The following is a 72,089-nucleotide window of genomic DNA, read 5'->3' as shown; positions in this document are numbered from 1 at the left end:
ACAAATAATCTTACCCAGATTTCCAGAGCGCAGAGATCTACTAGCTACATAGGGGGTGACAAGTGACTTAAGATATACAGTGGCCATTCCAAAGAGGCACTGATGGACTAATAATCCGCCTTTAAAGGAGATCTGCTCATTCACCGCCAACCAGTGGAGGTCTCTTCTAGCTGCCAAGATGTGCTGACCTCTAGGAACGTTCTTAATGATACGCACAGCATTTTTCTGTATTGTCTGGCATTTAGCCAGGCAGGCGCTGTTGGCCCCAATTAGTAATGTATTGCTGTAGCTCAGTCTCCAGAGTAAGGTGGCTTGGACGATGGTGGCACAATTCCTTTCATTTACCAGTGGACTGATGTGTCTAAGCAGGCAGAGGTTATACTGGCAGTTCTTGCCCATTTGATTTACGTGGGCTTCTGCACTCAGTGAGGTTTCCATGGTGATGCCCAAAGTTTTAACTTTACCTAGTACAGGGATTCAACACCTTTTGATGTTGAAGCTTGTAAACTCAGCACACAGTTTAGCACATGACTGCCAGGAACCAAAAATTAGAAGTTCCGTTTTACTGCCCTTTAGGCACATCCAGTTCCGGTTCATCCAGGCCTGATGATATCGAAAACCCCAGTGATGTTGCTGGAGTTCTGGACATAGTTGCTGCTGAGCTCTAAGACCAGCTGAATGTCGTCAGCATAGTTCGTAAAGAATACGCCAGTGCCTTCCAACAGGGAGCAAAGAGGTTGCAGGTACAGGTTGAATAGCACTGGCGCCAGACTAGCACCCTGTGGTACCCCACAGCTGATAGTGAGAACGCATTGCCCCAGTAAACTTTGGACATTCGCTTGGAGACCAATGAGTGAATCCACATGACGGTCTCCTTTGAGCAGTTTCCTGCGTGATCGAGTGAGCGCAGAAGCTGATCATGGTCCAGTAAGTCAAATGCAGTGGACAGGTCAAGCAAGACCAACACCCGAGTATTACCTTCACCCATTATATTTACTACAGTACTATGGGCTTGCCTGAAGCCCGATTGCTGTGGGTGAAGGATATTCTTGTCCTCCACGTAGCATTGGAGTTTATGATTTTCAACATAAAATGACTGTTGGTTATTGGTCTGAGGTTACTTTGGTCTTTTGGGTCTAAGCCGGGTTTGTTTAGCAAAGCAGTAACCGTCACAACCTTGATTGCTTCGGTAATGAGGCCGTCTCTAAAAGAGGCATTGACCATACGAGTAAGGAAGGGGATGAACAGCTCTTGGTGTTCCAATATAATCCTAGGTGGGAGAATGTTTTCGGCCCACTTAGTGGGCTGCATATGTGTCAGAAGGGTTCTCATATCAGAGGTTGGAATCGATGAGAAGGCAAACTTGTCCATCTCTGAAAACAGGGGTAAGACGGTTAGAACAGCTGGTCTCGAGTCGAATTGGGGCAGTGCTTGCCCAATTTTCTCCCTAGCTTTCATGATTTTGGCTTCAAAGGCACGTTGCACTTCCATGCAATCCCCCACCGTGCGATGGACCGTAATAGCCAGGGCCTTGGGTTTTTCGAAAGATCTAAGGATATCAAAGAGTTTCCTGGTGGAATTAGAGGCCCTAGTGATTTGGTCATTATAGAAGTTTTACTTGGCCTCCAAGATCCTTAGTTTATAGCATGTATCTGCTGCCTTCCATAAGTTCTTATTTTCTATCGAAGGACATTTAAACCAGGTGTCCTCCAATTTCCTTTGTTCTGTTTTGAGGATTTTGAATAGTGGGTTGAACCATTTTTGGTGGGCGATATTGGCCCTGATAATTTTCGACCAAATAGGAGTCACTATGTCCACCAGTTCCTTAAAGGTAGCGGTAAAAGAGGAAACCAATGAGTCACATGAGTCATTTTCCGTAGTCTGGGCCATATGATTCTGTGTACTAATTACAATATCCTCAGGGCGTATCTTTTTTAAATTCCGACTTAGGACTTGTTGAGGGTTATTAGGTATCTGGGGTAATGGCCTGAAACTTGGATGTGAAAATCAATATGATAGTGGACAGAGCAGGCACGCCACCCAGTCAAGTATGTTATTTTTATCTGAGGCAGGTTCATTGTTAAGAACAACATAGTCCATGTTATTAAGAAACCTTTCTAGGGCTAGGGTCTCTTTGTCTGAGGGATTGCCAGTCCAGCAATTGAGGTCTCCAAGAAATAGGGTGGTGCAGTTTGGTCCATTACAACCACTCAGCAATCAGGATATTTGCTCACTGAATCCTGGCATAGCCGATGATGGCCGGGTAAATCAGGAGGCGATTAATGCAGCTGTGATTGATAGTTTTTTTTTTACATGCAGGATTTCGCACCCCTGGCACGCACAAGGGGCCCGAAAGAATTTGAACTTGTTCTTAAAGATAAATGCTACTCCTCTCTCATGCCCATGTACCCTATTTCAGCAGAAGATGGCATAACCCTCTGGAACAGCTATCTCAATCAAGGCTCCGCTAGAGTCCATGACCCATGTTTCCGTGAGGCACATGACATCGATGTCTCTATCCAGAACAAAATCATGTATATTACAAGCACGCTTATTTAGTGATCTTGTGTTAAGGAGGCTCATTTCGATTTCTTCCAAGTTCCCTGGCAATGGTATCTTTTTATTAACCAATTGCTGCTGTCTAGACCCTATGCGGGGCAGAATCTCCTTACTGAGATTGACCAAAATCAGCTGAGGAGAGTGAACATGGATAGCAGGGCGAGTGGGTGGAATTGACTGGTTAGTAATTAAATTAGCTGTATCCTGTGATATAGTTGGAACATTGGGAGGTTCAAACGGCAGCTCCCCAATTAGCCTAGAGGGGTCTGCGTCTGCACTGATTGGACCCTGCAACGCAGCATACGTGTGAGGTTCGGATTGCAAAGGACTAGAATAAGGGTCCGACGGGCAGACTGCTGATCCATGCCACTAGATGAGATTTGGTCATTGTCCAGTTTAGTCTGCACACATTTTTTGACAAACACCTTCCTAAGGGCCCGTTGGAGTTCCAACAATATTTTAATCTGCTCCAAGTAGCCCATGTCTTATTGTTTTAACTAGTTTTACATGCCCTCGAACAAAAAGGACGATGAAAACCCCTCCCCAGAATTTGTTCAAGCACAGATAACGTGGGAGAGTGGTGATCTAAGGCAAAATGCACACTGTAGAATGAGCTAGTGGGAAGGGCTCCCACGGGTAATGGATGTCAAGCTGACAGACAGAGCATACGAGGAGAAGTTTCTCCCTAGCAAGACTCAACACCTGCCTGGATGAGCTATCCCAACTAATGGGCGGGATCCAAGACTGAGGCTCACATACAAGGCAAGGGATGCCGAGATGTATTCTGTACACAAAGTTAGTGGAAGAACGCCTCGTGAGTTACCTGAGCCAGGGTGTCAGGCTCCAAGAAGCCGAGCTCGTCGATGACCGGTGAAGACCAGCTTGCTACTGAGATGCCTGCATTGAAGTGCCTGACGTTTCAGTAAATGCACCCAGGGGGAGCCTGGGAACTGTATTTTGAATGCAGTGCTTCAACGCTTCGGAAAGTAAGAACACAGAAACAAATATGTGAGAGTGCTTTATCTCTCTGCCCCTGAATGAATACAATAATCGCCCAACCTTGCAGTACACAACACAGCGGCTGTTCTAAGCCGACAGCTCGCAGAATGCAAACTCGTATCTTATGTTTCACACACGCATATGCAGGGAGATTGATCTCATAAGAATTATCTTCTTTCTTGTGTTTAAGAATGTTAATTCATGCTTATTGCAAATTATCTGATCATTTAGTCTATTCAGCTGTTATACTGTATTAAAAGTCCATAAATGGACGTACTACATGATCTTAAACAAATACATGCTCTTTGTCATGCCTTTCAGGTCCCCCTAATTGCAAAAATGTTGCCCTCATCTCAGTTTGGTGCAATATGATTATATCCTTTGATGAACATGGTAGACAATGACATTCTTTTATGAAGTATGGTCACAAGATTGAGTAAATTCAATGAGAGATTGAGACAGGAATGAGATCAAATGGAAATATACAAAAATGTCGCCCTCATTTGTGCACCCCACAATTACTGCGACTTTGGGGGCACCCAAGCAGAGAAGGGATTTCGGGGTTGTCCACAGCTCTCCTTGGGGGCAGTAATGGAAGTCAAGGGCTGCGGGGGTGTCCCCCGTTAGCATTATGGTAAGTGGGGCACAAGAAAGTAAAAATAAAATTAAAAAGCAGCCTGCAGAGTCAGTTCTCACCCACGCAAGTGGGAGGAACGGACGCCGCAGGGATAGCGGGGTGTCAGCGGTAGCACACAGAAGTGTGCTGACGTAAAGGTAAGTGGGGCAGGGTGGGGGTCCCGGTAGGGGTATGCGGGGTGGAGGACATGGGTAAAGTGATCTCTTCGATCACAGCATTGCACCATAATTCGCGTCAACATTTTAGTCAGTGCAGTTACAGGCGGCTCAGTGATCACATAGATTTGATTAAGCCAGTAGGTTTTTCAATGACTTTAACATAGCTTGAGTAAAAGTAAAATGTTTTCTCACACAAGATGGCTTTCTCCAAAACAATTGTCTCCAAACATCCCCTTTCCAGGCCCAACCCAGAAAAAGATTGTGTTGCACTTCTTTTCTTGACTTTTCATAGCAAAGTCCATCGCTCCTGCTATTTCTGCTTCAACTCACAGGTGAGACCCTTTATCCAAGCTTGAAGCCTCACTTCACTGGATCTGATTGAGAGCACTGTTTGAGGCATGTGGGCTCTGCACTCACCCAAATGGGTAGGTGTCCGGGGGCTTTCTCTAGGTTGGGATCTTTGTTGTCTTTAGTGGCCAAGTGACCTGTCTATTGCTTCTCACATACCATCTTTGTCTTCCTGCTCAATGCCCTGCAATTGTCTCCTGTATTAGGGGAGCTCAACAACTACTCACCAACTCTCATCCTCCTGCCTCATCTCACCTCCACGACTGTTCGTCAGATACTCCTACCTCCACCCTTTCGCTCACACACTTTTAGTGTAGGGCATATTCCCTCCTCTTGCATCTCCTGTGCTGTGTCATCTACATCAGACCCCTGACTGTGCAGTGACAAGTTCCACTTTCCCTTTTTCCTTTCCATCACTTCTGTGATGTTCTAACTTCCCTCTGACACCTCTCTCAGCTTCTTAATACTCTTGCTGCACAACTATAGCATATTTCAGCAGTCCCACTTGTTAATGTAATGTACCATGATTATATTATCTGCCAAAGCAAAGTAATGCTCCTGAATAATGTGGTAGCCACTAGACTATATGCACACTTCACTCTCATTGTGTTTCCACTGCTCCACCTCCCGGTTTCTGTTCCCCTTCTTGTTAACAATCTCCAACACCTCCAACTCCTACTTGACTCACGCATTTACCATCATCTTATCACTGCCCACTTCTTCATTATAGCCACTCTAGAGCTCTTCCTTGACTTCAATGTCCTTCTCCACCTTCCCCTGAGCCTTCATCTCCTTATCAGTTCCCAGCTCCTCCTTACCATTCATGTCCACCTTTTCCCTCTGCTTCTGTCCTTCTTGCCTACCTGATCACTTTCTTCCAGCCCCCAACCTCCTGTTTCATCATTTTCACCAGTTCTTTGCTCCAAACTGCCTTGCTCTTGCTACATCTCAAAACTCATCTCACCCGACTCAGTAACTTTGTATGTTTAACAGTTGCCTAGCACTATCCCCAAGGTCCTGCAGTCCTCAATCTTCCACAGTTGATCAGGCTTTTTAGGCTCAGATTGAGATTGGAGTTTCTGTGTCATTTGGAAATTTTATTGCCAATCCTTCAGCTCACTGCACCCTCTAGGAGAGGCAGCCCGAGACAATAACTTGGCGATCTGTCACACGTGTGGAGAAGGGCCATGTCATTATACTATGCTAGGCTGACCTCTGAAGCATGTCTCTGACTCTCAGGTTGCCTGACATGACTTCGCGTATATGTAAATATAAGATACATAATATTTACTGTACAACGCTAAGCAACTCAAAAATGTGAATTGGTTGTTGCTTAATTTTTCAGTTCTTGACAGCACAAACCTATTTTACTACTATATTGAACCTGTACTATTGTCATAACCAAGCCAATATGGATATACGTGCTTATCCTCCAGCGCTGAGCACCCATTTTGTAGTTTTGTTTTCTTCTGTTTTCAGGATGAATATTTTGTTTACATTAACAAAATGCAATAAAGATCAGGAGTGGAGAGCACCAATAGCTAATATTCATCCCTTTATATAGCGAGCCAGGTACCAAGCATCAATCTCTTCCTTGATTCTGACACTGATCTTAGCTCCATTTACCTGTGCAATCAAATAATACAAATGAGCATATTATGAATCCTCTCTAGCTAGTGGCGTATTTAGGCTTCCTGCTGCCCTAGGCCCAAATAAGTGCATCAGCCCCCACAACTTTACTCCACATCTTCCAGACTCTGCACCTTCACCAGGTTGCACCCCTTCAAAAAACTATCCACGTTGTCCAAACTACACCCCTGCATGCCCATTTTATCCCCCATTTTGGCTCCATAACATTGTAAGGACATGTTTAAGGTTGCAGGTATTTCACGTAATCGCTTAATAACTAAAGAATGCTGGGTTTGGTACGCAATTCCTTTATTTATTTATTGTTCATATATAAACAAAAAAAAACTAGCATTAAAGTTTTTGCAAATATCAAGCATATATGCAAGTGTGGTCATGAAAAACTTAAACCTTAGAGCTCAAAATTTCTCCTAGCGTTGTGGATCAGCCAGAGTCAGAAAGACAAAATTGGCTTCATATTTGAAAAAAATGACAACCAGTAAATTGAAAATAAACTGCAATAAAATGTTGCTCCTCTGGCAATCGGTTGGCCTTGTTGTAAATACGTTTATGTCTGTAGCTGGTAGGTATGATATCTGACCACATGAAAGCATTGAAAGAATGGTTTTACAGGGTGAATTACATTCATTGAAGTTTATCTAATAAAATGCAATGCAATACAGCATTTTTGATGCATGCTGGACACAACCTTCTGAGATGCTATTTATCATTTCACCACTTGATTGCTCCTACAACATTCAATGGGGGGTTAAAGCACCTGTACATGTGTACACTACCGCTCACCACAAGAAAGATGCTATAAAATAAATGTGCGTGTAGTGCGGTTTCAATCCAGTGCTCGTTATTGTAGCTTGTGAAGAGGTGCCGTTACTTTCAATTGGGACAATAAATGATTCCAAAATAAAGAAATATTTCAAGAAACCGTCAGCCAGTAAAACAAAGGCTTTCATATAAGGAGACAGGCTGTTCTTGTGTCAGCCAATTGTACAAATATTGATGACAAAACCTGTAACTGTGCAAGTAGTAGCAAGTGGCCATGTCACATTGGTGAACAATGCAGACAGAGACACGCTGTATCTGCAAGTGCATTGTCAACATTGAGGCCTGCAGTGCGAATGTTGGAACTGCTGACATCTTCTTTGGGTTTGCTGTTTCAGACAGAGAGGCTGGAGCTCTGCACCATGACATCTGTTACAGAACAGGGTGCATGGTAGAGGTTGCAATGGCATGCTTAGATATTTTTGGGAGGGTGCACATGAACTCTGATGTAAAATGGAAGATTTGATTATGATTGTTAGATGGCAGCCATGCTTAATACTGCATGATCTGAAAGTTGCGTGGTTCAGAGTTTACCAAACCATCATGCCAGGTATGGACACACCTCATTTAAGGTGGTTCAAGGGCAGCAAATAAGGACCTGTCAGTTGACAAAAAGACATTTCAAAACTCCTTCTGTTCTTTAACCTTGATGTGCAGTCTTTTTCTATGTGTTCCTGGGACTTCACTTGAGTTGTTACTGTAGTCTTTTACCCAAGAGTTTATTTTCCACATGGAATTGGTGTTATCATTGGCCCCTCACTTGGTAATTTTCAGAGGTAGCATATCGGTGCCAAAGGAGGGGCACCTATATTGTCAAACAAAGAAGAACCATAGAGCTGGTTGATGGCTTCACCCAGACTATATCAGTAACGGGACACTGCAACACGTCATGCAGATACCTTTTCAACAGATATATAAAACTAGCCGCTTGATATAGAAGTAATAGAACAATGACATCCAGACAAAGTAATCTACACCACTGCAACATTTAGTGCCCACATTATTTACTAGTTGCTCTAGAATAGGAATTGGCATGGTGGAAATATCTGATCACATTACTTTAATGATGTACACATTCACCTGCACAGATTTTCAATCTTACATCACTGAAGCACCCCAACTACAACACAGTGTTTTCTCTAAAAAGGAATGCAATATTGAATGTACAGTTTACGGAATAGGTATTTGAACATTCTATTGTAGGGGAAGGTCACATGTGTTCAGGAAAGCCCTTTTGAGGATCATGATCTGTAACATCAGCATCAAGAGTGTGTTGTATACCACAGATCTGTTTAGTGATTTCAAGTTTCTGGATCAGGAAAAGCACATACGTCCTCATTGTGTTCGGCTGGGGGGACTGGTAGTATTGTTCCATTCTGTAATAACAGACAAATCATCTGTTGGAGGTCCTCAGTATTATTGAGAGACTTATTGGTTTCATCACATTTCTGGTTATCAGTGAAATCTGTACTCTTTCTATTTACAGTCCATGTTTACCTGGTCACTGATCTTGTACTGATCTTCCTCATTGGTAATTGCAGAGAGGCAGATGCCTGACCTTGTAAAGAGTGGATGGGAACCCCCTCTTAGCATAAGGTGCGGAAGCTAACCGGCAGAAATCCAGAGCCAGTCCAACCCCTGAGGGTGTCTGTGGCAATTAAAAGGGCCCCATTTCTGCACCCTCCCCAAGTGCCAGTCCACACACGTGTAGTACCAATTTGCATCATTCCATTCCTCTCAAGAAAAGTGCTGGCCAGTTTATCCTTCTTTACTAGATATGACAGAGAAATTACACCCATGAAAGGAGAGCACTGTGCGACAGCTATCCTTCAGCAAACCCACAGAATCCAATATAAGACCCCTGCAACGATGAGAGAGCCAGCAGAAATAGAGCCAGAGATCCTATATGACTGCTTTCAGCCCATCACGATCTGTATACAAAGGCTGCAAAGATAGAGAGAAGGTGCTGGAGGGCCAATGGGGCTATTTCAGATGCCGCACACTGAACACCAGCCTGGACACCTATGGTAGCGAACAGCTGCGACCTCGCAAAACCATCATGGACTCAAAAACAAGCTACAACCACTCATAAGAACTGAAGTTACCTTAAGGGGAACTGCTGATGTTTCCCCAACACAAGCCCAGACATCTTGCCGTGCAGGCCACAATTGTTGCAGCACAGAGGCCCTTTGTGGAGAAAAGAGATGAGGCCTAACCCACGTTTTGAAATCTTCTGTTATCCTGATTCCTGCTGGGCGGGGAAGACAGGGCCAGAAAACTAACCAGAGAAGGTGAAGAGGGATACAATAGCTCCCCAGTAAACATGAAGGTGCCGGTTGTTTGTTTAAGGTCAGAGGAGGAGGTGGCATTCCAAGAGACCAGCCAAAGGAAAGGAGTTGGGGAAGAATGCAGAGGTGAATTGCAAAGCAGGTGAGGTATAGAGTAGTGAGTACAAGTAGTACTGCATTGTGACTGTGTGAAAAGCTAGCAAGTGAAATTAAATAGGGAATGTAGGAAGTGAATGTGAAGTGAATGTTAGAGCTAAAGAGCAGTATCTGAGAAAAAGGTGGAGTTGTGTTGTAGTAGTTGTGTGGAGGTAGGAGGGGGTAGAATGTAGATTGGAGTAGTAACATCTAAGTGTGGACGCAGAAGTAGAAGGAGTGAGAGAAATTGGAGGAGCGGAGGAAGAGAGACCCAGGGAGTGGGAGTAAAGTTTGGTGAAATTGGTAGATGATGGGTAAAGAGAGGGAAGAGTCAAACATGGAGAGGTGGAGAAGAGCAACATGGCATGTGAGGAAAACAACTGAGTTGGGCAAACTGTCTGAAGGTACATCCACATTCCCTTTTATAGTCACTAACCAACTGATAGAGTAGGCTGAGTTTAGGAAGTCCCAAACGGAGTCTAGATAGAAAGAGCAACTGTCATTAAACTATCACAATCACTTATTTATAAAAGAGACAGTAGGGGTCAATTTCTCTATCTACTAATCTGGGGAACACGGATGCCTGGGTTAGGGTGGAAAATGATAGATTAAGATGAGCAAGAGATGCATTTGATAATAATCATTGTACCGTCTCTAGCATTCTTTGAACCATCTGTGTGCAGGTCAATGCATATGTGCTATATGTTGGATTTGTATCAAATTAACCTGTGCTTTGTTAATAAGCATTAACTGTCTTTTTCATGTTTGAATTGTAATTAAATGTAATATCTATACATTTCGATGCACTTATTGGTTTCTCTTATTTTTGAATGGTTATTTTAACTAGTTCATGTTGCTGATATAAATGCACGCATTTTATAATTAAAATAAGCAAAATTACTACTTCACTTAGAGGGATTATTAAGAGTCTATTTGTGTTTTTATGTATTTTGAAGCGCCTACCAATTTCTAGTACGTTGAGCAAAGATGAACAACCCTGGTACACCACATATCGTAATAAAATAAGGTCCTTAATGAATATGTTTATAACAATAATTATTTGTAATCAACAAATAACATTAAGCTGTGTACTAAAGGACCGACACGTTGCGCTCCCAAAGCACTATATACAAGAGTAACATTGCAAGGTATATTATTTTTGTGCTAAACTGCTTCATAATCCAAACACCTAAATGCCTTCTAAGCCATGTGCTGGTGAAGTTGTAACATTGAATAATGGATGTTAAAGTAACATCGAAAAGCTGGAATTCAAGCGAAAACATGTCTTTGCCCTTTGTGAGTTAAACAAGATAGTATTGATTGAGGGTAATTTTGGGTCGCGCTGCAAACATGCAAACAATACAAGTCAGACATGCACTCTAAATGAGCATTGTGAAAGAATTACATGAGAATGTCAAAGCAGAACAATGCCTTACCTACTCATCAATTTATAGTCCAAAAATATGTTTGCACAGTTGTGAAATGCCAATCCACTTCACTCATGTCTGGATGGAGTGGATTGGCCCTTTTGATCAGGGGTCACTTGTTGAGATGACAGAAATGTCCCTTATAATGAAGGATGCTTCTTGTTTGGTCAATGCCAAAGAGGATGACAGAAGTGCCATTTGTCTTCACTCCTACACCTAACATTAAGATACTTGACTCCAGAGGACGTGGCAGAAGCACAATTTAGCTTCACACCTACATTTTTTTTTATTTTTTTTTATTTTGGGGTGCAACTATAACCTCCCTTGAACAACGTTTTGTTTAATTGAATTGTACAGGTTTTCATTAGGGATACTTAACGAGAATGTCCTTTTAACAGCATTTTCACATTGAATTTCAGAGGTTTTATTGGATCAACTTAACCATTGTCCCTTTAACAACGTTTTTCTACTGAATTACACAAGTTATTATTGGAACGCAACAATAATACCCTTTAGTAGCATTTTTTTTCACTGAATTTCAAAGGTTTTTATTTTTAGCAACTTAACCATAACAACATTTAATAACATGTTTTTTTTTCCATTGAATTTAATAGATTTTTTTGTATGCCAACTTTTTTGTTATCAATTTCACAGCTTCTCTCCACTACCAATATTTCTATCAATCCCCCCCGCCGGCTTCATAATATAGAACATGTCTGAAAACAGTCACACATGTTCGAGAAAATCCCTCAGGGGAGGTGACATAAATAGTACACAATTACACATTACAGTATTACATAATTTTAATGCAAGCTAGTATTTCACTGAAACAAAAGCAATTCAAGTTAAGCATTTTAAAATGTACAACATAATGTTAAAGATTATATCATATAGTGAAGTAAATTGTAAACTATTTTGAAACAAATCACTTCAACAACTGACAGGTATTGGAAGACAGCAGTCGTATTCTTAAAATAAACAGTAATTTTCAATATAATTTAAAAACATGTGTGTACATTTACCAAATAGATAACACTTCTTACAACAAACTGGTTTTAGGAAAGAGATGAGCACTACCCATAATATCTGGACAGTGCAACAGTTGATATTGGTTGCCACTTTGCATAGAGTGCCTCTTTATTTAGCATCAATTGACTACTCAGCCATTTATAGGGTCAAGAGATCAAATTTGTGGTATAAACTTGGGGCATTAGTCTTCCCTCTACTTGACCGTATTAAGGGTTTCTATACTGATACTTCTGTAGCAGTGAGGCTAGACAGAGAAGGCTTCCCTACTAGATACCTTGCTACCGCTGATGTCCTCAAACAGGAGTGTGCTATCTCGCCTCTCTTGTACAATATTTACCCTGCGGATATGGCGGGAGTATTCAATTCTTGCAATAACTTCCCCCCAGGCTGTCATCTGTACCTATTTGCTGGCTGGCCTACGGTGATGATATTGTTATTTTTAACAAATCTCCCATAGGCCCGCAGAGGTTGCTCAAGGCCCTGAATAATTATTTGCTTGGTTAACAACTTGCAGATATAAATGCTTCAAAATCAAAAACTATGATAGTGGATAATAAGAGAAGGGCCCAGAGATACAGCTGGACGATGGGATGTCAGATTTTGGATGTAATCTATTCATACGTTTATGTGGGTACATTGTTAACTGCTAGTCTATCTCCCAAGTTGGTTCAGACTCCTGTTGCCCCAAAGGCCTTGTCCAAGTTTGGGATGGCTAGAACCTTCAGCAATATAAAGGTGGGTCATAAATCGAAGGCCTCCTTACGATTTATAGAATGAGAGAGGTTCCTGGCCTTCTCTATGGCTTGGAAACCTACCTGGAACGCCAATTATGTTGGTTGGATGTTTTAAGGGAAAGTTGTAGCATCACAATCTTGGTCTTCCTCAATCTGTTCCGTTGGCCGCCCAACGTATGGAGTAATGTCTTGTTTCATTACTTACTCAAGTTAAGATTAAAAGATCTCTTTTGTATTTTAAAATTATATAAGATGGGGGAAGGAGCATTCTTTCTTCGCATCAAGTACAGATGCCTTTTACTCCTCATAGTGTCCCCTGCCCTTTAGACGACATGAGGAAGTCCTGTGAGGATTTATATCAGGTAATTGGTTGGGAATGGACTGATGATGATGATAATCTCACTACACTTTGTCCAGATGCTCTTTTATTGACAAAGCCACCTTCTGGAACAGGACCCATTCCGTTGATTACTTGAGTAGTAATTCAACATTCTCTGAATATGCAACACAAGCCCTTTCTTTCCTTTACCTGGCAGATTACTTAATTCATACTGTGACCAGGGCTTAAGGTGTTTTATTATGAAGTCGTGCTTTAATATTTTACCCACCTTTATGGTGCTTGGGGCAAGAAACCAGATTCCCGGGGACCACCACAGATGTCATCTTTGCAGACACCTACTGACCCAATGTAACTCAGTTTGTAACTGAGCCTTTGTAACTCAGTAACTCATATTGAGGATATTGGATTGGACCTGTTCTAGTCCACCCTTGTGGATGCTCATTCTAGAACCATGACAAATGTTGTTTATTTTGTTTGGAAACATTATATTAATGTAACTGCAAACATTATTGTGATTGCTTAGTTGATTAATGTTGTTAGAATTTTTCTGATGGTACTCATGATTGTTTTTATTTGTTTTGTAGTGTAAAGGTTTAAATTTGACCAAATACACTTAATAATAAAAAATACAAAATAACACTTATTTATAAGCATAATTGAAAGTAAATAGCATTTTCTATTTTCAAAGCACTTATTGAACATATCTGATGATATTATTTTCAATAATGAACTACATATTTATTTTGAAAAATATTTTTGCCAACTATATTTACATTACCATTGCATATTTTTTTCACAAACAAATACAGTGTATTATTTCAAAAATACATATGAATAAATGTTTTATAATATAATAATACAATTTAGAAATACAACTACACATAAAAATACATTATGTTAAATGTTAAATGTATACATTTGTATGTGAAAACATGCCTTTATCTTAAACTCTTTTCTATAATAGGTATGCCAAGCAGACTAGAATGGCTAGAACTGCACTTCCCAAAAGATGATTTCAGGGAAGAACAATCAACAAACACAATTAAGTACAGATATAAAGAACTATTTTATAAGAAACATTGAACATAATTGCAATACTTGTACATGTGATCATTGCCCCCAATAATCCCCTCAATCAGGCGTAGAGGCCATTAGTGATCAATGATTTGATGAAGTTTGTATTGATCCTACCCTAAAGTGCACTGCACACACCAGAAAAGGTTATGGTGGGTTTTAAAAGGCTTGCAAATAAAATGTCACCTTAAATGTGAAAGTAGAGAAATCCATTAGCGCCAGGTCCAACATGCTACAATATCACCTAGTAAACATCACTGGAAGCTCACCTCCAGTTTAGAGCCACATCAACAAGACATTTCTAGTTAAAAAGGAGAACAGCAGAAATGATGCACCCCCTCTATATTTCCCATGGTGACTGCAAACACTCCAAAATGTAACTGGATTAAATGATAAAAGAACAGAGAATGAAAGCTATATCAACACACATTTCTTTAAACTCTTTAATGGTGGCCCTTTACAGAGCCTTTTGGGTATTGTAAAACTGTATTCCCAATATCTACAAGTGCAGGGTCCAAGGTTAGTCCTTGTCACCGTAAATTGGTTATTGAAAAATATGATTTTCTCACAAAAACATATGGACCACATTCAGAACATTGCAAAAAAAATGCTTATGTCCAAGACTTGCAAGATGTACTCCATTTTGTCAAAAAAATATTCAGTGCAGCATGTAGTGTGTTGGTGTTTTCAAAATATGCCTTTCCAAAATGTCAGAGAAATATGCAAACAGCTTTATTCATGCTATGCCTGGCTTTTTCAATTTGTGGAGAAAATAGTGTTGCCCTTTTCCACATTAATCTTTGCGCAATTTGCGATAAAATAAATGTGGTTTGTGGAAAAATGAGTTTCCACTGTTCTAAATGTAACTTTCATTTTAAACTGTAGAGATATTTCAGTAACATACCCCACAATATTACCTCCTACAATTAAAAATATTTTTTTGTTGGGGTTTGTAAATTGCCATGTCCTAATACGGAGATAACACTTGATCCCACTTCATACATTAATTCCATAGCATAGCATAGCACCTCCACATTTTCAAAACCAATGTTTGTGTGAGATACATAGGTGCTTTGCATTCATCTCTAACAAATAAACCCAGGAATATCTTTAGCAGAGCAAAAAAAGGAAATTAAGCATGTGCCATCCCCTCCTATGAAGTCCAACTCCCACTCTCCAAACAGAATACCTGATTTTTAGCCTTCTGATGTCCGTGCACATCTGCGGTGTCCACAAGAACCACATTCCTCTTCCCCTGCAGAGTATGGAAAAAGTGCCCAGATGGCACGTGTGATCCATTCCCGAACAACTGCATGTGTCATTGGACATCAGTTAAGTGGCACAGGGCATCCCTTCTTCTCTTTTTACCCATATCTCTGTCATACACTCTGATTGGCTGCATTCAGTCACATCTACAAACTCTCCATCTGACCTTCTGACCTCAGCACAACAGTTCATGTGTATCTTTCAACTCTGAGAGTGCATGTGTGCTATGATTACGAGCCTGCTCTATTACAAGCTTCTTTTCAAAATGTAACAGGATCTACAGCCATCAACATTTTAGAAGACATCCTACAGGTATGTTTCTCAAAGTAAACAAGTATACTAACATAATATAGTAGATATATTTGAAACAAATAATATAGTACAGGTGTACATGTTTACTGTATGCACAATTAAACTCTTCCAAACTATACAATGTGATTCCAAAATAGCACTTACAAATACAAGATGGTTAGTGAATTAGTAATTACTAATAGAACATTTACAACCGTTCTGCTTACATTGTGACTGCTACATGTACTACTTCAAATGGCAGTGCACAATTCCTTAATTGCTAAATATCTCAACTGGCAAGCTATAGTAGAAGAAATAAAGCTACCCTTTTGTATATACATTGTCCTGTCAAGAAACTACAAAGAACCTCACACTAAAATATAATCATTCAGGTTGATTACAATATGACTAAAACTCTAACATTGGTTTGCACTCCAAAACATGATTCACTGTAGCACCCAAATCAGCTATAGAACAACACTTGCTCAGATTTTGCAAATTATTCAACATTCTGTCTTTCAAATGTCCAGAAAAACAGAAGATTACAGAATATCTATTATATAATCAAAAAGGCAACTTCATAATTCCTAAAATTAGGTATATGTCTGTAATAAATATTCCATTACAATTTTCCTAACACAATTCTACTTTGCAGTACCCCCATTTCTTTCTTCGGTATTCCACTAATTGATTCATAATGTATTCATTACCCCCACTGCCCCTTCCCTCAACCCAATAGTGCAATAGTAATATTTTGAATTACTGATACCTCCCGCTTCCTCTGTACTGCATTAATAATCTGTGGCATTCCCACAACCTTTCTCTTCCTCTTTCCGCTATTCCATCAGTAATTAGTTACATTAACTCCAACCTCGTCTTCCTCATCCCAGTCCCCGATCACTAATCTGTAATATCATCACTGGCTCCCTCTTCCTCTTTGCAGTAATCCAAAACTGAAGCCTCTCTCTACCTCATCCCAGTACCCCATCTGTAATTGATAACATAACTCAACTCCATCATTTTCATCCAGGTACCTAATTAGTAGTCTGTGCCATTACCACAACCTTCCTCTATGCCTTGCCAGTTCCCAACAACTAAAATGTTTCATCAACCCCACCTCCCTCTTCCTCACCCCAGTACACTATGCATATGCATAATCTGATAAATGTTTACCTCCTACTTCCTTATCACTCTACACCTACTCTCAGACTTTATCCTCCTCATCCTTGTTCCACATTAGAAGTATGTTACATTAACCTCATCTTCCTCTTCCTCATTCCAGTACCCCATTATTAATATGTTACATTGTCACCACCAACCTCTTCCTAATCACAGTACTGTACAACAAAACACTTTGTCTTCCTCATCCCACTACACCATAAGTAGTTGATTACATATTCCTACATTCCTCTTCCTCATACCAGTACATTATTAGTTGTTTATATCATTCCCACTACCAACCACTCCCTCGTTCCACTAAGCAAGTACTAATATGTTACAATAACTCCACCTCCCAATTATTTATCCAAGAACCCTTTTATTGATCTATTCCATTATCCTTACCTCCCTTCATCAAAGTACCAAAATAAGCAAACTGTATCTTCCGCACACCAGTATCCCATTAGTAATCCCCAATAACCCCCCCTCCTTCTTTCTCATTTCCGTACCCCATTAGAATCCTGTAGCATTATCTCCAACTCCATGTTTTTCGATTCAGTATCCAATAGTATTTCAATGCATTGCCATATTGCCATCAGATCCCTCTTCCTCACCCCAGTACCCAGGTAGTTGTCTACAATTACCTTCAACCCTGTCTTCATTAACAGAGTTCCCCAATAGTAGTCTTTTTTCTCACAACTTCCCCATTCCTCTTGCCACTATCCCATTCCATTAGTAACATCTTACATTAAGCCCAAGATTCTCTTTCTCATCCAAGTAGCCCATTAATGATCAGTGACATTGCCACACCTCACTTTGCCTCATTCCACTACGGAACTACTAACATGTTACAACATTCCCACCTCACCCTTCCTCATCCCAGTACTATATTACTAGTCTGTCACATTATCATGACATCACTTTTCTTCATCACAGTTATCCAAGATTCAAACTCCTCGTTCTTCATCTCAATACCCCTTAGTAATCCATTACATAACCCCCAACTCCCTGCTCCTCATCTCAGTACCGCATTGCTATTCCATTTATTTATCCCCACCTCCATCTTCTTCACATTTCTTTCAGCTCCCTCTTCTTGATCCCAGAACCCAACTAGTATCCTATGCAATCACTTCCATCCCCTCTTCCTCAACACAGCACCCCAAAAGTAGTAATTTGCATTTCCAAATCCTCCCTCTTCCTCATCGCAGTACGCCAATTCTAATCTGTTACATGATCACCACCTCCCTCTTCCGCGTCACGATATTACAAAATGGAAGACTCATTCTTCCTCATCCTTGAACCCAAATAGTAATTGATTACATAATCCCTACCTCCCACTTCCTCATCCTTGTACCTCATTTGTAGTCTGTTCCATTCCCACAACCTACCTATTCTTTATGCCACTATGTAACTACTAAAATATTACAATAACCCCACTTCCCTCTTCCTCATTACAGTACACTATTACTGATCTGTTATACTATAATTACTTACGTTTTCCTCATCACACTACTCCTGGACTCAAACACTCTCTTCTTTATCCCACTACCCCTTTAGTAATTCAGCTTCAATAAGACTGACTCTTCATGACTTTGAAATGTGCTAACAAATAACCAATACCACACACTACAGTCCATCTTCCAAACTCCATCTTTAAAAATTGTCTTATGAAAAAGCATGTGTTCCCAGATACTAACAAAAAAAGACAGCATTAAAAAACACACACTTTATTGGAATCGAATGTCAATATTTTTTTTTCAACAGATACAGTAAATGGCAACTAAATCTCAACTTCATAGAAAACAAAGAAAACTCTGAGCAGGTAAAAAATAGTTATAATCATACACTCACACTCCACTAAAACAAATCATAAAAAGCATAAAAGCCAGAGAAGAAGTAACTCTCCTCTTGCAAAGGGCAAGCTCACGAAACACCAACGTAACTGTTATATCAAAAAATAAAGGTAAACAATTATCTCCTAAAACAATTTCAACAGAAGATGAGATCCCAAAAAAAACAGATATTAAGAAACCAAATATTCCGATATCGATTCCGTAGAGACCTCACCATTTTCATGAAAAAATATGAAAAGTCACTTTCCTCACTTGTGAATTACCATAGAAAACTGACCTTAGATGCAATAATTGGCAGTGCCTTTGAAATAAAAACAGAACTATATTAATTTTAAACAAAACGAAAGCATTAACAAAATTAGTTTAAAAACTACAAACTACAAACAAAACTTAGAAACAGTTACAATTCCAAAGAAGCATACAACCAAGAACAAACAGATCCAATTGTCAGCAATGCATATGGTAGAGGCTATGAAATAGTAGGACAACCTATTATGAAAATAGAAACTTTGATTCAAAAATCTTCCCAAACATATATTCAACCAAATCTTTTCTCATGGGCAGACAATTCTTCGAGTCTACAAATGGTCATGCAGCCACATATGTAATGTGTGCCAAATGTCGCTTAAATCAATGTTTACAACAATTTGTAAAGCAATACATTAACATAAAAGATAAAAGTAGAATCAGAAATATGCAAAATATGAACTCCTTAACAGTGTGATACACTCTGGACTACAAGGACATACTTTAGGCTGCATTTCCGGAGAATCCTGTAAAAACACCTTTCATCACATAAACATGTTAGTAACACATCATTTTACAATGAGCACTCTTGTGCATAAATAGTACAGTGCTAAAGGTCCCACTCTAGAATTACAACATATGTATTTTGGCACTGAAGTAGAAAAGGAAACTAAGTTACAAAATCACAACCAGACCATTCTAAATCACAACCCTTCTGTCCAACACATACAAACAAGAAATAGCAGTATCAAATTACCTAAGCTGAAATTCCAGACAAAACATGTGTTTGTTGCTGAAGAACTCTACACAAGTAAAGTGCAAAAGCAGTAGATATGCCCCATTAAATACATTGAAGAAATAGTGAATCACTATGTTATTAGTTGGCCTTTTATCTAGCAGCCAAAAATAAATACAACAAAACACACCTTTATAATTATGCACTGTGGTGGGTAAGAAGAACACAGGCTCTGATTTTCCATCTCACTGCTGTATTAAATGAAATGTGAAAACTCCTATCTTTACTTATGCTAATGGTGTGCCCTACCTAACACAGCTAACTAAGGTGTTTGTCAGTCATCAGTGAGAGTGCAACTCAAGTGCAGTCCACTGTCTAAACTAACCTTTCCTAAACATACCACTATTAGAACAACAAAAGCACAGGAGAATAATTCCCTTCTCCCGTGAGGTGTTTTTTCACCAAGTTCATTTCAATAAAGTATCCTCAGGTAGTTCTTGGCAAGTATATTTATCAAATCACATAGTTCTGATACTGGGTTCTTCAAGGTCTCAACCATCTCTTTCACTCGATTACTCTTTCTTTCCTTCTTGTTCTCTACTTGTTTTATTCTAGTGGGGATTATCCTTTTCCTTCCACGGGACAAGTATATTCCTTTCTCTTCATTCAGACTTAAGATGTTCCCTCTTCTCAATGTTCACTCTTTATCTTGAGTGGGACGAATTTGAGGGCCTCTTGTCCTTGATTCCTGCTTAATACTATATCTTCACAGGGATGAGTTGTTCCAGTAATGGTTCTCACTTTCCTCAGGTACTCTTGGTACTTTATCTTGACTGTGACAAGTATGAGCATTTCACTAGTGATTCTTACTCTCATAAGTACTCTTGATACTTTATCTTTGTTCCTTCTTCGGGCGTTTTGCTCCATGATACCCTAATGAAAGGGGTATCTGTGTTGTTCACAGATCTCCAGGTCCGGCAAGACTTTTTTCAGTTACATCACCACTCAACTCACGCTCACACATAGGATGCCTTGCATCCAACTCAATATCTCACATCTCCTCCCCCCTCCAACACCACGCATCGGAAGATACACTCAAGCTTCTCTCTATCATTGGATGCCTTACATCCAAGTTTCCTTCAGTGTTCCTGCACCAGCTGATTCAAAACTTGCGGGTTCTCTCTCTCTCAAGATCTCTGCCCCAGGTTGTATGACCCTGCAATGGGACTTCCCTGGCGTAGTGTCAAAGTCCTGCTTCTCTAATTGATTCATGCTCTGTATTCTTCCAGTGGTTTACTTCATCTCAGTACCATATAAGAGTTCCTTCACAGGTACAATCATAATATTTGGCTGACAATAACAGATTCTAGTTTTTTCTTCATATCTTCTTTCTCTAGATGTTTTTAAAGAGGGCTAGTTATATGTTGTGTAGGGAGTTCCTCATAAGAACAGGAGTCCTTTTCCCCAGAGTGCTAGTATCTCCCGGTGGGGTTCTGCTTGTCTCTGCCCGTAGGGAGGGTATTTTGTAGTGGGATGACCTCCCTAGCCTGACAGGGAAAGGTTCACCCCTGGGTAGAAGTGACAGAATCCTGCAATTCATCCCAGCTAATATTGCAATCAAGTGCTAAGAGAAAGGAGGCACCCTCTTAGCTTGCTACATTGACCAGGGGAAGGGAGTCATTCCCCCTGGAGTGGAACTGTATGATGAAGTGTTAAGAGAAGAGAGGCATTCTCATAGCTTATGCTATACATTGACCGGGGGATGGGATTCATTCCCCTTACAGTGGAACTGTGTGATAAAGTGCGAAGAGAAGGGAGACACCCTCTTGGCTTGTGTAATACCTTCACCAGGGAAAGGGAGACATTCCTGCCAGTTCTGAGAACTTTGTATTGGGAACTTTATGAATACCAGAGAAAGGCCAAGGGAAGGGAGAAATTCCCTTTTGTACTGAGAACTTATTTTGGAACTTTGTGAAAGCCTGGGAAAGGCCAGCGGATGGTAGACATTTCCCCTGGTTTTGAGAACATGTTAGGCTATATCCCTGTGAGAATCTGAGAAAGTCTTTCGGAAGGGAGACATCCCTCTGGATCAAGACGCTCAACCTTTTATTTAATTTACTTTCAAGCATAAGGGATAGGAATAGGTTCATGACATGGGACAGTGGACTATTCGATTAAGACGGACATTCTGCCATTGCCATTGCTATTTAGTTGAGGCAGGGAAACCCCTCTAAGTCATGGAGACAGAGAGGGCTTTCCTTCTTTTCTGTTTAAATAAAAGTCTTTGCCAAGAACCATCCAATTTATGTGCCTGTTTCCATCTCCACACCCTTACAAAAGACCTATGCTGCATAACAGCTACAATCATGAAACTTATCTGTTTCAAGTCAAACCTAGATAGATAGAGAGAGACAGAGAGAGAGAGAGAGGGAGAGAGAGAGAGAGAGAGAGCGAGAGAGAGAGAGAGAGATAGAGATAGAGAGTGTGTGTGTGTGTGCTTGTGCTACTAATATTCTATTGTTAAATTTGGTTCCTACAAAAAAAATGTAAACAGCAGTGTACGGGACAGCCAGCTTTTAATGGGGCAGAGAGCACTCTTGAGAATTTGTAGGGTTCCCTCCTCTGCATAACAGATGCAGGCATAACATTTTTCCATGTGTTGCAATGCCTGCATCATGCCAATAATACACTTGGGTTCTAAAATGTATGACAGATGCTTCTTGTCTGAGCAGTATACTTTGGCATCCATTCCTCTGTTCGTACTGACCACTATTTTGTATCCAATCAGGCTGGGTACATTAGTGCTAGTCGTGTTTGTTACCCTAACAAGTGTTCGTTTGGATTTTGCACCATATCCATTAGGGTTTTGTTATTATCTGTTGCCTAGGGTCTGTTTTCCCATGTAGCATATTACCTGAGTTTAAGAGATGGCGATTATGGCCATCCATTCTTATTTTCACCTGTCTGTGGAGGTTTGGAAACCCCTTTCCAATATGGCCACCTTGAAGCGACCTTGGCTACCTGTATTATAAAAGGGTTACCATCTGTACCTGAGTAGCCAAAGACTGAGCCTGGCACGCAAGATGGTGCAGACCACACAATGCATTTTATGCATTTTATTCACAGAGTAGGGGACAGCCAGCTTTTAATAGGACAGAGAGCACTCTTGAGAATTTGTAGGGTCCCCTCCACTACATAACAAATGTAGGCATATAATTTTCCATGTGTTGCAATGCCTGCATCATCTCAATAATACACTGGGGTTCTATAATATATGATAGATGCTCTTTGTCCATTTCCTCAAATAGATGTTGTTTGTGTACATCTCCATAGTTTAATTAATAGGGCGATGGTAACAGGTGAGCCTCCAGATCATTATCGACTGTACCATTATCCTGATCCCTCAGTTGACCACTATCTTACATTATTTTATATATATTTTCTTTCTGCATCTTTAGAATTCTGATTCCATTTCTTGCCCGATGTAGAGACTGTGCGGTATACATTGGCTTCCTTTCCTCTGTTCGTACTGACTACTATTTTGTATCCAATCAGGATGGGTACATTAGTGCTAGTGGTGTTCTTTACCCTAACAAGTGTCTGTTTAGATTTTGCACCATATCAATTTGGGTTTTGTAATTATCTGTTGCCTAGGGTCTGTTTTCCCATTTAGCATATTACCTGAGTTTAAGAGATGGCAATTTTGGCCATCCGTTCTTATTTTCACCTCTCTGTGAAGGTTTCGAAACCCCTTTCCAAGATAGCCACCTTGGAGGGACCTTGGGTTCTTCTATCTGTAGAGCAAGAGGGTTACCATCACTACCTGAGTAGCCAAAGACTGAACCTGGCATGAGAGATGGTGCAGACCACACAACGCATGTTATGCTCCCCAGTAAGGCTCCCGGGTTCTTTCTGCTCCCTTTGATGACTTTGAGAGGGATAGTGATTATGATCTGTGGTGTATTGAGCCTGTGTTGCATACCCACTACACTAGTTCCTGTGTACGCTCACACAAGGTTTGCTTGACAACCGTGAGCATCACTGGTCTGTGCACCTATGTACATTTTAGGTAGTATGGTCCTGAGAGATGAGTGACATAGATGATAGGCACACATTACTAAAGTCATAGTGCCTCATTACGGGTCTAGCGGTAACCATCCCGGTAAAACCAGCAGGTTGCCACCGGACCCATAATGAATTACCGGAGCCTGACTTCCCGGTGCCACTGGGCTATTCCGAGTCCGGCGACAGGAAAGTAAGTTTGTAATTCCCCATTCCCATTGAGTCCAATAGGACTCAATGGGAATAGGGAACACGGAAAGACTGGCACAATTAATAATGATGCCAGTGTTTCCGTGAAACTCCACGGGCGGGTGTCTGACCCTGGCGGTTGGCCCGGTACCTGCCTGCAGAGTCATAGTGTGCTGGTTCTGAAACAACAAGCTTACCGGCACTGTTGTTTACGGACGGGCACACTCATAATGAGGCAAATAGTCTTTAATAAACTGTTTCAGGATATTTTTTGGGTGAGACTGACACAGTTCCTTCTCATCCCCACAAGGTTCTCACCCAGAAAAGACCCATTAAGAGTTGTAAGGGCTTATACATGTTTGCCTCTCCAGGGTTTTTCGTGGCACTGCTTATTTAGCATATGTTTCAGCATCTCTCATTTGCCTTTGAGAATTTGACCATTTTGGACCTTTGGCTAATTGCCCATAGGAGTCCCCTAGATATCTATATTTGGTGAGTTCCATGCTCCACCTGCTACTATGTTACTACACTTTGTGTACTAATTTATTTACACTTATTGAACTGTGTTTCGAAGTTTTGAGAATTAACTAGCTAATGTGCTTGGTAGTTTGTAAACACCTTTCCACAGATTGTTCACTGTTGCGGATTATTTACGGATGTCCTTCCTGTGAAATTCTGCTACCCCACTATTCACTCAAGGTCATTTCTGAATGTATTTTCTTCACTCTGGGCTAGATGCAGGTTTTTAATTAATTCCCTATATTTACGATAGCACTAATAGTTATTTTTGTTTCTTATCTTTGGCATCCTATAATGTGGAAGAAGTCAAGTGCCTGCAAGAGACATTAGCTCTGAGCGCAGTCTGGAGCATTTAATAGGTTTCATAACTATAGACACCTTGCATTATAAGTGACCCCCTTATACTGCTCTTGAAGAATCTTCACCACTGCCGGGATTATGAACAGAAACATGTTGAGCACTGGCCGATGATAATTTACAAAGGCTGATGTAACATTTAGTTACATTGAGTTATAATAACTCTCGAAGATCGATAATTATAGACTGTTTCGACATTGTTCAGGTTTTGTATATTACAGCCTATTTTTACCTCCTGAGTACACAAGTCACTTTTTGCATATCTTGCACATCCTCCCTATTGCTTACATCATATTGTTACTGTGGATTTTTAGTCTGTGTGTGTTTTGTTTTTATGCTTGTACCTAGGAAAAAAAATTGGTAAATGTCTCGCCATTTTTTGGGTTTCAATATTTATTAAACAAAGATTTGTTTTCATATTTTCAATCGATTCATCTTGTTTAGCTTGTTCTGCACTCTGATCATTCTTGTCACAATATAGGTTGCCTCCTTTCTCAACCTTGATTTCTTTATTTGTTCTACTGATCGGGAAGAGGTTGAGACTGCATGTTGATTTGTAAACAGGTGCATCCTGGTGTTCCCTCTTGTTTTATGTGTGCTGACCCAGGGGTTGGCAGCTAACCATAACCTTAAAGGGCAGATGTCACCTCTCCTGCTGTATCTACAGCTGCCTGCCTCCCTGAAACAGCATCATGAGCACATGGATATTTCGTTATTTGCCCCCCCCTGCCTTGATGTGTGGTGCGCTAGAAAATTCTTTTTTACCCTTTTGTACTGTTTTGCTGGTGATGAGATGCAACTGTGCCTGCTTTTTATTCTTTGTCTTGTCATTTTGGAGGGTTTTTTGGAAGGCTTCATGAAGTTTCCTATCTCATAATCAGATGGTAAATACAACATGCAGATTTTTCTGGAATCATGTATGCAATTTTTAATGCAGGTGGTGTCTATGAATTACTTTGATCTGATAGTTGTCATCAGGCCTGATTGGGACCTCCAAAGGGTCCCTTTCCTGCTTCATTTAGGAAGACAGTGTACCCTTCACAGATTGGATTCACCCTCAGCCACGTCTCCTGGAGGCAGATAAGATCAAAATGATTCAGGTCCAGATTCTCATTTCCAAACAAGTCCGTAAATCCTCTCATATTCCAGGAGCCTAGCTGAAGGGTTTCCTTCCCTTCCCATTTCTGTCTCTAATGATTGGGTGGCCCCCAACAATGCTGCAGTCAAACAGTCCCAGCTCTGGCTGGCTCCTTCATCGAGTGGTGGTTTCTGGCCCCCTTCCACCTGGTGTTCCCTTGCCACTTGATATCCAATCAGGACCGTGAATGGGTGGCAAGCTTGTGACTTTGAGCTTTGACCTTCCCGGACAACACCCTCTCGAGTGATGGGTTCCCAGACCCTCTTTGACTGAAGGCTAGTGTTCTTTTGGAGAGGGGTGAGAAGGTTGATGCAATTGTGCTGTGAGTCAGGGTAGTTGCTGAACTCAAAACCCAATGGAAGCATGTTCCAATATTGATGATTTCATAGCCTTGGGTGCCAAATGCTGTCATGACCCGTTGGATGCGTCCCTTTTGGACTTCCTGGTCGCTGACACATTGAGGCCAGCACTCAGCAGTACTACCATCATGGCCGACAGACACGGAACGTTGTTTACCAGATTCCGTGTCGGACGTAGCACAATCTATAAAGAAGCCACGCCCCCGCGGGCCCACACGTCTCATTGTTACTGCTTGCAGTGGCTAGACGTGCGTTGCCGTAGTTTGCTCTCGCTGACTACCTGTTCCTGGTTCCTGGACCATTTGTTCTTCCTCCTTCAGTCCCTTCCTTTCCTTACCTCCTGTATCCTGGACCCCCGTGTACCCGTCTCGAGTACACATCATCATTTCCTGGATTTCCCGGACATACTGAACATTCCAGGAGTTGAAGCGCCGATCACACGCTGGAACCCGAAGAAGCCCACACGGGGATGTACAAGATTCGGACTGTACGCAAGAAAACTCCTTCAAGGAGCTCCAGTAAACAACAGCAACAGGTGAGAAGGGGGGAAACCTGTGACAAATGCAGGATGACCCAGTCAGTACGTCTCTCGTCAACACTGGATGACTTGAATATCCTCTGTAGCGATTGTTCTTAATCTTGGAATGTTGTGTGACAGAATCATAATGTTTTGATAATGTAGGATTAGATCATCGTCTGCGGGTGTCAGGCGCTCCAAATATACTCAGCTAATTTCCCTCTTGTTTCCCCTTTCTGATCTCACTGAGATGAACATTGGTTTTTCATGTTTTGGTGCATCTCGATTCCTTCCAACTTTGTTGTTCGTATTGCACCCCTGATTATCTTTTGCCGCTGTAGGGACTTTTAGTACCACTTTTCTAGTGTCTTTTCCCAATGCTTAGCCTTTTTTCTTCCAAGGTCTTGAACTGGGGAATCCTCACGTCACCATTTGCAGCTTTCCCCACTGATAGGTCATCTGCCAAGTGCTTAGTTGACCAGACCTTCAACATTTTTCAATTTCCGCCAAGGTGGTGTTGCTTACATTTTTCCATTCCCCAGCCTCTTCTTCTCCTTGAATTATTTCTACCAGATCACTCGAGCATGAGTCCAACATTACATCAGACCCCGTAATTCCCCATAAACTATGCCCATGGACTGCTACTGCTGGTATTGTTAAATCCTTCGATCTTTGCAATGCCCTTGTTTCTCCAACTGTGTCTTTTTTGGCGCTTCACATTAGGGGTTTGCAAGTTGGGTGGAAGCGTTCTCAGATTTCTCATAAATGTTCGTGACCCATTTGATTTTCGTTTTTTTTTTTTCTTTTTTCCTTTTTTAAAATCTCTGGTGGGTACTTTGCCCTGGGTTCCTAGTCTCCCCCCTATCAGATCAGAGCTTTGGAATATCAAAAAAACATTTGTTTCCCGGGTAGATTCTCGAAGGGACAGATATTTATTTGTCTGTAGCTCATGTACGGTTGTTTCCTCTACTTCCTCAATAGCGATGATGTTATTTGGCTCTCCTTCAGGTCTCCTTGTCCGTTCCTCATTGCCTTGAGGCCTGGGCATTCCGGTCAGATTCCCACACTTCGCTTCGCTTTCGGTTTTACACCATTCCCTTCCTTTCTCCTGTCATTGGAGCTCACACTTTCTTCATTACATAAACTTCTACTCGGGCCTCGAAGATCTTTAAAGTTGCTCTGCATCTATTTACAATCTTCCAGTACGGCTGGCATCAGGGTTAACTTATCCAATTCCTCTCTCCTTGCAACGTTGCAGACACGATTTTGCCAGTTTAAAGATGTTTCTGCTTCTTTATTAAGGCGCTCCTGGACCTTGACCTCAAAGCCCTGGTCTTTCAAAGAGTAATTGAGGGCTTCATACAATTTCCCAAAGGGGGCCAATGACATTGTGAGGGTCGTCATTAGCCTATTTTACAAAAATACTGAATCTGTCATAATACGGGCACCTCCATCATTGCTGCATCTCCTCTCATTAGTTGATGCAGAGGACAGGCTGCTCTCTGAGTCTTTGAGTCTCTGGGCACATCATCCCTCACCTCATTGGAGATCCTTGATCTGTATCCCCCTCTGGTCTTCTTCCCCCTGGGCTGTCCACTGCCTCCTCTGTTGAAGTGGGGCTCAATTCCATTATGGTGGAAAACTTATTTATCAGAGGAATTTATTGCTGGGTCTGTGCTCAGCCAGGAATAATTTCCAAATCTTTCTCTGAGGCTTGCTAAGCTCAAATGTTTTTCAATTCTGGATGTAAGGGTCAAGATATCCTTTGATAGCTGAGCCACCACCATCAGTGATGTTGACCCTCCCAGCTCCACATTTTTTTCTCTTGGTTCTCTCTCCCAATATTTTTCAACTGCGTCTTGTTGAATAGTCAATTTTCCAGCTGCAGACCCCATTGTCTCTAAAGGGATCGTCCAAGATGTCCTGTCCGGCTGTGTCTCGCTAAATTCTTCCTCCACATTCTCCTTTGTTGATTCCTTATCCACCTTAGTCCACCGGGAAGAGGGTAAATCAGCAATCTTATTTTTGTCAGTTGCTGTTTCTTTACGGTCGACAATCCCACTTCCTGGGAGCTCCTGATATATCTTTTGAGTCATAGGCAAGCTATCAAAGGGCTGCAGATGTATTTGATTTTCATTTCCCAGCCACTCATTAGATAGCTTATCATTGCCCCTTTCAGCATCCCCCTATTTTTCCTAAGTCGGGTCAGCAAGTGCAGATATAAAATTACCCCCAATTGGAACTTCTCGAGATGGCGTCTCCACACAGGCACGCTCCCTTTGAAGTCTATTATTCAAGGAATCAGGGTCCGTGGGTGTGGTGCCTAGGCCTTTACCTGCTTCCGGGGGAGTCTTTATGCCCACTGCATGATCTTGCAGACTTACTTGCAGCGGGTCCGTGAGCCCAAACCGAACATGTTACACCGCTGCGCACTCTCCCCCGCTGATTCTCCTCACCTTTAATAGTTTTCATGCAGAAGGCAGGCAGTTTCCTCAGCCTCTGCAGGTCTCCGCATAAGCTTTCTTTGTTACTTGACTCTCAATCGCCGGTCACCATCACTTTCCAAGCGCACGTCACTCTGCCACGCCACCAGACTGAAACACTGCAACACTCTGCAGTACACTCCGCGTTCGTTCTGCGAAGCAGTGATGTATTTAAATCAGCAGCAGCAGTCAGTAATAGAAATGGCAAGCAGACTCACAGCTCCACTCTCCACTGCAACACTCTGCAGTAGACTCTGCATTCGCTCCACAAAGCGATGATATTTTTATTTCAGCAGCAGCAGTCAGAAATTGAAATGGCAAGCAGACTCACAGCTCCACTCTCCATTGCAACACTGCAGTACACTAAGGGGTTGATGGATTTTCAGCGGGGTAATACTGTGTCTCTTGAAGATCATAATTCATAGTCCCATAAGTGGTTTCCATTCCCAGGTGATCCTCCCTCTGTGCACTGCCACCAGGGGGAGTATTGTTCTGTGTACGCCCCACCCTGCCCCTGGTAAAGGTCTCTCCCTTGGGAAGAAGGGAGGACATCCTCAAATTCATCACAGACTCAAATGATTACCTCTCTCCTGCAGTGTGTGTGTGAAGGCATACAGACAAAACCGTCCTAGTGTTAATAATGTAACATACACGTTCTGACAGCATGTATCGCTGATTGTGCTTAGAACTTGAGAGCGATGCACTCAGCAGTAAAGGTGTTAACGAATGTCCATTTGACTTAATTTAGCATAAAGCAAATGGAACATGTCATGCACTTCATTGATTCACTTTACCAGAATTATAGCATAACCTTAGAGTCCTTTCACATCTTATAAGTATTTGCAGTATATGTGTGTTGTTGTTTGTTGACACATAGGGTTTTGCCATTGCACATATAGATGCTAAACACGGAAGAAACAACACCAAATGCATGACAGAAAGCCAGTAGGTTATTGGAATTGATTTATTTTGTTACCTGACACATCCAAATAACTGTTGTTTTTTCTTGTACACTCCATTTCTGTGCAGATGCTCTTATTTGGGATACTGACAGTAGTTTAAATGTCAAAGTGTGGTATTCATAAAACAATGGCATATTCCCTCAAGATAACTTCTTAATGGAAAGAGCGCCTCAATAGTGTACGTGGCAGGCAACATTAATAATAAACTTTACTCATAGTGTTCATAACCACTTAGTTTAACCAATTCAACTATTTCACAAATTCACCTTTTCACTCATAGCTCATACAGATGTAGTTTTATTTAACAGGCTTTAAAATATCAAACTGAATGCGTTTGTAGGTTCAAGGTATTTTAATCATTTAGTCTCACCTTTGCAAGCTCTAGTGATCATAGCAACCATCCATTACTTGTATTTCTCTCGTATGCACTTTCTAATTGCACACTGCTCTTAAGAGCTATCTACAGCAATACTTAATTTCCATAAATATAATTAATGTAACAGCTCAGTTATCAAGCCCCAGGCAATGTCTTTAGAACACATTTTAAGACAGCTAAGTAGGACGTTTCTGGCATGTCCAGCCTTCATCACACTATTGTTTATGTTAAGTCCCAGACTTTTTAGCTTTAGCTTTAATGTTTTTCTGATTTCCATATTCCCTCTCCTTTGATGCACCAAATGTATGTTCATGGTTGTGAATACTCAGCAGTATTTTCTTCTCCACAATGCTGTTTGTTGCACTTGAACAAGGTCTATTTAATGGTATCACAGTGAACAGTATATTGTATGTCTTTTTATTTTTTGGAATAGCTGTTATTTTTTGTCTCTCTCCTCTTTGGGCTGGACCCTGCACACATAACGTCTGTTTTAGGGTGAACGCTGGGAACAAAGACTTCATGTATGGGCTTCACTAATGTATAGACCTAATAGAGAGGCTTCACTGGAATGTTTGGGATACACCCTGTAGGTTCTGCTCCTGAGGACACTGGGAACATAGATGTGTTATATATGGCCCATTATGATGATGTTGACCTTATTTTGTTGAAATATCAACACTATGAACCACTTCCTTTCAGATTGCTGAAGTGTTCGATCAAATCTGTGAATTATCTTAAGTATATTTTTTATGTTATATTTCTCCACAGTCCAATAAGGCTCATGAAGCAGAGGATTGTTCCTTGAAACGCGCCATCCAATGACATTGGACAGACGGATAGCTTTGCCTAAATGAAATTTTCTTTCATTAAATTGCTATTTTCTATCTACACTACTTGTCTGAATTTATTTTGTTTAACTTATTGTTGGAAAACAACATCTTGTATAAACCCTGAACCAAATACTTAACTGTCTTTGACGGTATTGTATAGTGTGCAGGGGATGGGAGGATTCTACCTTTGGATCCTCTTTCTCCCCTTGTTGATAGTGTTGGTTCTGTGCCAGAACCTTAGTTCCTCCCCTGCACCTTCAAACTTCTTAAACTGCATTACAGTGATAAGAAGACTGTGGTTTGAATCATTGGTGTGCACCGATAACTCTCAATTTCATATTAGGGTGAAGTACAGCCTGGGGGGTCATTTTTCATGTTACTAGGGCCTGTTGTATGAAATAACGAATGATGTTCTTGACTGTGTTGCCTCAAAAGCTGCCGGCTTACAGAGAAAATGCAATTTCGACAGTGGTGGTACAACAGCCATTATGGGTGCCTTTGGCGCCACCTGACAGATTCTCAGGGGACCAACGGAAATATGCTACCCTTTTGTCCCAGTGTCAGTTGCATTTTCTCTGTAAACCGGCAGCTTGTGAGGCAACACAAGCAAGAATGGCATTCGTTATTTCGTACTTGTCAGGGGATGCAGTGTTCTGGTTTATAGCCTTGGTTCAGAATGATGACCTAGTACTGTATAACTGGGGTATGATATGATATGGCATTTGTAACGCGCCTATACACAAGTGTTCACAATGAAATTTCGGTGGATATTTGACAACAGAACAGTTACTTTAGCACAGGACAAGGAATTGCTAGCATTAAGACAGGGTTCGAATGACTTGGTGACATTTATGACCCAATTTAATAGGCTAGTGATGGAGACAGATTGGCCCCAGCTTAAGCAAGCAGTCATTTTCTATCAGGGCCTTAAGGAAGAACTAAAGGATGCCATAGTGCATGTCGAGCCACAACCTAAATCATGTAGTGCCTTGATTTATCGAGACTTGCGCCTTGACCATAGAATGAGCGAGCGAAGGGGCGACATGAAAAGACCTGAAGTTCTTCCTTTTGCACGTGTGTACAAGGGCAGAGAGGCCAGTCCCTGGTTAGGGGAAGTGAGCCTATGCAAATAGGCAGTATTAGGGGTCCGGTCTGTTGTTGGCCGAGGAGAAAGAGAAGAGACGTAAAAACAATGTATGGCTTTATTTCAGGAAAGCAGGTCATTATATTCACAATTTTCCCAATGCTCCAGTACGTAATCCTGAAATGCAAAGAGCGGATGCGAGAAAAGTGATGGCTCGATAAGTAAAGGGAGCTATCTTGTCGAGCCTATCCACAGTTCAGCTTCCAAATTCCATTGCCAACACAATACAGAATAAAATTTCCCATGTGTATGTGATAGTGACATTATGCTTTTCTGATTGCAAGGAAACAGAATCCACCATGGTCGATTCAGGGGCCGCAGGGAATTTCCTGGATATCACATTAGACCTTAAGTTGGGGGTCCCTTCACAAAGCAAGGAGGTTATGGAAACAGTGCATTTGGTGAATGGTTCTTGTTTAACTTCAGGTCCCATTACTACTCAAACTAGTCCCATACGTATGTAGTGTTTGCTGGGGCATGAGGAGGTTTTGACGTTCGACTTAATTGGATCCGCACAGTTTGGAGTGATTCTTAGGATGCAATGGCTAGTAAGTCATAACCCGATGATCGTTTGGGCAGAATGCACTTTACCGTTTGGGTAAAAACTTTGTGAGGTCCATTTATAAGATTTGGTTGAGCCAACCATTTTCATAGTGGAAGGAGTTATATCACACATGTATTGGGGCTCTGGAAACAGTTGCCTGCAATGTACAACGAATTTGCTGGGGTGTTCGATAAAGGAAAGTCTGAGACATTACCCACTCATAGGTAGTACAATTGTGTTATTGATCTGGAACCACAGACAAAGCTACCATGTAGCCAAATGTATGCCTTCTCTGAACAGGAGGATCAACACCTGTGGAAGTATTTGGATGACATGTTGGCGTTTGGGTTTATCCGGCACTCCAAATCTTCAATCTCCTCTCCTTTGTTTTTTGGCACAAAGAAAGCACCTTGCATACCTGTATCGATTACACAACATTGAACAACATGATAATTAAAAATCGGTTACTGCTTCCACTTATTGCAGTCCTACTGGATCAGGTTAAATCTGCAGTATCTATACAAAATTGGACTTCAAGAGGAGCCTACCATTTAATCCGAGTTAAGGAAGGGGATGAGTGGAGGATGCCGTTCCAAACTAAGTTTTGGTTGTTTGAGTACCTGGTGATTCCGTTTGGGCCATGCAATGCATCGGCTGCATTCCAACACTTCATGCAGGTCTTCTTCGGAGAGTAGTCATAGTGTACATTGACAACATCCTTATTTATTCAGAGACAGAAGAGCAACACATGCAGCATGTCAATGCAGTTTGGAAGTGACTTCAGGAGTATAACTTATTTGATAAACTTGAAAATTGTAAGTTTCACACTGCGAGAATGTAATTCCTGTGGTTCATTTTGACGTCTGTGGGAGTGTCTATGGATCACAAGAAGGTGCAGGTGTTGACCAACTGGACATCTCCTTAGTGTGTGAAGGATGTGCAATCATTTTTGGGATTTGCAAACTTCTATGGAAGATTCATTGACAACTTTTCACAGATCATAGCCCCCATCACCAGGTTGTTATGCAAGGCTATTTGGTTTGTTTGGGATGAGGACACTGAGAAGGCATTAGATAAATTAAAAATGGCATTTTCTGAAACACCCATCTTGCGACACCCAGATCTTACTAAGGTTTTTCAGGTGGCGATGGATGCATATAATCTTGCTGTTGGGGCTATTCTATCCCAAAAGGATTCAGAAGTAGCTCTTCATCCGGTAGATTACTTCTTCCGAAAGTTAACCAGTTGTTAGCAGAACTATTCTATCACAAACAATGAACCTTTGGCAATGAAGGGAGCTTTTCAGGAGTGGTGGCATTACCTTATGGGGGCATGCCCGCAGGTGGTAGTCCTGACTGATCAGAAGAACTTGCAATATCTGAGATCTGCAAAGACACTGAGCCCTAGGCAGTTAAGGTGGGCTTAGTATTTTGGGGGATTCGACTTTGTGGTAACTTATCGGCCAGGTCAAAAGAATGGTAAGGTGGATGCCTTAACCAAGCAGCAACATTTGGAAATGGGGGTGCAGGAAGAGCACAACATCATTTAAGTGGAACAAGTTATTGGAGCACTCTCACAAGATGTATTGGAGGATGTGCGCAGAGTGTTTTCGAGCAAAGAATTGCAGAATTGGGCGGCAGAAAGTCATGTGAGAGAGATACGGATGGGCTACCTTACCGTGATAACAAGATGTTTCTGGCCGCAGAGAGAAGGCACTATTGTGGTGTCACATGTTACCTTTAGTGGGGAATCTGGGAGAGCATAAAACCAAGCATAAGGTGCAAAGTCATTTCTGGTGGCCAGGCATAGACAAGACCATACACACTTACATTCAGGGCTGTGAGATGTGCATGAGGCAGAAGTCAGAACACTCCAAGAATGCTTAGTTATTACAACCTTCACCCACCCCAAATGAACCATGGAGGTCCATATTGATGGATTGTGTGACAGACTTGCTCACAGACAATGGCTATGACAGAATTATGGTGGTAGAGGACCTTTTCTTCAAGCATGCTCATGTTATCCCATGTAGTAAAAACTCCAGTGATGGGAAACTTGCAGATGTATTCCTACAAGACATAGTTAGACTGAATGCTTTTCCAATTGTCAACATGTCCGACTGATGGTCAAAGTTTTCTTTGCAGTTTTGGCTTGCTCTTTGCGCAATGCTTGGAATTCCTATGTGCTCTATCTACCAGTTTTCACCATCAAACAGATGAACAGACAGAATGAGTGAACCAAACCTTGGAGTTATACCAGCACTGCCTATTAGCAGAGGGAGTTGAGTCCTGTGTGAAGGGTATTTAGGTGGCAGAGTTCATATATAACAACTCAGAATACATCTCATTGGAAATTTCTCCTAATAAGTGTCTGTATGGACAAGACCAAAATATGATCCCTGAGAGGTTGCCTACAATTAATCGCCTGCCGGCAGTAACTGAGCGAAAACTGATTCTTCTGATTATAAGTGAGCAAGCATGCAAAAACTTAGAAAAGGCCAAGGTGACTTACAAGAGGGCAGCGTATCGAAAAAGACAGAAGGCTCCACAATATGTGGTTGAGGATAGAGTATGGTTGTCCATGCAAAACATGCAATTGGTGGGTCACGTACATTTCTGCCCCGTTTCATTGGGCCTTACGTAATTGAAAAATGTATCTTAAAAACTGCTGTTAAATTGCGGTTGCCTGGTACTATGAAAATTCACACTGTGTTTCATAAATCTTTGGTCAAACCTGCAGTGAACTCTGCCAAGGTCAAGAAACCCCTGGTTATTATGCCGGATTGGTCCGAGGAACATGAAGTGAGGCGCATACTGGACTCCAAGAAGCGGTATCGACGTTTATGGTATTTGGTGGATTGGGGCGGGGATGTAAATGAGAATTATTCTTGGGAATCGACAGAAGCGGTATATTCACCCAGATTGCTAAGACAATTTCAACTTTCACATCCAGGAAAACCAGGTCCTGGGAGGCCGCCTGGGAAGGGGAGCAGTGTTAGGGTGAAGGGCAGCCTCGGGGTCATTTTTCATGTTACTAGGGTCTATTGTGGCTGAAGTCACAAAGCACAGGCTAATAGTCCCTGAAGGTGCTTGGCGCTGGGGCCCTAGACCATTCCATTAAAAAGGAATACAAGCCCCATGAGGCGTTGGGGTAGGCGGCATGCGGATGCACATGCACGTACATCTAAAGACACTTAAGTAAGCCACTTGCCCATGACAGGTGCTGGTGAGACTTCATGATGAGGCATGGGCGAGCAGCGTGTGACGACTAGGAATCCATGTATCCTGAGGCAACGGCGGTGAAAACGGTGACCTTGACAAGCTATCCCGGGTGTTGGCTGTGAACCACAAGCTTCCTGCACGGTCAAAGCAGCACTCCTCCTGGGCTTGTGGTCCCCGCAGGAGTCTTCCTCAGTCATGCTGTATGCGGCAGATAGTCACCTCAATATCGTAACCGCAACCACTTTTCACCTGCATTCATCCGCTGAGGGTCGCCAGAGGCACCGAAGCATAAAATAAGTAACTATTGTGTGTGAACTTAGTGTTACAAGATTTAAGGAAAGTGCCTGCAGAGACTTTGAGACTATGGAGAGCGTGTATTAGTCATACCGTAATGTTGACCTGTGAAGCAACAGGGTTGTTGGTGACTTACTCATTACATAGTTGTCTAGCAACTCTTGGAACTGGACGAACTGATGTTTGTTGGTGCATTCAGGACGACATGTACCAGTCCCTTGAACTAAGAGAGTGGAATGAGGGGAAGCCTTATTTGGGCATGCTTATTTGATTTTGAGACATGTTTAGCTATACAAGTCTTTTGTGTTTTTGTTCTCCTCAATCATGCTGCTTGCAGGTGGAAGCTCCACCTTTTCATGTTTTCATCTCATGTGCAACATTTGTAATTTATGTGCAAAACATATCAGAGTAAATGGGTTTACATTTGGGGTCTGTGACAACTAAGAGACAGGAGCAGGGAGTAGGTAGAACAGGTTCCAGGATATAGGTGTATGCTGTTCGCACCTTCCCTGATTCCCCCTTACCTATCCACTTACATACCCTCTCTTCCTCAACCTCTAACCATCCCCATATCTGTACACAACCTCTCCCTAACCCTCCCCCCATTGGTTGATGTATGGTATCCTGCTAGTCTCACATCAGGCACCCATACTAACCACAGTGAGAGGGTGGTACTCCATTCGGCTTCCGTGGTTCGGGAGGAGTTGTCTCCCCCCCTCGTCCCCCAAGCTTGACAGTCTGCCTTCAGCAGCATCAAGATAGGTGTGCCAATCCTATATGTTGTGTTTCGAGCCTGGCATCTGTGTTATTTACAAACAATAACCACAGTATGAAGTCTGAACAGCCGATTTAGGAGATTAAGGGATGCATTAGAATGTATGATTATAAGTATACTTTAACCTTGTTTTGCACTGTGTTGGAATTCAGCCAGTTTCCCTTGCCCCTTTACACAAAGCGAATCTTCAAACATTCAGCTCAATACCTTATGACTCAGACAGACAACGACAATATTGTGTCTGGAATCATTATGGTCAATTGTGTATTGGGCCTGATTTACAAAAGCATTTTTCAATGTGAAAATCCCATTGAAATCCAACCAATTGAAATCTGGGTCATATAAATGAAACCCCAGACCGGATACACACATATCTTGAGGGTTCTGCTATAGCCAGTCTCTCTAGCCAAGAATTCACATATTATAAAAGTACATTTTCCTTAAATTATGGTGAGGTGAGCTTTTACCAATCGTTAATAAGAGAGTAAATATACAGTCTTTGGTATAGTGCATACAAGTAATTTGTATCCAGAAAAAAGTTGGTGGCAGAGACTGAAAGATGGAATAGATTGTAAAAGAGACGCCTACTATTGAAACAATGCAGAACATCTTACATGAATTGAGTAGTTGCCCAGCCCCATGAGCTTAGATTCATAATGATGTGAAAATGTATCCACAGAACATGAAAATCTGATTTGCGCTAAAGATAATGACAAATACTGTAGTCTGTACTGGCTCAATGTGTTCGGTGTTGATAAACCAATATAAGACTGCCAAATATCCCATTGCATTAAGCAGCCCCACTCCCTTAAAGCAAGTATCTTAGAGGAGAAAGGCTAATGTCTTCCTCTGCTAATCCAATGGCACGTCCAGCTCTTGGGAATCCAGCAGCGAAAGTCTCTGTGGTCCTTTAGATTCCATTGAGACATCTATTCCAATAATCACTTGCCTATTTAGTAATGTTATTTATTTATTTCAGATTCGTACAGCCAGTACTGTTACATAAAACAAGCAATAAGAAACAAGTACAGACAATTGAAGAGAATTCATGAGCAGAAATGCCAATAAGTAGTCAAACTAAATATTGAACATGTAAAGTGAGCAAGTGATATGTAAGGCATGTTGAAAAAAGCAATAGTGAATGCCATTGGTGAAGGACAATGTCACAATTTATGAGCATAAGGAATATTGGGCAAAATAATCACCTGTTCATTTCAAGTCCTCATCTTCAGCTGCCCCGACTTTACAACATCAAACAATGCATGAAAAAGGAACCTGCATGGAGCATCCACTTATCTTGATAATTGGACCAAAAAAGAGGGAAGTCACAGCATCCTCAAAGGAATCACAAGCAGGAAACCCAACCCTGCACTGGGCCTCTATCACTGGATATGTTTTGGCTGACCCTGGGGTGGGGGCTGTTTTCTGGCTCAGGCATCATATCAGCCAATGAGTTGTAAATCCAACATCACTGGATGTACTGCCAGATGCTCTTCAAAATCCATGTGCTAAGTCTGTGGCATGTTACACATGAATATTAAAGTTGGATATGTACAAACACTGAATGGTCCTGTCCTATTTTTCCTACTTAACAGAGAAATGCATTTATCTTTGCCACCAATCGAGATCTTTCTCATAAACGGCACACAGCATGTTACACTTCTGCCATTCATTTCTTCTCATTTGACAAGTTCAAATAGTTTCACAACTAGAATCATTGTCTGATATGTTCATTGGGGAACTCTGCAGGCCTTTCCTAAAATTTGCCAGAGACTCCTGTACACAGTATGCCTCCTGTGGAATAGCAGGTACTGAAGGCTCAGCCAACACATGCTCTTACACCTTCAGTACCACCTGCTGAAGATGCATTATTGTCTTGTTGTTGGTCTTTTATACAGTGACACATGCAAAAACATTGGCTTCAGAGCTACCTGAAGGGTTTCAAATGGGATATTGTGTGTCAAGGTTGAAAGAAATGAGCACAGTATGAAAGTCAAGTGTTGAATTTGCATTTCTGAAGTCTGAGTCCCATATGATCAATGTCCTGGAAGAGTTGGTTTCAAGCCTGGGACATCTTTTGAGAGTATTTGGTTAGGTCCTTGCTTACATGCTTTTTGTTTGGCCCCTATAGAGGCAGACATGAATAAGGGAAGGGAGGTTAAAGGCCTCCAATATCTTCATCAATGGGCCGTTGTCACACAAGGCATTCAGATACATACCTTCTGCCACTTCTTGAAGCTGAGGTGGTCCCTGTTTGGAAGTGGAACACACAGACAACCTGAATGTGCACAGATAGGTTTCCATTTAGGCTTGTAATTTCATTGGTCAAGTACTCCGGTCTGTTTTGCCAGGTAGCATGGTACACCATACAGCACAGTTTTAATTCCACTCACAGCTTTCAGACAAGGCATGATCTGTTTAGCCCTTCTTAGGCCAGGCCCATCTCTGATGCTCTATTCAGACCCAGCAGTAGGTGTTTCGGAGTTTTAACTGTTGTGTATATATGTTAAGTAGTCGCAAGGACAGCACTGGCCCTTTCACAGGCTTGGTGACAAGGATTTTAAAGAGGATGCAGAATTGACACAAGAAACCATCAGTGCCCGAGGAATAAGGCAAGAGAATCAAACGCTAATTGGGTGATTCCCATACTATTAGAGGTTGTGTAGGGCAAAGTCTTGTTTGACCATTTTGTAAGGTACATACATGTTCAGGAGGAACAATAGTGTGGGTTAGTTTCAATCCATTGCTTTGCAGATTTCTTCTCTAGGCAAAGTTATTATTTTAACAGGTGTAAACCTGGACTTCGTTTTACTATGATATTAGAGTCTTGCTTTGACAATCGTTTCAGCAAGTGGACTTGAAATGGTAGGTGAGAGAATAGGCAGACGTTACACTGGTAGTTATGGGTCTGCTGCTTTAAGAAGTCGATATGGCCTTCTTTGGAAGAAAATTATTTTTTAGTGAGGCATACCCTACAGGAGTAGAATAGAGTGGTGGCAAATGCCTTCATCAGATCTTACAAATGGTTTCCATGTCATGTGTTGTTTTGCATGAACATTTCTTTTATTTTAATCACCCACGTGGCCACACAGTTTACTGACGTAGGAAATAAAAGCCATACATAAAAAAGAGGTGGATGTCTTTTAACTGTTTTGTGCATTGGTTTTGTTGAAGAATTCACACCTTTGCTCTGATGCTCTTTGCATTGTTGAAACAAATATCTCAATCTCTCTAAGACCGAATTTTTACTGCTGACCAGCAATACTGAATACCTTGACATCCAGACCTGGCTCTCTCCTAAGAACATCAAATGCCTAAGACCCTAACTGGTCACCTCTGTCAAGTCTATTGGGTTCGACATCGACATACATCTATTTTTTAAGCAGCACATGACAAGGAAGACACAAATTACTTGGTACTGACTTTCTCCCCTGTGGAAAATCAAGCCCTTCATCCCTGAAAACATCTTCAGATCTGCTGTCCTTAAGTAGTCAAGTCCCACCTGGTTAGTGGCAATAACTTCCTTGAAGGCATTTGGCTGACTACCCTGGCAGCCCTGAGGTGTGTCCTACATGATGCAGCAAGACTCATCAAAGAACCCCACAAATTTGAAATCAGATTGATTGATCCATATTGGGCCGCACTGGCTCCTGCTTCAGGCATGTATCATGTTCAAATCCTTACAATTAACCAGAAGTAAGAACATGTGCAGACTTGTTCTTCACAGGTCCAGAAAGGAAATAACCAGAAAACAGACCTTCTCGGTCTACGACCTCATACTCTGAAAACTCTTCCCTGTCAACACCAGACTTACTCACTTGCTTTTACATTTCAGGAAGGAGCTCAAGGCCCTCCTCTTGAAGGAACGGCTCCTCCCCAACACCTAAGTCCACACACCTCTGACTCCACAATGACATGGTTATCTGCTCCCCACTGTTTCCTCCCCTTTGTTCTTGTAGATCTGTTACCGCCATATTGACTGTGCTCCTCCTCAGTCCACCGTTGTTAGCTTCCAACTTCCATGTATCTCTGCTTCACTCAATGTGTGAATCTTCGCATGACTTTTAAAGCACTCTGTTGCTCCCAAAGCTAAGTTTGCTCCCCATAAATACCCTAATAAGAATAATAATAATAATAATAATAATAATAATAATAATAATAATAATAATAATAATAATAATAATAACAATGTCTCCACCTGCTTGAGTGTAAGAGACAAACCATATTGTCCGTCATTTTATGCATTTAATTGAACACCTTGAAAACCTTGAAGATTACATCTAACATGTTTCTGATTCCATAATTTAAGTGTGCAAGTGCTTTTTTTCTAGTACTAAATTTCCTTTTGACCTTGACATGGATTTGGTATGTCATGTAATGTTTCTCCATTTCTAATTTGCATCACGTACTTTTCAATTCTCTTGTCAAAACATTACTTTGATGCCTTCATTTTAGTATTCTTTCCTATGTGGACATTATGCAATATCTGTATGTGTTATTTGAGGAAAACAAAAATAACAATTGAATAGGTCCACAAAACACAAGTGCTCTTAGGATGCTCCTACCTATAGTCCCCTTTGCCTAAATAACTTATTCAGACTCAGTATGAAATCAATCTTGTTTCTTTATAAATATCTGAGGCATTGGGCCTCATTCCGAGTATGGCGGTAAGGGATAGCGGCCACCGGTAACGAGACCGGTGGCGGTAATCCCTTACCGCCATACTCCGAGTTCCCTCTGCGCCCTCACCCTTAACGCCTGCTTTGAGCAGGTGTTAAAGTCGAGGGCGCAAAGGGGCCTCCAAGCCAATAACGGTGACCGTAATGAACGGTCACCGTTATTTGCATCTTCCCCATTCCCATTGAGCCCTATGGGGGCTCATTTGGGAATGGGGAAGAGCCTTGGTGAATGGGGAATTACCGCCCCGCCAACCTTGGAATGGGGCGGTGATTCCGCCATCCACCAAGGCGCTGCCGGTCCGGGTACGGCGTCAACCAAGGGGTTAATAGCACCATTGGTTAGCGCCGTACTCGGAATGAGGCCCATTGAATTGTAACATAAAATGGAATCTCAAGAATGGACATCAACAAGGAAAAAAGGAGTCATTCCGGAGTACAGAAGATATTTTCACCACACTGGACCAAAGAATATCTTAGTATAACAAACAAATTTGTGTGCGTGAGATTATATCAATTTAAATAACATTGATCATAGAGTTCAAATAAAAGTAGCAAACATGTAGACATTTGGACATATTTAACATCACATAAACATTTTCAAAAAAACATAAATCATTTTTTCTGCGTAAAACAGCATTTCTAAGCTGCAGTTGGAAAAAATGAGTTGACACCACAGTGTTTCAGCTGTTTCTAGGTGGAGTTAGTGTGCCACGTATGATGTACGGCCTTCGTCAGGACGGGGGTCTGTACTTTATGATGTCAGAGCTGTAAGTGACAAGGGAGACTATAGTCAGGGGAGTTTTTGAGCATTAGCGATTTAATTTGAAATAAATCATGCAATGTGTGGAATGTCACACCGCTTACCTGTGGATGTATTAATTCCACAGGTCTAGTAACTTAGAAGACACGAGCCACAATGGCTAGTTTCTACATAATTCTGTTATAAAAAACAGAAGAAACAGGAATTCCTATTAGATGGGGGAGTAAACTTGTCGAGCGGTTCATGCTACTTTTTGATTACTCTCGCTTTGAGAAGGTAAATACACTTCAAAAAAATGTTTCAATCGCACATTGCGGTAGAGTTTTCGTAGTTCTAATTCAATCTCGAATGGTCGAGCCCGTTGAGCTGGAACGAAAGAGAGGCCCTTGCCCAGAAGTCTTAATTCTGGGGGGGTCATAACGCGGGTGGAAAGGATGAAGACAGGTATCCCTGGTTCTGCCGTTGATTCTGATACCATTGGCGCGTTCTCATTTGCTGTCCTGGTGTTGAAGGACGTCTTCTTGGTCTTCCTCTCTGCCCGCCTCTGGGAAAAAAAGGTTGTGGTAGTTGTTGCCCAACTGCGCCCGATAAAATCGATGAGCTGCCACTCCCACTAGAGGAAGTTCCTGCAAAATTTACAGATCTATTTCTGCGATTAAAGTTTTGGTTGACTTGTAAATCTGAGTAATAGGTTGTTCTTAGAAATGGATACGTTTTTTCTTCAGAATAATTAGCCAGATGCTTTTTGAACTTATCAACTTTTCTGTCTAGCATTAGGTTCTTGAACTTAGTAATCTCGAGTCCCAGTTTATCCAACTTGTCTTTGGCATCCTGTTGATTTATCCTCTAGAAATTTTTTTTCTAGCTCAAGTAGTTCAGCACCTTGTTTTTCACACTCCTCTTTGGCAGTATCGATAACTAAAATCAGCCAATCGCGGCTGCATTTATTGCCTACCCCACTGAAATTCTTAGTAAACTTCCGATTATCTGTAAATACCCTGGGGATGTTTCGTACTTGTAGGCCTTCCGGGATTATACCGGCCCTCAAGTACTCAAGCATAAATTGCCCATGGAGTTCCGTGCGTATTATTCTTTTTTTCTTTTGGTTTAGTATTTCTAGTTGATCCTCTGTTAAGCCTCTGGTAATCACACCCTCCTCGTTGCGGAGTGTGGAGGTGGTTCCTAACAGTTGTTTAAAATAGTCATCGGTGTATGAGACCACGTTTACCTTATCCATGAGGATAAGGAATCAAAGATGAATATGAATGTAATGCCCACAGCCACGGGCTGTACCGACAGGATTCACAAAAAATTGGGCTCCTGGAGGGGAGCCTATTCTACCCAGGAGGGTTTGTGGAAAAAAAAATTACAATTGAATAGGTCCACAAAACACGAGTGCTCCTAGGATGCTCCTACCTAGAGTCCCCTTTGCCTAAATAACTTATTCAGACTCAGTATGAAATCAATCTTGTTTCTTTATAAATATCTGAGGCATTGAATTTTAACATAAAATGGAATCTCCAGAATGGACATCAACAAGGAAAAAAGGAGTAATTCCGGAGTACAGAAGATATTTTCACCACACTGGACCAAAGAATATCTTAGTATAACAAACAAATTCATGTGCGTGAGATCATATCAATTTAAATAACATTGATCATGGAGTTCAAATAAAAGTAGCAAACATGTAGACATTTGGACATATTTAACATCACATAAACATTTAAAAAAAAAACATAAATCATTTTTTCTGCGTAAAACAGCATTTCTAAGCTGCAGTTGGAAAAAATGAGTTGACACCACGATGTTTCAGCCGTTTCTAGGTGGAGTTAGTGTGCCACGTATGATGTACGGCCTTCGTCAGGACGGGGGTCTGTACTTTATGATGTCAGAGCTGTAAGTGACAAGGGAGACTATAGTCAGGGGAGTTTTTGAGCATTAGTGATTTAATTTGAAATAAATCATGCAATGTGTGGAATGTCACACTGCTTACCTGTGGGTGTATTAATTCCACAGGTCTAGTAACTTAGAAGACACGAGCCACAACGGCTAGTTTCTACGTAATCCTGTTATAAAAAACAGAAGAAACGTGAATTCCTATTAGATGGGGGAGTAAACTTGTCGAGCATCCTTCAACACCAGAACAGCGAATGAGAACGCGCCAATGGTATCAGAATCAAGGGCAGAACCAGGGATACCTGTCTTCATCCTTTCCACCCGCGTTATGACCCCCCCAGAATTAAGACTTCTGGGCAAGGGCCTCTCTTTCGTTCCAGCTCAACGGGCACGACCATTCGAAATTGAATTAGAACTACGAAAATTCTACCGCAATGTGCGATTGAAACATTTTTTTTAAGTGTATTTACCTTCTCAAAGCGAGAGTAATCAAAAAGTAGCGTGAACCGCTCGACAAGTTTACTCCCCCATCTAATAGGAATTCCTGTTTCTTCTGTTTTTTTATAAAAGGGTTACATAGAAACTAGCCGTTGTGGCTCGTGTCTTCTAAGTTACTAGACCTGTGGAATTAATACACCCACAGGTAAGCAGTGTGACATTCCACACATTGCATGATTTATTTCAAATTAAATCACTAATGCTCAAAAACTCCCCTGATTATAGTCTCCCTTGTCACTTACAGCTCTGACATCATAAAGTACAGACCCCCGTCCTGACGAAGGCCGTACATCATACTCCACCTAGAAACGGCTGAAACACCAGGGTGTCGACGCATTTTTTCCAACTGCAGCTAAGAAATGCTGCTTTACGCAGAAAAAATGATTTATGTTTTTTTGAAAATGTTTATGTAATGTTAAATATGTCCAAATGTCTACATGTTTGCTACTTTTATGTGAACTCTATGATCAATGTTATTTAAATTGATATGATCTCACGCACACAAATGTGTTTTTTATACTGAGATATTCTTTGGTCTAGTGTGGTGAAAATATCTTCTGTAGTCCGGAATTACTCCTTTTTTCCTTGTTGATGTCCATTCTGGAGATTCCATTTTATGTTAAAATTCAATGCCTCAGATATTTATAAAGAAACAAGATTGATTTCATACTGAGTCTGAATAAGTTATTTAGGCAAAGGGGACTATAGGTAGGAGCATCCTAAGAGCACTTGTGTTTTGTGGACCTATTCAATTGTAATTTTTGTTTTCCACGAACCCTCCTGGGTAGAATGTGTTATTTGAGGTAAAATACAAAAAGTGTCCAAAGGCAATGCAGACACTGGTCCCCTGCACACTATCTACTGTTGAAAAACTATTGATATTTAAAGAACTCAATATTCAAACCTCTTACAAGATAACATGTTAACAATGATTTTTTTAAAACAAAAGTTAAAGAAAAGAAATTCCAATAAACACATTTTAATAAAGAAAAGATAAAGATCCATAAGCTGATCACAACATTTTTCAGGAATAAATTCTTTTTTCAGAAGCATATCACAGTATATGTTTTCACGTGTTCATAGTTCAATCTAGAATGAGAAAGACAGTAGAATTGTAAAAGAAAAACATTTCAATTACAATTTCTCAAAGGCATATTTCACGTACAAATTGGTTATTTTAAACAATTTACCTGCTTATGGCAAATGTGCAGTTAAAATAGCGTTAAATCAAACTCGTCCAACCAATAGAGAAATGGAGAAAAAGTTGAGTCAAGTCCTGAATACTACTGTAGGGTAATATACAATACCACACAAGCAATCTCATGTACAGTGATTAAGGAGCTTACCTCACAAGTTAACATGCTAATCGAAAACCAGTACTGGTATCTGAAAATAAATTAGACAAAATTGTATAAAAGCGAAACCAAAAAGTAAGATTTAAAATCCAAGCCGAAGTTAATACATTAAAATCCCCATGTGCCTCTCCTCAAGTAATGGCGAGTTCCAAAAATTCATGGTAATGTGAAAAGTGTAAGGGAAAATCATAGAAAACACAATCAAGGTCACAAGGATCCTAATTACATGAATAAACAATAGAGAGGTACTGATACCTTCCCAAACAGACAAGTGAGAATAACTACAATAGACCACAGACCAATGGTACAATGGGGAATAAGGATGTCAGTTCTTTATATCAGGACATGAAACTATCTGAAGGTGCGTGACGTCATGGTAAAACGTTTGACGTCACTACTTGACGTGCAGGGCTTAAGTGAACAGCATCAAGAGCTACAATTTAAATTACGACTTTCTAAAGAAAGCAAGCAATAAGACTGAAACCTGCACACTTCGCCCACAAATAAGGTAAATTAGAGAAGATACCTGCAAAAACAGGGGAATGTCACTACCTGTATATAATGTAAAGTAAATGGTGAACAACATAAGATGCTGTACAAATCTCCAAAAGATACTACTGATGAAAATGTTGTAGAATAATTAAAATAAAATACTTTAACTATCTAAAAGAGGTATTCAGTGGGCTGGATCCAAGCACAGACCGATGTACAAATGAATCTTAAAGAGAACAAATGAATTATTGGAATTGTCAGATATGATGGAAGCAATCAACCAATGTTAATGCACAGCAATGAGTCTTAAAGAGAACAAATATATAAGTGTTATTGGCAAACGTAGTAGGTAATCAACCAATATTGATGCACAACATGAGTAAGAGATCCCGTAAGTACTGGAAAGTATTCTTAGTTCACATCTTGAGTGAGAGATCCAATACGTACTGGAGATTATTCTTAGTTCACATAAAGAATATTGTCCAAAGAAATAAATAGAATGAACTTAATAGAATATAGACTCTGAAATAGACAATTCAAATAGTGATGCCACAGGGACAGGATGTATTAACACGTCTAAAACAGAGTAACCAGCATAGAATCTTGGCAAATTGAAATAGTTCAATGACCTACTATGTACAAGATTTCTAAATGACTGAGAACAATCTCAAAGTCCGAGGGGCGTGACGAGCATAGAATCAAGATGATAACATGTTGTTCCAACTGTACTGTGTAGAATTTGGGAACTACCACATTTTGCAAAACAGGTAAAAGGTTACAATCTTCATTCATCCCTGCTGGATACAGGCTATTCAAAGTATGAATCCAGTACATTTCTCGCTGAGATATGGTTCGAGAATGTTTGCCACCCCTTGGTAATGTTTGGACTATTTTTAACACTGCATGTAACAGTTTGGCAATTATATGTGTATACCTGTCAAAATGATGGAAAACTAGTGACTTTTCATTTTTAGTATGGATGTTTGATTTATGTTGTGTATGTCTTTCCTTAACTTACATAACTGTTTGACCCATGTAGGATTTGCCACAGGGGAACATTAATCCATATATGATATTCTTTGTGTTACATGTTGAAAAAAGTCACAGCTTTATCTTATGTCTGGTATTAGGGTGTCCGATGTAATCACCTTGTTAACATTTTTGTAGGGACCTCAGCTTAGAAACAGAAATGTGCCCAATTTGGGTTTCTGTAAGAACATCTGTTTAGTGGTAGTATTTCTTTCAGCCTTCACTAGATGGTCCCTTAAATTCCTGCCATATTTAAAAGCAAACATAGGTGATTTGGGAAAGGGCCATGAAAGCTGAGGATCCAACTGAATTAATGTCCAGTTTTCTTTTTTTTTTTTTAAACATGAAATATGAAAGCTTTGTGAAGAATATTTCATTAGGTGGATAAAAGGAAATTCTTCATCTTTTAGTTTGGTAGTCAGTAATGTTTTTCTGGTGTAAGAAGCAGTTCTTGCAAATGCTGTTGTGACAACATGTTCAGGATAACCTCTGCTGGAGAGATGTTCCGTAAGAATAAAGGATTCATTTTGATATGTTTCATCATTTGAGATAATTCTTTGGAGCCTTAAGTATTGACTGAACCGTAGATTATTCTTGAGGTGCTGTGGATGTACACTGGAATAATGTCAACTATTATTGGCATCTGGTGGTTTGCAGAAAAAAGTGGTCACCAGTTCATTATCTCTTAGAGCTATCTCTACATCTAGAAAGTGAAGTTTGGGTGAACCTTCCTCTAGAGTAAATTTTATTCTGGGGTTTCCACTCCATATTCCAAATATTAGAAAGATGTAGCTGAGTGTCCGATAGACTCCCTTTTGATATGTTGATCACTAACTGAGGTATAAGAGGTTGGCGGTACAGTAGTTGTTTCAGTTAAGGTGGGCTGAACAGGTTCTATCTGTGTGGTGGGAACCCTAGATGGTCATGACTCCCCACCAATACTGGATGCTTCACTGGATGGTTTGGTATACCTGGAGTCAGTGTTAACTGATTTTTCAAAATATTAGGTCTATTCTGCAGATAAAGTTCCTGCCTAGAGTACACAATATCCTGTGAATAGTCCAAAGTGTCTCTTTTGAATTTTCAAAATGTATGTTGCTCAATATCACACCTATACGAGTCAAGTAGATATTCACTCTGCCTGCATAATGACATTATTTCTGTTACAGAAACAATTTCTTAATGAAAGCAGATTGACTACAAAAAGAAATGATGTATTTTTGAAGACTGAGAGCACACCACCCCATTACATGGAACCCCCAGGCTTGAGGCCTCAATGCCATCGGGTCTGGGGATCTCTATGACTTCAAAAAGAAATAGTTTCTTTTTCAAGTCACTGTGCCTTCATAAAGAAATTATTTCCATTATGGTTCATTCCTTAACCGAAATCATTTGTGTGACCATTTCTTTTTGAAGTAATAGGGTGCACACATAAATGTATGGATGGCTGAGTGGGCATGTCAAGGGTGCACACATAAATGCATGGATGGCTGAGTGGGCATGTCAAGTGTATGGTGAAAGGGTGCACACTTAAATGTATGGGTGGCTGCTTAGGTTTTCCTGTATGGTCAAAAGGTGCACACTTAAATGTATGGGTGGCTGCGTGTGTGTGTGTGTGTGTGTGTGTGTGTGTGTGTGTGTGTGTGTGTGGTAAATGGTGTGTGTACTTGTGTTCAGGGGCACAACAAAACCTACATTTTCGGGGGGTACTAACCCAAAAAATGTTGGGGGAGGTTTTAACTTCACAGGCGGTGGGGGAGCGGCGAACTTTATGCATTCTAATGAGACTATTCTAGTGCAGCTTCAATGTTCCAAGCAGTTAACTTTCTCCTTTAAGTTTGAAAGCACCCTCTCTACCCGTTCAATCACTTCCCTGACATGCAAGTGCTAAACCCACATCAAGATTTCAATTGTCTAAAGAATTATGCATTTGAATGCAGGTACTAACAGTGAAATGCTTCCCATTAGTAATTGTTGGGTGTTTGTTAATATGGAAAACCAGGTGCTGTTTAACATCTGTGTCCTGTTCTGTCCGGCAAAGGCTCTGTAGGTCAGCCAGGTTGAGACAACATAGCCAACATTTCAGAAGGGAGGTGTGGGGAGGGGAGGGTTGAAGCACAGTCAGCTCAATGGTATTGTACCACTACTTGTGTGTAATCCCTTGGTTACTTATTGGTAATCTTCATTACTCATAGACCTATTCTTCGTGGTCCCAGTACTCGTGTATGAGGCACTTTGACTAATACACAAGTACTGTGATGAGGTAGAGGGACATGAAGGTAATGCCTAGCTTAGTAACCTGTAATCTTCATTACTCCTAGTCTCACTCTTCCTCATTGCAGTACTTACCTATGAGGCAAGGAGCCTCATACATATGCACTGGGACAATGAAAAGGGACACAGACACAATTTTTGGCCAATAAGCTGATTTTGGGGGGAGAGGTTGGGGCAGAGGGTGGGAGGGAGATGGGGTGTGTGGGGTGTGGGGACAGTGTGATAAATCGTAACGGTCATCCATGTCCAGGCTAAACAGGCATGATATGTTGTATTAGTGTCTAGAAGAGCATTTCGGTGCAGCCAGTCTAGTCATTTCTTAGTTTGGCTTGCTAAGTGTAATTTCCTGGCTAGACTGGAGCATTGTATATTTTTCTGGGCATCTGTGATCAAATAACCATGAAAGTGTTATTGTGTCGACTGGCATTTTGGTGCAACCAGTCTAGGTATGTCTAAACCTGACCTGGCATGCTTTACTGTAATATGTTATTATGTGTCTAGACTGGTCTACATTGGCTAGCCAGTTGGACATGTTTTCATTGTGGCATGGCATTTTTCATAGCAAAGCTTTATATTAATTGACGCATTAATGTTCCTGTGAACTGTTGGTGACTTGCATGTATTGGAGTTTTGGATTGATATTACCCTAAAAAACTATTGCAAATGCTCTTGCCTTTTAGCCAATTTTTCTACAGTGTTCTGTATAATACATTAAAACACATATTTATATCTTTCTCCTACTGCAGTGTGTGGTGCACCCCTGCAGCAGCATGTTTGTGCTTATTGCGCAAGCGTGGTGATCCAGGCCGACCTAGAATGTGGCGCGACCCGTGATTTGTTGCTGAGTTGGGGGCAGGGGCTCAGCATGGTTCGTAGGGGGCCTCAAATTTTGTGTTATGCCACTGACGTCTGCATCACATAAGAAGCCAACCCAGGGAGGAAACTTCACCGCAGAGACACACCATAACTCAGAGACACTGCAAACAACTGCTGAGTCTGCCCAGAGCCATTGGGGACCCTGGAGCATACCGATATGCATGAAACCAAATTAATAAAGCATGTGAAATCGCTATTATAGACAATTCTCAAAGGAAGTTTAAATACAGACAAAACCCAATGTTAAAGCAAGGTCCAAAAGGAAGAATATTTTAATACTGACAAAATAAAGTGCAGCAACAAAACTTGTGCAAATACCTATACACGAGATGCCAATGTGGGGGAAAGCTGGAGCAAGCGTTACCCTAAGTAAACCTATTGAAACACAACACAGTTGATGCAGCTGTGGCATAGTAAAAAGGACAGTGAAACCAATAGGAAGTCCTGGCAAAAAAGAATATGCCAGACAGTTGACACTTGGGGAAAGATACCTGGCAGAGAATTATACCAGGGGATCTGCAGGACCCCAGAGACGAATTCCTGGCAGGGGGGCACACCAGGCAATCCACCAGAGTTGTGTCAAGTCTCTAATGTTGTGGCAAGATACATGGCATAGGAGTATACCAGAGTATCGAAGAAGTCCATAAAAAGAAGTCCTGGCACCACACATACCAGGCATGTTTGAAACTGTATAAGAACTGTAAAACTGTGGGAAGATACCTGGCAAGGGAGTACATCAGGGGATCTGAAGAGCCCATATGAGGATTCCTGGCAGAGGAGTTTAGCAGGCAATCAAACAGAGCTGTAAATAGAAGTCTAAAACTGTGGAAAGATACCTGGCAAGGGAGTACACCAGGGGGTATGAAGTTCCTATAAGAGGAATCCTGTTAGGAAAGTATACAAGGAGATCCACCAAATTCATAGAGGCAAATTTAATCATGTTTTAATATACCTGGCATGAAAGTATACCAGGAAATCTGAGCAGCACATGAAAGAAGTCCTGTTAGGCAGAGACACCAGGCATTTGGAGTTGTATAAAGACTTTTAACAAAGTGATAAGATACCTGGAAGGGGACTATATCAGGAGATTGGAAGAGCCCACAAGGGGATTCCTGGGAAAGGAGTAGACCAGGCAATCTGCCAAAGTATAGGAAAAGTAGAAGAAAGCTTACTGTGGAGTTTATTATTTGAATAAGAACTTTGTGAATCCAGTACAAAGAAACCAAAGAAGCGTTGAATGTCAAGGAATGCATTGTTTGAACAAGGACTTTCTGAATCTAGTATAAAGAACCAAATGAATTGTTGAAATGTTGTTTGAGCAAGAACTTTCTGAAATTACTCTATGGAACCAAAGGAACAGTTGGATAAAGAGGCACCTTTGCGTTATCAAGAAACTGTTGTTCAAAGAAATCACTGTTGCCGTCCTAGCCAAACATCCAGTCGAAGGGAAACACCCTCTGGATTCAAGGGTTGCTCCTTGTAGAGCATGTCTTGCTAGATTTATCTTTATACTTTGATTAGGAAGACTTTTCCCTAAACAGAAGTCAGAGACATTTAATTTTACCTTTAGTTGTTTGTTTCTAGTGTGAGGATCAGATTAGTATGTTTTGGACACAAGGGGCCTCACTATAGGTCTGGCGGTCCAGAAATAAGGTTGCCGCTAGCAATGTACCAGCCCCCTTTCTGGACTGCCAGACTACGAGTATGCCTGCAGGGGCCAGTGCTCCCAGCATGTCTGACCTGCCGGAGCACCGGCCCCTGCAAGCATGGTTTTCATGGAAGCACCGGCACCATTAGCAATGTAGCTGGTCCTTCCATGTCCTCATTCCCGTGACTCCTCAGGAATAAGGATTTTCACTTTCACCGCCTGATATCCCGGGCTGTCGGGACTTGTAATGTCCCGCTGCCACCAGTATATCAGGCAGCAGAATGGTGTTACAAAGTCGGCAGGAATAGCACCGGCAGGTTAGCGCCGTGCTCATAATGAGGCCCAAGTACAGTTTCCAAAGACTTGATATTTTAGTTTTAATTTCCTAGGCAGGGAAACTGTTCTTTAGGATAGGGATAGAGAGGTGTTTATCCAACCCCTTTTTGTGTAATACAAATGTCTGACAATGAGAACATTTCAACTTTGTGCCCGCCTCTTATTTCTAACCACTCACAGCTCCCATAACACAGCAAGAACCTGTTTAACCCACTTTTACTGAAACCATTACTGTACCGTGAAAACCTACCACCTCAGTCCCCAGTCTCTCTTTTTTTAGAAGAAAGAAGACCAGACAACGATGTAAGAAATCTAAGGAAAAAGAAAAAGGGCAGGATTTAGTTATCAACATATCTAAAAGAAGTATATTGGATACTCCGCTACCTCGCCTTAACTTGGGTCTTTCATTTGTTCCCACTAATAACACTTCACTTTTCTACGAACATATGAATCTATCTAAATTATGACACAAAATAAAGCTGAAAGCCTTCTTTCATTCACAGCCTCCTATTGCTGAGAGTTCAGTTACTTTGAATTCTTGGGAATTGAAACCTAAGAGTACTTTTTATTGTTCAGTTCAGAATTCTGTTCTGTTTGTGTTTGAAACTAAAACGCTGAAAGGTCTTCACGCTGTCAAGTACAAAACCTCCAAAAAGTACAATTTAAGGAAACAACAACAGAGATTAATAGATCAAATAGCTAATGAGGACTCCATCACAATCAAGCCTGCTGACAAGGGAGTGGGCATAGTAATTATGGATTCTGATTTCTGCATACAGAACTGCCTGAACTTGTTAGGAGATACAGATATATATTCACTGCTTGATACAGACCCAACTGAGTCAGTTCGTCTGTTATCAAAACACCACTGGATAAAGTTTTTGATAACGGGTGGATCAAGGTCAAACCAAAATCTTTTGACCAAAGACTTCCCTGTATTCCCTGTGTTTTCCACGCTGCAGAAAACACATGCAATGCCACTACCCCACACTTTAGACCTAATGTACCTGGAACCAAATATATTTTTGATCCTTTGGCAAAATATCTGGACAATTTTCTTCAACATGTGGTAGGAAACACCTCTGCTTATCTAAGAGATACTTCTGACTTCTTGAACTCACTGAGTAGAATAATGAATATGAATCCTTCCTATTCCCATTAGATGTACAAAGCTTATACACCTCAATCCCACACAGTGAGGGTATAGATGCTTTGGAATGGATCCTAATTTTGCATGATAGTTTCCCCTCCAACAAGATATTTACACCAGAATTGACTAAATCAGTTTTTTTACAATATCTTCTTTCACTTTGATAAGACTAATATCTTCAGATCTCTGCGACCTCAATTGGCTCTTGTATGGACCCAGTTTATGCAAATGTGTTTATGTATTCCTTTGAAATGTGTACCATTCTCAATAACCAGTTTTGGTCACATAAGTTGGTATACCTGAAAAGGTATATTGACAATATATTTGGAGTATGGAGTGGAAACCAAATAGATTTAATGGAATGTTTAAACTTCCTCAATTCATGCCAACCCAGAATAAAATGTTCTCTAGAGGTAGGTTCGCACAAGATTTACTTTCTAGATTTAGAGAAATCTCTAATTGATAATCAACTGGTGATCACTATTTTCTGCAAACCAACAGATGTCAATAATATTTTATATTATTTAAGTTTCCATCCACAGCACCTCAAGAATATTCTACAGTTTGATATATATTTGAGGCTCAAAAGAATTAACTCAAATTATAAAGGCTATCATAATGAATCCTTAATTCAGACAGATTGGCTCTCCTTGAGAGTTGATCCTGAACAAGTTTTCACAATAGCATTTGCGAGAACTAATTCTTACACCAGAAATTAATTAGTCTCCCAAAGCAAAAGATAAAGAATTTACTTTTATCCATCTAATGAAATATTCTTCACGAAGCTTTAGGATTTCACGTCTTTTCATTCAAAAAATTAATTCATTTGGATCCTCAGCTTTTACAACTCTTTTCCATACCACCTATGGTGGCTTTTAAACATTGCAGGAATTTTAGGGACCATCTACTGAAGGCTGAAAAGAATACTACCATTAAACAGACATTCTTAAAGAAACTCAATTTCGGGAAACACATTTCCATGTCTACGCTGCGGTCACTGGTTAATGTTAACATATGTGATTACATCAAACACCCTAATATCGCATGTCAGATCAAGCTAAGACATTTTTGTGACTCAAAGAATGTCATATATGGATTAATGTGTTCCTCTGGAAAATTCTACATGGGCCAAAAGGTTTGGAAAGTTAAGGAAAGATTTGCAGAACATAAATCAAACATCTGTACTAAAAATCAAGACACTGGTTTTGCCTCATTTCGATAGGTATAAACACAAAATTGCCCAACTGAGATGTGTGGTGCTAGAAATAATCCATGCATTACCAAGGAGTGGCAACCATTCTCAAAGCATGGGTCTCATTACGAGTTTGCCGGTCCGGATACAACGGTACCGGTAAGCTTGCCGGTACCATTGTATCGGACCGCCAAACTCTGAGTTGTGCTTGCGGGTGCCTTTCATTCCGCCAGGTTTGACCTGGCGGAATGAAAGGCACCCGCAAGCACAACATGCCTGTAGCACAGGCACCGTAATGATTGGTGCCGGTGCTACAGGCTTCCCCATTCCCATTGAGCCCTTTGGGGCTCAAATGGGAATGGGGATCACCCGATACCAGCACCCGCAAAAGGGCAATTACCAGGTCCGGCGTGGCCAGAATACCCCGGTTATTGCCCATTCGTGGGTGCTGGATTTTTTCGCAAGTTCCGAGGTAGCCTGCATGTTTACAGGCATGTCTACCTCCAAACTTGTAATGAGGCCCCATGTCACAGAGAAACATGTACTGGATTCATGCTTTGAATTCCCTGGATCCAGCAAGGGTGAATGAAGATTTTAACCTTTTACCTTTTTTGTAACACCTGGTAATTCCCTAATTCTTCACAGTACATTGTGGGCAACATGTTATTGTGTTGATTCTGTGTTGATGAGACCCTTTCAGACTTTGAGATTGTTCTCAGTAATTTAGAAATCTTGTACAGTGTAGGCCATTAATTTATCTTGATCTTCCAACATTCTATGCTGGTTACTCTGATTTAGACTTGTTAATACATCCTGTCCCTGTGGCATTACTATTTGAATTGTCTATTTCAAAGTCAATGTTCTATTACGTTCTTTCTATTTATTCATTTGGACTATATTCTTGATGTGAACTAAGAATAATGTCCAGTACTTACTGGATCTCTCACTCATGTTGTGCATCAATATTGATTGATAACCTTTGCATATAACACTTATATATTTGTTCTCTTTAAGACTCATTGCTGTGCATTAACACTGGTTGATTGCTTTCATCATACCTGTCAATTCCAATAATTAATTTGTTCTCTTTGAAAATTCATTTGTACATCAGTCTGTGCTTTTACCCAGCACACTGAATATGACTTTTAGATTGTTAAAGTATTGTATCTTAATTATCATAAAATAGTCATGGGTGGCCCTCTGCGATAACGAACATGCCTAAATTACATGTTCTTTGGGAAGGTACCAACTCGAGAGTCTCAGCCACATTTTAGCTCAGTGTACCGTTCACAGAAGGGAAATATCATTTGCATATCAGTCTTTGTCACGCCCACTTGGGCAGTCCAGCATCAAAATGCTATGGCAATTTTCTTCTGAACAAGAGTACCAACAGCAAACCCAGACATGTGTTTTAGCCTTGTTGGGCCTCATCAGTGAGGTGGAACGGTGCCTCTCTAAGCACAGTGAGCAAGCGGTCCACGTATGGATGACCCTTGGAAACCTAGGGTGACTAAACCTAAGTCCCTTAAGCAATCAGTTTATCTTAATTAGTCAACATAATTTTCATTGGCAGTTACTTTTCTGTAATATTTGGAGATGTGTACATCTTTTGGTTTTCAACATTTATACTTACATTATTGACATGTAGTGTCATTCCCCTGTTTTTGCAGGGATCTTCTCTAATTTGTCTTATTTGTGGGTAAAATGTACAGATTCCATACAACAAGTGTCGTATTGCTTGCTGTATTTAAAAAGTCGTAATTTATCGATTAAATTGTAGCTCTTGATGTTGTTCGCTAAAGCCCTGCATGTCACATAGTGACATCACATGTTTTACCATGACATCACAAGATTTCACGTAGTTTCACGTCCGGAAACAAATAACGGCCATATTTATCCCCCACGGTACCATTGGCCCACAGTCTATTGTACATATTCTCAGCTGTAGGTTTGGTAAATTATCAGTTCCTATTCTCTCTATTGTTTATTCATGTAATAAGGATCCTTGTGACCGTGATTGTGTTATCCTCGTTTTTCACTAAGACTCTTCACATCACCTTGAATTTCTGGAAATTGCCATTGCTAGAGGTGAGGCACATGTGGCTGTTAATTTATTAACTTTGGCTTGGACTTTAAATCTCACCCTTTGGATACGCGTTTACACATTTTTGTCTAATGTATTTTCAGATACCAGTACTAGTTTACTATTAGCACTTTAACTTTTGAGGTAAGTGATTTATTCACTGTACATGAGATCATTTGGGTGGTATTGTATGTTACCCTACAATAAGTTTCAGAACCTCACTTAACTTTTTCTCCATGTCCATTATAGATTGAAGCTATTGGTCAGACGAGTTTGATTTAACGCTATTGTAACTAAGCATTTGCCATGAGCAGGTAAATTGATTAAGATAACCACTTAGCAATAATTTCTTCGTGAAATATGCATTTGAGCAATTGTTTGGAAAGCTCTTTCTCTTTTACAATTCTATTTGAACTATGAACACGTGAAAACAAATACTTTGAATATGCTCCTGACATAGATATTGGGGCTTATTGTGACATTGGCAGTAGCCGTGCCTGTAAGACAGGTACGGCTGGCGCCAGTTTCATTTTTTTTCCGACACCCGCGAATGGGCAATTATTGGGTCATTACGGCCCTGCCGGACCCGGTAATTGCCCATTTGCGGGCGCCGGAAAAAAGATGCTCCCCATTCCCATTCGGCCCATAGGGCCGAATGGGAATGGGGAGGTCGGATGCACCGGCACCATTTATAACGGTGCCGGTCCATCCGACATGCTGTGCTCGCACGTGTCTTTCTGCCTGCCAGTCCGACCTGGCGGGCAGAAAGGCACCCACGAGCACAACTCATAGTTTGCCAGTCCGGGAACTACGGTACCAGCAAGCTTACCAGTACCGTAGTTCCCCGACCGGCATACTTACAATGAGGCCCAATTGATTCCCAAAACACGTTGAGCTCAGCTCATGGATTTTAAAACATGTATTTATTATAAAAATCTGTTTATTGGAATTTTTTGCCTCCAATTTCTGTTTTTGAAAAATATTTGTAACCACGTTTTCTTGTAAAACATTTAAATATTGAGTTCTTTAAATATCAAGAGTCTAGTTGGTTTTCCAACAATAGATAGTCTGCGTCCATCACCAACAGACACTTTTTGTGTTTTACTTTATATCTGCAGCTTCTGTGCCAGGGATGTTATTTTCTCACCCGCATATAAAGCGACCTTGACACTATATTAAAACAAGGAAACTATTGACATTCTTATTATCTAATCATTCGGTGTGCTGTCTAGCGCCCAATTCACAGAAAGTTTTGTCCGCTGCAAAGGCACTTTGCAAAGGAAAAGTGCACTTTTCTGCACACAAAAGTCATTTTGCTGAATCATGGATCGGACTTTGCGTGGGTATGCACTCACCGCACTGGTCATTTCCTATATTGCATGGTGCTGAGCACTTTGCACTACACACTGCACAAAGTGTGGGAAGGGCCAGCGCAAAGATACAAATAGGAGACAGAACATGCATATTCCCCATTCCTTGCCCGAAAGGAGGAAGAACAAGGAATAATGTGGGCGTGTTGAGGGACAGGCCATGTAAAAAAATAGCATGTCATGTCAAGCGCGAACATAACCCAATTCATGGTTACTGTGATCTCACCTCCACATGATACACAATGCACAAAGGATATGCATATATGCATGCAATGCACACCATTTCAAAGTTGCACATCCAGGATGAATCAAGCTGTAGTGGCAGTGATCGTACATGTTCATGGAAGAAGGAGGAGGAGAAGGATGGCGAGGGACAGGACTTTTCATCCTTGAACAATGCTTTTTGTTATTCCAGATGAAGAGGTGTATGCAAGGTACAGATTCCCTCTCCATGTCATCCTAGACTTGGTCAGGGAGTGATAGGGTGAACTTGCATCACCCACCATCTGCTCCCATGCCCTCGCACCCCTGGAGAAGGTACCAACAGCCCTAAACTCTTTGGCTACGGGCTCATTCCAAAACACTTCTGTCATTCTTGGGGGCATATTGCAGGCTACGCAATCACAGTGCTTACCCCAAGTATTGTTCTGTATTACATCATGTGTGTGTGTAGGCACATATACACGCAAGCCAGAGAGTGTGCCAAGGGTTTTATGTCATAGCACACTTCCCACGGGTAATGGGAGCCATTGTTTGAATGAATGTTGTGCTACAGCCCCCACGAGTGACCGAGCATATGTACCGCAACCAGAAGCATTGGCGTTCAATCAATGCACAGGTCATCTGCAATACAATACAAAGGGAGTCATCATGCATGTGAATGAAAATTTTACCAGAAGCACACATGATAGCTTAATTTACTGCTGTTCGCCAATATACCAGGTCCTGGCAGCGGGAACCTTTGGCAACACCTGGCTCATCAGTGAGTATCAACTATCATGCACAAGCAAGCAGTCACATGACACACAAATTAACAGATCATGTCAGTCAAGTCCTGCTCACTACATTCAGTAATCCTGCGACTTCAGCTGAGGTAAGGTGTAACGCAGCACACATAGCCACTAGGTGCACAGTGGAGCACAAGTTCAGGGTGCTCCAGCCACGTTTTTGCTCCCTTCACTACACAGCAGACGGCAACCATGTCATACAGAGCACTGGTCCCTTCCTGTACTTTTGCCTAGCCAGGTTGCCCCCAACAGGGTTTGCATTGACTTGCGTCTTCAATTCAGTGAGATGCTACACCAGTATTAGCCAAGCAATGTGATCCAACCGATGCCAAGCACTTAATTCTGTGCCTGCCATTGTCTGACACACCCAGGATTCAGGGTACAGTGTCCAAGATGTTCTCCCTGCTACAACATTGCATTTTGTCCTGATGAGGCTGGCCCCACTGTGTGTCTGTGGACCAGATGAGCCGAAACTTAAGTAGAGGACACCTAACACAGACATTTCTCCATCTGTTTTTTTCTGTGAAGGAGACAATTGTTGACATTAATTGACCTTTAAGTACTTCTGACTTGGTGCACAATACAGCTCATGCCTAGTAGAATTCTGTAAATTATGTTCAGTGATTTATGAGAGGCAGAGGCAAGGTCTTAGTTTTGAGATCTAATGCACAACAGAATTGGCAATTAGCCACACCACTGTTATACTTGTGTACTGTTTGTCTAAGAGACAGACACAATTTGATGGTGAACTTTGTAAAAAATGATTTAATAAACGGTCATCTATTCTCAATTAGTCTTGGCATGATTTATGTCTATGTAAAACTGTTATAGTGCATTTTTAGTTTTTGAATGTTTGACTCCTTACTGTATACTCTAGCCCATTTGTAAGCTTTAGCTTTATCTCCCCTTTTTTGTTGTTTAGCACTTGACCACTCTGGCAGCATGTGCTATATGCCCCACAAGTATAATGCAAGATCATCATGGCATCTTGAGTCCTGCACAATGTTGCCACACACTGTGGCATACCAGTAGAGCTGCAGGTAGGACATCGTCCTCTGACACATGCACTACCAATCCTCTTGGCAGGCTAAAGGGCACAGGGACAGGATGCACGCAATCAGGCTGTGCAAACCTACTTCACCTGAATAGCAGCCCCAGTGGAGCACACACAGTGAAGCCACATCCCTGGTGCCCTTCAATGATGAATCAGGGCTAATCCACATTGCCCATAACAACACCGTGATAATGCGGATCTGGGAGAGGCAACCTGTGTGTGTGCATAGCCATCAAATCAAGTGCAGAAACAACTGACATAGTCATAGCAAGTGTAAACAACAGTATGTGTGTCGCTCACACAAATGCACACAGCACAAACAGTGAAACCAGTAATTACTTCCATATTCTCACCACCAACAATTGTGCATTAAGACACCCAACAACACACAGAACAACACAAGAAGAAAGGCACAGCATATAATGTAAGCAGGATCAAACACTTGTGAGGACTGCTCTGGCCAGCCTAGTTGTGTCTCACCCCAATATACAGGTGGAGTGGCTACTCCATTCCCTGCCAACAATATAGCTCATAAAAACATCTACATAGAAATAGTAATACAGACTGAGAAAAGTGCAAGTTAAGTTTGGGAAAGATGCCCATCACACCTCTGTTCCAGATGTCCCCAGTCATGCAGCAATGCACTTCTCAGTAGGTGTTCAAAACAGCTTGGTGTGGCATGTAGGCATACCACGGCCTTGTGTCCATGCATAGCAACAACCATCTCCCCCAGCAGAATGGATCAGAAGAAAGTAAAAAACAAGGTCAAAGCAGGTACACATCCCTGCACCCATTGACACTGTTCCCTGTGCCCCCTGAGTGCCATCCAACAACTGCAAGCAATGACTCACCAGCCTCCCATCTCCTTGTCTACCTCCACACCCATGCAGCTGGACCTGCTCACTACAGGGCAATGCCCTGAAAAATACCCTGCACAGTGACATCATTACCAATCACAACCCCACCACTGTGTGCTACCTGAGTGCAATGCAACAACTGCAAGCAATGCCATGCCAGCTACCCATCTCAACGTCTCACTCTGCGCCCATGCAGCTGGACCTGTATGCCTCAGGCATTGCACATAAATACGCTCAACACAGTGAACACATCCCTGCCACCAATGTCACCATACCCTGTTTTCCACTGAGTACCATGAACCAAGCTCTTCACTCCTCCGCCTCCAACTCCCTTAGGGTCAGTCGCTTCTACAAGCAACGAGTTGGTGCTAGATCCCTTTCTCTGTCTGGGCCTCGCTCTGGAACAGCCTCCCTGCCTCTCTGAAACTTGAGGAGAACCATCTCCGATTCCGGAAGTACCTCAATACCTTCCTCTTTGCTTCTGCCTTGTCTCTTCCTCTCCCCTGCTGATTTCCTGTCTGATACTGCACTGGTCACCTGGCTACCCTCTGATTTTGGGCCTAGGTCCCTGCCCACCCAGTTGCACACCTGCACTGCTTCCCAGCACCCCTTGCACTTGGGTATGTATCTGTAACCTTATAGTCCCCCTACATGCACTTTTGTACACCTGCTGTCTGCACTTACCCTTGCACCTGCCACTTGTTGGCCGCAATTCTTGTTATTGTGTTGATCCCATGTACAGCACTGCCCCCTCCCCTTTCCCCTGACACTTTTCTCCTTTGACCTTCCCCTGCACTAGCCCAATCACAATGGCACTTGGCCTAGTAAGCTCATTCTTTCTGTCCTCCCTCTGTTCCCCCTTCCTTACCTCGTTGTTCCTTGAAACTCTTGTGTATAGGTGCGTTACATATGCCATATCATATCATACCATAACCTGCACAAAGTACACACCCGGCTCACATCCACAGCATTTCCCCCTAAATCACCTTCTCAGGTTGGATAGACATGCAGTGTGTGAAAGAGAACCAGCTGGACAGCCTTGAGGTGTCCTTGTGTAACTTTACAGTTATGCTCCACCCAGTGGCACCATAGGGTGGGAAAGCACCCCTGGCCATCCAGGGCCCTGCCCATGATGCCCTTGAGCTTTTCCCTCCAGAGTGGGCTGGGTCCCCTTTGAGGAACTCTGCAGAGTAACATTGCTGCTACACAGCATCGGAGGCAGGTGCACAAGGGCTGGTTTAGCACCCCTGGATGCCAAGGGCATTGACTGGGACACCTCTAAGCCATGCCATCTGCAGAAGCAAGGGCATGGCCTGTCGAACCTCCTTGCCTGATCACATAGGCATGCCTTGCAGGATAAAATAAGGACTTTGTCAATGAATCCTACATGGAAATGTGAAACTTGACAACCATGGCTTACTGAGCAGCACCCTCGGCGTGCCTCCAATGTGTTTAGCAGCTGCGTTCCCAGCCAAGGGACAAGCAGCAACTCCCCTACTCCATAATACCACCTAGGCGTTCACTCCTGGAACCACTCAGAAGGGATTGTTCTGTGCCAGGAGGCATGCGGCTGTGCCTGTTATCTGTCTCATCGAAAGAGCTATGTTTTGCCCTGGCCTAACCTCCTCCCATGAGAACTTGCCTCCAATGTGGGTCAATGTTTTGCTTTGTGAGTAGTGGACCCGGAGCATCATGCTGGGGTCCCTGTCCCTTCCGGGAGGGAAAAGCACAAATGCACCATGGCTAGAGTAGTACTGCCATACATCCTCATCCCAAACCCATGTACGCCTGGATCTCATACGGGACCACTGTGGCCCCAGCCATATGGGTCCTGCTGTTCCTTGTCCATGGGGCCACATGGATCTTCCTGCCCAGGACCATTGGAAAGCATTGCACTACCAGATGGCTGGCCTCCTCTAGAAGTCCATCTGGTTGTCAATTGAAAAATTCTATTTCAATAACGGTCCAGAAGGAGGCAGGATGCTCATGGCCAGAACTCCCCCTCTTTCACCCAGGGTACACATACAAGAAAGCTCACTCACCTTCCTCTGGATTACTGTACACAGTGTGCGAGAGACCTGTCTATGCCCCACTTGGTTCTTTCTGCCGAACCTGTTATTTTTGGTGAAAACACTGTGCCAGTGGACATTACCAGCCTAATGCCATCTATGTGGTGTACCACGAACAGAAGGACTTGGGGCCCTGCAAGATGCTGTGGAGTCGGTCTTCTGTACATCACATTCGCTACACATGCCGCTGGATGTTTATGCAGTGCTGGACAGCCCTCCCCATGTGCTGTTAAAGATATAATCCTGGTTAGTTACTCCATCCATGCTTAGTAAGAAGGTCACATTCCACGTCTACCCACATATGTTCGTAGGCAATACTGGGTGAGCAGAAACTTGGGTGGCTGGGCTTGATCCCAAACCTGTGGGGGTATTGCCCCAGCATGATACCGCTTGTGTTGTCAGGTTTGTGCTGTCCTGACCTAAAACAAACACCACCTGGGGAGTCCTTGCCTGATGGGTGTGGCTGCGAGGTCTTCACTCCATACCTGTCCCATTCTGGCAGCTGTGGACCACCCCAGACAGCCACATGTGTAACAGCCAGATGCCATTGGGTAGGGGAATGTGTGTTGTGGGTTTCAGCCCACCAACACCACCAGGTGCATGCTGTGGGCATGCCTCACCTGACCCCCTGGGGAGTGTAAAGGAGGTGTTAAAGCCCCCCTCCCCCAAAATGAATGCAGATAACTCGTCAGGATGAACAATAGGTACAGTATTGCAAAAAGAATCCAATTGTAGCACTTTGTAGGCCAAAAAAGCACATTTTAGGCCTATATATAGATATATATTGTTAAGGTCAGAATGCCTTATGGAGCGGAGGGTATCTCAGGTCCTATGCATATATTATGAATATTAAAAATTTAGGCTGAAAACTGAACAGAAAATGTGTTCTTCTTAAAAGCAGAGTGATCAGCCATTTTGATTAAGACAAGGTCAGGCAGATTTTAAAATGGTTGCCAGAAAACAAGATGGTCGAATTTCACATAGTCATGCTGAACTAATTAAATAATTCTCTAATAGCAGTTCACTCAAAGTTCACTGCTCTATGGCAGCCAAGTGAGACATGCCAAGACATGTTTTGTAGATCAGATGGGTGGCAGTCAAGCCAACCAACCCTGGAAGGGAAAAGGGTTTGTCTTTAGTTTTAAGAACCAATCAAACTGTATTGTGTAATAAATTGTGAAGTTACATAAACCTTGAGATGTTATAAAAGGAGCTGATGCTGAGAGTTCCTTGCTGTTATTTTCTGATGTCTGAATAAATATGATCTTTTGAAAATAAGTCCAGGTACCAGTTCTCTGAGTCCTTACCTCATGGTTTATGGGTTACTTGTATTACTTCTATGTTGGGACATTTGTGGTTGCAGGTAAAAGGAAATACATAATTAGGTCTCCCAGAAATCACTGCATCAAATGTGTGTAGCTCGACTTACTAATGAGTCTTAGCATTTCAATCTTAGAGGAAGTGTCCTCCCTGATATCATGTCATAGCATCCCTTGTTGTCCTTCTTCAAAATTCCGTAGTCATAATGTTCAAATTTGTGTGACTCATCCAAATGTGCATGCTTTGATATTATACCCAGAACAATAAACAGGTACCAATGGTTCAGATCCATGTATATAATAATAATTTGCCTTTATATGTAGCTCTAAGAACCCTCCGGCATCTGAGCCCTGCTTATTATTACCCGTGGTTAACATTCAATGTATGTTTCCTAAAGCCACTGCCAAATTAATTGTGATTACATTTTTTTGATAATGTGCATGTTTCAACAGGCAATGGTAGGTCACATGTTCAGTGCTTGCCTCTGACATTGGCAAGCAGGCAATTTGGAAGTTTGAATACAGATTGGGCGGACTACCATAAAAGTGTGTATACACATCAGCTATTATTCAAGTTAGAAGTGGGAGAATTCCAAAATAAAGTACTATATAAACTGATTTTTATTAGAACATATGTTTGTTATAGCTCTTTCAAAACTGCTGCGATTTCTAAAACAAAACAACGAGGCCAGTGTATGGCACTCAAATGTAGAATTAGGGTAAACATTGTCAAATATATGTGCACTTTATTAAAGAATGTGAGTACTCCTGGAACTACTGAAAACAAAATATGTAAAGTTAAAATGACTGGATATTGTTATAGGTCATGCATGATACCCCAACGTAGCTTACTGGATTATTATTTTTGTTTTTATTATTATTATTATTATTATTATTATTATTATTATTATTATTATTATTATTATTAATGATATTAATAATACTATTACCATTATAATAATTGAGCAGGTAGTGCAGTAAAGCAAACTTAACTGTTTCTACGGGTTAATGAACATAAAAAAATCCCACATATCAGAAGACTGGAAAATCAAGGATGCCATATTAAGGTGGAGAAAGAGAATGGTATTAATGGCTTTTCTAAGCAAACTTGTTCCGAAGGAGGCATATTTCCAATGGGAGAGTATTCCAAAACTATGGAGCAGGGGTAAACAAAAGACCCTAACAACTGATGGAACTACTAATGGATGAGAAGAAGAGTCTGTCTGAGTTGGTGCAATTTAATGGAACGTTCTCCATACCATGGCAGTAATCTTCTGTATTAATTCTAAAACCACATCCCCGGGTTTATCCAGAATTCCAACTCTACCAGTTGGGGAAATGACCATAAATCCTATTATAGGCAAAAACATGTTAATGTTTACACAGAAGATGGTGTGGGCCCGCAAATACTGTATATGCTAACAGCAAAACCAAAGTAGTGTTGTTTGCATCATTGATTCATTACACATTGTGAGCTCCAAAAATGTATTAAATGTATGAATTTAAAATAATATAGCACTATAGGAATGCTTGCTGAGTGATATTGCAGTAGTTGTAGGCCTACAAGAGGTCCCTGGAAATGTATTGTTGCAAGACTAAAAAAAGAAGTTAACCAGCCCACCAAAGTAATTCACTTGGAAGAAGCAAAGGGCCTCATTTACAAGAAAATGTGCACGGCACAAAGTAATTTAGCACCGTATAAGTACACTTTGTGCCACGTGGGAGGTGCAGGAAGGGTCAGCGCAAAGAATAGAAAGAGGGTGGAACTGCAAAATCCTCATTAAACAGGGAAAACGAGGATGAACATGGGCATGGGGAGGGAGGTACTGTGCATGCCCCATCAAGCGCTAAGGAAACCCTGTTCAGACAAGCTATTATTGAATCATCTTCAGTCAAAAGGAGAACGATCATCCCGTGAACTTAACGCCACCCGTTACTAATCGCAAAGCGGGAAGGCTCATGCATAAAAGCACAAAGCAACACCACTGAACATATGATTGCGAGAATGCCAGACCCTGCATTGCTAGCCAGCACTGATATTATTACATGGAAGGAGGAGGAGTATGAGGAGGCGGCACAGAATATTCCATCCACAAACAACATTATTTGGGATGCCAGATGAGCAGGTGCATGGACGATACGACTTCTCTCCCCATGTCATCCTAGTCCTGGCGAGGGAGTGGGAGAATTAGCTGGTATCACCAACCATGTGCTCACAGGCTGTGCCACCTCTGGTCAAAGTGCTATATGCCCTGCACTTCCTGCCCACGGGGTCATTCTATCATACCACAGCCATTGCGGAGGTACATCACAGCCCACACAATCAAGGTGTGTCCACCACGTCATGCACGGCAACCTAGCATGTGTGCATGGGCATATTTCATGCCACGCACATGAAAGGCAAGACAGAGAATGTGCCAGGAATTGAATGCATTTGCACATTTTCCCTGCCGACTGGGAGCCATCGACTGCACCTGAGTAGCACTGCAACCCCCCAAGACACAGAGGACATATATCACAACAGGAAGTATTTGCATTCTGTCAATGTGCAGCTGATCTGTGATGCCAAGGGACACATCATGTATGTCAATTTTATTTACCCAGGATGCACACATGATAGCTACATCTTCTGCCATTTCCACACATACCAGGCTAATGCATCAGGAACCTTTGGAAACACCTGGCAGGGGGTTGAGTATCAACTATCACGCACATGCAAGCAGTAACATGACACACAGAAACACAAGAAATGACAATAGATCCAATTAACAACCATTGACTCCTTTGCAGGGCATTGTGCCTACCCTGTTGACACACATCAGGAATCCAACCACCCCAGGTGAGGCGCACTACCATGCAGCACACATAGCCACTAGGAGCACAGTGGAGTGCTAAAGTCGCGGTTCTGCTCCCTTGACCACTCAGGAGGGGTATTGCTATATCCTCCCTCTGTAGTATGAAAATTATTTTTGGCATGTTGCGTCCTTCAGAATATTACCACACATTGTGGCACAGCAGTAGAGGTGCAGGAGGGCTTCGGCACTAATCCACATGCACAACCCATTCCCTTAGCAGCCAATGGGCACAGAGACAGGAGACAAGTAACCAGGTGCTACATACCTACTTCACATACATAGCAACAACCCCTGTGGAACACACACAGTAAAACTACATCCCTGATGGCCCTGATGCCCTTCAATAATGCAATTGGTTCAATGCAGCTTGGCAATAACAATACCATGAGTGTGTGTCTCTCGGACTGCCAAGCTGTGTTTGCCCCACAACATCAAACGGGCAATGCCACCCCCTCAACATCCATGACATTAAGTGCACAAACCACTGCCATAGAATTTCAAGTGGAGTAAAAGGTTACCATGTCACAGGCCCAAAATGCAAGACATGGTGAAACCAGCCCCCGGCACAATGTCTTCATATCATGTGAGATGTATCAAGTCCAAAATAGGGCTCACCTGACTGCCGTCTTGATGATGTGTCTCTCCACACCATTGCTGCTGGTCCTTCCGATCTCTACTCACCACTACCAGATACATTTTCGTACAATGGGGAAAAGCAACAGCTGCTCACCCACCGCCATGACATTCATGTCTCTGATAAACTCATCATGCCCCTTGTCCAATCATGAAGATGCCCTGCAGGAATACCATAATGCAATCAAGCCAATCACAGGACACTCAAACTTTAACAAAAATGTAAGGTAACACACACCATCCATTAACAGCCCTTGATTGTATGTATCAATGGGAACACATCAGCAACATTACACATAACACATGATAAGGACATTCCGGTCCCTAACACCAGCAATTCACCACCTACTACACACATCATTCACATGCATACTTGTAAACTGGATCATCCACCTATGTGGATTGTGATGATTAGGTGTTTTGCATGCCCATGAAACATATACAGAGGTTGACTGGTAACCAAATGAGGTCATTGAAATAATACCCAAAGTGACACCATTTCACACATCTACTACAAGGCTGACCCTACTCCCATATGAAAATGTGGAAAAAACACATGAAAGAAGCTCAGGGTTCAGAGGCCTACCATGAAATTACCTGTGCTCCCAATAGGCCAGTACACCCCTGATCATGGAGTGTCTACTGGACATGCACATGCACTAGTATGTAAGAGTACTCACATCTTCATTGAAAACAACCATCATCCAATCATCACCATATCACATCATCCATGCAAGCCCAACGAGTGCCACATCATGCGACAATTAGGATGCAAATGTCCCCAGCCATGGAAATCCATGACAGTGCACAACCTTAACTGGTGGTACAGCTGTGATGCTGTGAATCCCTCACCACTTCTACCTAACACTGGGCCTGCGCATTGGTGCCAGGAGAGCCAGTGTCTTGCAGAGGGAAAGGGGACCTGGGTGCAAATAAGTTGCTGGTGGGGGGGGTCCAATCAGGGAGTGTGGGCACTGGATGTGGCATCACACCTGAAATAACATTGGACATATGTTTGAACCAAATAAAGGAGTCTGTCTGAATGACTGCACATATACACATGAAGGTAGAATGGAATGTTCACCTGTATTTGAGAAAATGTAGCAGTCCACAGCAACACATCAGTTGACTCCACTGAGCATGGTCACATGTGCAGTCCCCCAGTCCGTCATTTTGCTCACTAGTATGAGCAATTAACTCACTGCGCTCAAGAGCAACATGGCCCTGAAGTGAGGCCTCAAAAATAATACAGTTCACCCTGGACGAGGACAGAAAAAAAGAATATAGTCCACCTTGGAGGACACAAATCAAATACAGTACACCTTGGATGAGGTAACAATCAAATACATTCCACCTTGGATGTGTGTAAAAACAGAAATAGTGTAAAATGATGTCTCCAACTGCATGTTGAGAGATCGTCCCAAGGAATCCATCACTTGGCTGTGATTGTCCCATTGTAGCAAACATTTCATCATACAGAGAATGCCTCGTGGAATTTGAGTCTTGAGAGTGGGACCCTCTTAAGGCCCACATCACTGCCTGCAGACATTTAGTCCGGGATTCCATGTCTGACAGGCTATTATCAACCTTTTATACTCAATTATTCCACCTTGGACACCAAACCTACAAGCAAATTAAAACACGCTCACCCCAAAAATCTTGTCCTTTTTCCCTTTAAAGAATGCAAAGTATTGGATGTGTGTGACAACAGAAGACTTGTCATTCAAAACCTGAAAAGAGGATGGAGAACTGTATTGTGAATTATTCATGAACTTTGACCATTTGATGAACATTATTTGGGAGGAACCCAAGTAGTTTGGCGAGGTGAAGTCCGAGTAGAAAGGCTACTGTTCTGGTCTATTTTTTGTTATGTTTTTCTAAAGTGGTAGGTTGTCGACACAGAGTTTAGTTGGGGTACTGGGATGAGGGTTGACTTGTGGGTGCTGCCTTAATGTAGGGCGGCAGGCGCATTTTAGTGTGGCTGCGTGGGTGCTGGTTAATTCAATCCAATTCCATTTTTATTTGGCAAAGGTCCATAAAGGTTAAAAAAACTGCAAGAATGTATAATTTCATAAAAGATACATTCTAGAATACTGTGAGTCATAATATGTATGCATAAAATTGTAAAACAGACACCAATAAACATATAATTAAGACACAAATTCACATTTACATTTTATAATCATCAGAACCACAATTATCCACAGGATAAACGAGGGATACTTGCAGCCCCCACAACTAATTTGTATATTACAAAGCCAAGTCACCCTTCAGTTAATTTCCAAAATTCTTCGATAATCTCCTTGTCATGTTCGCCCTTGGAGCAGAATTCCTCGATGTGGGGAAGCACTACCTCATAGAGGTGGGGTCTGAAGTCGCTCTGCTCCAGTTTTGTCCATCTAATGCCCCTACGGGCATGACCAGATACAATTAAAGCCTGATTTGGTACATTACATACCTGAGTCAACATTGGTGAGGGTGCTAGCATAAGAACAACCATTCCTGCTCTATGATCACTCTCATGATTTTCCAGAATCTCACACTTAGCAATTTTCTTCTAGGTGCAGACTGATATGAAGATATCATCGATCAGTGTTGAGCTCCTAGGACCCATGCATGTATTGCAAGCTGAATGATCCCTGGCAAAGTGCCCATTACAGGCTCTTAACTCCATCTCTTATAGGATCCAAATAGTATTGATTGCTAGTTTTTTTTTTTTAGGGAGAGAGGCTATCAGGGGTGGGATTTCCCAAACTTTGTCTTGATCTTCCCAGATCTCCTCGAGCTCTGAAGGCGGTTCCAGTTACATATTAAAATCCCCTGCAACAACTGTGAATGTATTGTTCAAACTGGGGCCTTCCCATGAGAAAACCAGTTCATGCATTTCCGTAATGACCGAAACTAAGTTTGGCCTATTAAATACGTTAAACCGTAAAATACATTGTCCATCTGGGGCTATGGCTGAAATGTGTTGTAAATCTAGTGTGTTTGTTGCATGAGATTCCACCCTCCAATTCAGATGTGGGTAATTCCAAATGGGTAACCCACCACTTGGGCGACTTATAAGATGTTTTTGGGCAAGTATTTGGAATGTCTGATAACATTCCAAATGCTGATAACCCTGAAGGTCCACTGTGTCCGTT

This window comes from Ambystoma mexicanum, chromosome 7p (genome assembly GCF_040938575.1).
Source record: "Ambystoma mexicanum isolate Mex_15411 chromosome 7p, UKY_AmexF1_1, whole genome shotgun sequence".
NCBI classification, from domain to species: domain Eukaryota; kingdom Metazoa; phylum Chordata; class Amphibia; order Caudata; family Ambystomatidae; genus Ambystoma; species Ambystoma mexicanum.
This window is presented reverse-complemented; position numbering follows the sequence as displayed.